The sequence below is a fragment of the Artemia sp. Qi Xiang Cuo genome, chromosome 14, assembly GCF_049724085.1.
Source record: "Artemia sp. Qi Xiang Cuo chromosome 14, ASM4972408v1, whole genome shotgun sequence".
Lineage (NCBI taxonomy): Eukaryota > Metazoa > Arthropoda > Branchiopoda > Anostraca > Artemiidae > Artemia > Artemia sp. Qi Xiang Cuo.
The window spans coordinates 37668900-37740691 of record NC_142807.1 but is presented as its reverse complement, the minus strand read 5'-3'; the positions used below and the strand labels follow the sequence as shown (position 1 = coordinate 37740691).

Genomic DNA, 71792 nt, shown 5'->3' with positions numbered 1-71792 from the left:
AGAAACGACACATAGAGACGACACACACACAGAGACAACATCCACACAGAGACGACACACACACAGAGACGACACACTCAAAGTGACGACTTGTACATAGAGACGACACACACATATAGAAGACACACACACTGAGACGACACAGATAGAGAGACGACACACACAGAGACGACACACTCAAAGTGACGATTCACACATAGAGACGACACACACACACAGAGACGACAAACACACAGAGACGGCACACATAGAGAGACGACACGCAAACAGAGACGACAAACACACAGAGACAACACACACACATAGATACAAAACACACAAAGAGACGACACACTCACAGAGAGGACAAACACACAGAGACAACACACACATAGAGACAACACAGACATAGAGATTACAGACACACGGATACGAAACACCCACAGAGACGACATATTCACAGAGACGACACACATCGAGAGAGTCCACTCACACACAGAGAGGACAAACACACAGAGACGACATACACAAGGAGACGAATCACACACAGAGAGGACAAACACACAGAAACGACACATAGAGACGACCCATGCACAGAAACGATACACAGACACACAGAGTCAACAAACACAGAGAGACGGGACACACACAGAAATGACAAACGCACATAGAGACGACACACGCAAAGAGACGTCACACAAACACAGATACGAAACATATAGAGACGACACACACATAGAGACAACACACACACAGAGACAACATCCACACAGAGACGACACACACACACACAGAGACGACACACACACAGATACGACACACTCAAAGTGACGACTTACACATAGAGACGACACACACACAGAGACGACAAGCACACAGAAACGACACACGCACACAAACACACACACACACAGAGAGACGACACACACATAGAGACAACACAGACACAGAGACGACACACACACAGAGACGATAAAACATAGAGAGACGACACTCACAAATATACGACAAACACACAGAGACAACACACACACACAGATAAGAAACACCCACAGAGACGATACACGCACAGAGACGACACACACACACAGAGACCAATCACACACGTAGAGTACACACACACCCCCCAGACGCCTAGAGACTACTAATGTGGAGAGACGACAATACAACATCCACTGTCAACACACACACAGAGAGACGAGACTTCGCGTAACATAAGGAAAACTATCGGTCTGCTTATCAATTAATTTTTTTTTTTTATTGCAGTAGTTTGTTTTTAGTCAGGAAAAAAAAGAAAAAAAGCTCAGAGAGAGAAACACCAAAAACAAAGAGATGAGAAACACACACAGATACGAATCAAACATACATGAGACCAAAACAAAGTCACAAATAAAAAATAGAGACGACACACACACACACACAAACACACACACACACACACACACACAGAGAGATGAGACACATAGAGAGACGACACACACACACAGAGACAACACACACACAGAGACAACACACACACAGAGACAACACACACACAAAGAGACGACACACACACACACACACAGATACGAAACACACAAAGAGACGACACACGCACGGCGTTTCTGACCGTTTAAGTTTTGATGTTAGTGTTGTCAGTCAAAAGCTATGAACTTGAGAAAAGAGCTTGAGAAAATTGCCTGATTATCGAAAAATGGGGAAACACCCTCCAAAAGTCGACAGGAATGCCCCCCTCCGGCGCGCCGGAGGGGGCGCAAAATATATTTTTGTTTTTTTGTTTTCCATTTTCACAATGGGGTCCCAATCGAGCTCATGTCCATCGCTTAGCATTCAGACCTTGAAAAATAAAGCCCAGATAGTCGGACCCCAATGCTCCAATCTGAACACTAACTAAGACCCCAATTCTGAGCTAGTGAATTTCAACCATTCAGGCTGGTGGGCTAAGACCCCAATTCTGAGCTAGTGAATTTCCACCATTCAGGCTGGTGGACTAAGACCCCAATTCTGAGCTAGTAAATTTCCACCATTCAGGCTGGTGGACTGAGACTCCAATACTGAGCTAGTGGATTTCCACCATTCAGGCTGGTGGACTAAGACCTCAATACTGAGCTAGTGGATTTCCACCATTCAGGCTGGTGGACTGGGCCCCAACAACATTGATTCTCAAGGTAAAAGTTTGAATCAAACACTTTTAGGATATCGAGTGTCCTTACTGAAAAAAACTACTGAATTAAGTCTCTTTGTGTGTTTCGTATCTGTGTGTGTGTGTGTGTGTGTTGTCTCTGTGTGTTTGTCGTCTCTCTGTGTGTGTGTCGTCTATCTATGTGTCTCGTATCTGTGTGTTTGTCGTGTCTGTGTATGTGTGTGTGTGTGTGTGTGTGTGTGTGTGTCTGTCGTCTCTATGTGTAATTCGTAACTTTGAGTATGTCTTTTCTGTGTGCGTGCCGTCTTTGTGTGTGTTTCGTATATGTTTGTGTGTGTTCTCTCTGTGTGCGTGCTGTCTTGAGTGTCCTTACTAAAAAAACTATAGTATTAAAAAAAAAAAATTAAATTTATCATACGACCAATATTTTTTCATCAGATACACCAGGTCTCGTCTCTCGGTGTGTGTTTACTCTGTGTTTGTGTCTAGTCTCTGTGCATGTGTAGTCTCTATGTCTGGGTTGTGTGTGTTTGTCGTCTGTGTGTGTGTTTCGTGTCTGTGTGTGTGTCGTGTCTGTGTGTGTGTACTCTCTGTGTGTGAGTGGTCTCTGTGTGTGTGTGTCGTCTCTGTGACTGTGTCGTCTCTGTGGGTGTGTAGTATCTGTGTGTGTGTAGTCTCTGTGTGTGTGTCGTCTCTCTCTGTGTTGTTGTCTCTGTGTGGGTGTCGTCTTTTTGTCTGTGTTAACTCTTTGTGTGGGACATCTCTGTGTGTGTGTGTGTGTGTGTGTTGTTTCTGTTTGTTTGTCGTATGTGTGTGTGTGTGTCGTCTCTATGTGTAAGTCGTCACTTTGAGTGTGCCGTCTCTGTGTGTGTGTCGTCTGTGTGTGTGTCGTCTCTGTGCATGTGTCGTCGCTATGTGTGTGTCGTCTCTGTATGTGTGTTGTCTCTGTGTTCAATAGTCGTTCTTTGGTCTTGATTTCACCTCTTAATTTAAACAGCGAGGCATTGAATAGTCGTTCTTTTCCATGCCACTACAAAACAGTACCATTGTTGCATCTCTGACCGATTAAAAGTCATCGCGCCATCCCCCAAAAAATACTTTTCAGACATTTCTTGTTAAAACTAATTCCCCCCTCAAGACAATCCCATTCCTATCGACTTTTGGAAGGTGTTTCTTCATTTTTCGATAATCAGACAATTTTCTCAAACCCATAGCTTTTGACTGGCAGCACTAAAGTTAATGAATCCTAAATCTTTTGGAAAACATCCCCTATTTTCTGTCCGTTTTTAAGATTTGACGTTGTTCCGTGCTTTCACTTGAAAAAACTTTTTTTTTATCGTCTATTGTCTAATCGCGGGGGGGGGGCGCTGGGGCCCGGTTGTAGTTGTTTTCACGTAAAAATACCTTCCAATACATCTATGGAAAAATTACCTCCTACTGACAAATCCCATTTCTTAATAAGTTTTGAGGGTGTTTTTCTTCATTTTTTCGATAGTCGAAAAATTTTTTCAAAACCCAGAACTTTTGGCTGGGCAACGCTAAAGATAATGAATCCTAAATCTTTTGGAAACAACCTCTATTTTCTGTCCGTTTTTAAGTTTTGACGTTGCTTCTTACTTTCAGTTGAAGAAACTTTTTTATAATTTAATTTCTGATCGGGGGGGCTGGGCACGGTTGAAGTTGTTTTCATGTAAAAATACCCTCCACATCTTCTATGGAAAATTCCCCCTCAAGACAATCCCATTCCTGTCGACTTTTGGAAGGTGTTTCTTCATTTTTCGATAATCAGACAATTTTCTCAAACCCATAGCTTTTGACTGGCAGCGCTAAAGTTAATGAATCGTAGATCTTTTGGAAACAGCCTCTATTTTCTCTCCATTTTTAAGTTTTGACGATGCTCGTTACTTTAAGTTGAAGAAAACTTTATTTCGTTAACGCATTTCTACTCGCGGTGGGCTAGGCATGGTGGAAGGTTTGGTCAAATAAGAACACCCCTTACATAGTCTATATAAATTTCCCCCCTCCAGACAATCCGATTTCTGTTGACGGTTTGAAGATGTTTTTCTTAATGTGTAAATAATAAGTCAATTATTTCAATCCCGCAACTGTTGAATGGCAACACTAATATTAATAAATCCTAAATCTTTTGGAAACAGCCTCTATTTTCCGTCCGTTTTTAAGTTTTGACGTTGCTCCCTACTTTCATTTGAAGAAAATTTTTTTTTATAATTTAATTTATGATCGCAGGGAGGCTGGGCACGGTTGAAGTTTTTTTTATGTAAAAATACCCTCCACCTCTTCTATGGAAAATTCCCCCCTCAAGACAATCCCATTCCTGTCGACTTTTGGAAGGCGTTTCTTCATTATACGATAATCATACAATTTTCTCACATCCATAGTTTTTGACTGACATCACTAAAATTAATAAATCCTAAATCTTTTGGAAACAGCCTCTACTTTCTGTCCTTTTTTAAGTTTTGCTGTTGGTCCTTACTTTCGGTTGAAAAAACTTTTTTTTATAATTTAATTTCTGATCGCGGGGGGCTGGGCACGGTTAAAGTCGTTTTTATGTAAGTATACCCTAAACCTCTTCGATAGAATATTGCTTCCTCTAGACTTTCCCAGTCCTGTCCACTTTTGGTAGGTGCTTCTTCATTATACGATAATCGGACAATTTTATATAACCCATAGCTTTTTAATGGTAACACTAAAGTTAATGAATCCTAAATCTTTTGGAAACAGCATCTATTTTCTTTCCGTTATCAAGTTTTGATGATGTTCCTTACTTTCAGTTGAAGAAACTTTTTTTTTAATTTAATTTCTTATTCCGGGGGGATGGGCACGGTTGAAGTTCTTATCATGTAAAAATACCCTCCACCTCTTCTATGGAAAATTCCCCCCTCAAGACAATCCCATTCCTGTCGACTTTTGGAAGGTGTTTCTTCATTTTACGATAATCATACAATTTTCTCAAACCCATAGCTTTTGACTGACAGCACTAAAATTAAAAAATCCTAAATCTTTTGGAAACAGCCTCTACTTTCTGTCCGTTTTTAAGTTTTGCTGTTGCTCCTTACTTTCGGTTGAAAAAACTTTTTTTTTATAATTTAATTTCTGATCGTGGGGGCTGGGCACGGTTTAAGTCTTGTTAATGTAATTATACGCTAAACCTCTTTTACGTAAAATTGCTTCCTCATAATAATCTCATTCTTGTCGAATTTCTGTAGGTAATTTCTCGTAATCTGATAGTAGAACAATTTTTCAAACAACTAGCTTTTGACAGACAGTACTCAAATTAATGCATCCCAGATCTTTTGGAAACAACCTGTATTTTCTTTCCCTTTTGAAGTTTTGACGTTGCTCCTTACTTTCAGTTGAAGAAATTTTTTTTTAATTTAATTTCTGATCGCGGGGGGCTGGGAACGGTTGAAGTTGTTTTCACGTAAAAATACCCTCCACCTCATCCATGGAAAATTCCCCCCTCAAGACAATCCCATTCCTGAGGTAAAAGTTTGAATCAAACACTTTTAGGATATCGAATGTCCTTACTGAAATACTACCGTATTAAAAAAAAAATTAATTAAATTTATCATACGACCTAAATTATTTCATCAGATACGCCAGCACTCATAAATGATCCTTTTGAAATTCTGCTAACAACATCGATGCTCAAGGTAAAAGTTTTAATCAGACACTTTTAGGATGTCGAGTTTCCTTACTAAAAAACTACTGCATTAAAAAAAAAAAATTAATTTATCAGACGAGCTAAATTATTTCACTATTTTTATTTTGCATTATATTTCTAGAGCCAATTAAGATGAAGAAATGTCTTCAAAGTCAAGGCTATAAGAAAAAAAAAGTTCTGGATATTTTTTTGTAACTTTTTAGTTTACGCACTAATATCAATATCACTAACGATTCTATTTGAACTTTCTCCAAGTTGATCAAATTGGTCTCTAAAGGGTTCATGATAAAAAAAAATAAATAGCGCACGCCATGCTGAATGTGCTTTTCAAAAACTCATCTGGTTGAAAACATTTTTGTTATCGTTAATGATTTCCAAAGATGTAAGAAAATTATGAAGAATACAATTCTCTGGTTCAAATCTGAAACTTTAGTCTATTTTCAGATCGAAAAATAAAACTATTCCTATAAAATCTGAGCTAATAAGGGTTTTTGACCGTAAACTCTAGTTTCTGGTAGGAAAATTATGGAAAATACATTTCGCTGGGTCAAATGTGAACCTTTGGTTATAAAAAAGCCAAGCTTTGGAACGAAATAAGCTATTTTAAAATGCATAAGAATTATTTATTTAACAGAAATCCTCGCTTTTTTGAACGGCCAAAGCGTTTAGAATTATACAAATCCATGTCTTAATCATCAACCTTTTGTTTTCATAACTGAGATAAGACACGTTTAAACTCTGACTTCAAAAGGGACTCTCCGTAATTATAAACACATGTGGTTTTTAGACTGGAAAAAAGATTTTCTGATAATTGGGAAAAAGAGGCATTTTTTTTTATGAACGAAATAGCTAAAAGTAAGGAATTATGGTCGTAACACAACAGTGGATGAGAGTTTTTGTTTTACATAATAAAAAAAGCATACTTAGCTTTTTCTATCGAATATACTATTGTATGGTTTTTTTATTGTTGGGGGTGGGGGGAGGGGGGCTACGTCCCCCTGAAATTTGAATTTACTGGTAAATGCTTTTTATCTGGGAATAAATTAAAAAATTTAATAAGCTGTACTCACATTGACAATTGACGAATCCATTGTTTTCAACAGTTTTTCAAAGACGAATAAAAAACGGATGTTGAGTTACATAATTTCGTGCGTGCTCCCAAAACATGTCTGACCACTTTATATCATAGTTTTTTGTTTTTTTTTAAGAATGTACACGTGAATTCATGACGTACATTCATTGTGCAATTGACAACAAAAACAGAAAAAAAACCTGTTTGCTTTAAATTATATTATTACGACCAAACTCTCAAAACATGCTTGACTACATTATACATTGCTAAGTTTAAAATATTCACGCGTGAGTGTAGTGTCTCAGCCATGGCTTTTCCTTGCGCAATTCATGTGTATATTTTCATGTACGTTTTCAATCTATTACACTTTTGACAATATTCTTGTAGGCGTGAATGTATAGTTGAATGTATCGTTCAAATCAGCACCTAGATTAGGCGTGAATGTACGCTTGAAATGTACGGTTGAAATGTACTGTTGAAACTGTGCAATAGGTTACTACTTATATAGTCCACAAACATATTTATGCTAAGAAATTACTTGTTTCTTTTCTATAGGCATGATGTTTAATTTAATTTTTTTTTTTCACCTAAAAAAAGCCCTTCAAAACATGTATCCTTTTCATTAAAGCACAAATGACACTTCTACCTTTAAGTGGCTTGAGGGAGTAGCAGTTTAATTTTTATTTGTGATAATGATGTTAGCATTAGATTTCATCAATTCATTCACAGTAATTTCTGTTCATTTTAAGTTTCACTTGATTATTCATTTTAATTGCTCTTCATTTTAGGCCTCATTAATTCATTCATTGTGGTTTATTCATTCAAGTTTTACTAATTATGCGACTTTGTTTCTGCTCGCTTCAGGTTTTTATATTGCTCTTTACTTATCCTTGAAAAACGTTCTTTTAAAACTTAATCCAGTAAATTTACAGATAGAGAAAAATGTACCATAGTTTTCCTTTGGCTTCGCCAATCTAACCCTTTTTTAATATATAATGGCTAGGTTTTGACGAGCTACACAATTAGATGCTTCAACATTCTTATTTTTAGTTTTTGGGAATATGTACATGAGGAAATTTACAAAAAGGTAATAATACTACTACTAACAACTACCTTAGGCGGCACCAAGCCACCTGAGGCCAACACAGCTACGCACGTTCCTCCTCCACCCCAATCTATTAAGGCCTCCCTCTTTACACCCTCCCAAGAAGTTCTCATTTCCTTAAAATCTTTTCTCATGACATCCTCCCACCCCAACCATGGACGACCTGACATCCGTTTAAGCCTAGACGCTTGACCAAAAAGGACAATCTTCGGCAATCTGTCATCCTTCATCCGCAGAACGTTCCCTAGCAATCTCAACCTTTTTCTCATTATAGCCCTAGAAAGAGAGATTGAACCACACTTTTCGTAAAGCCTACTTTTTGAAATACGGTCAGTCAGTCGGGTACCCAAAACAATCCGTTGGCAATTTCTCTGGAAAACATCTAGCAAATCTTCCTCCGTTTTTCAGAGCGCCCAAGCCTCAGAATCATTTTTGACCACTGTCATCACTGTTGCTTCCAATATTCTAATCTTGGTTCACAGACTTGTCCTCCTTTTCTTCCAAATTTTTTTTCAACTGTGAAAACACATCACAGGCCTTGAAAATTCTAATTTTAACATCTCCACTGCACCCACCATTACTATTAATACTACCATGGTAAGTGAAGCTGCCCGCTTGATCGATCTCTTCGTTACCCAAAGCCACCTTTTCATCTTCACTTATTCCTAGCCTTAGCGACTTAGTCTTCTTAACATTGTCAAACCTATTCCAGCACCCGGAAATCACAAACCACTAAAAGTTCCTTCATTTTGCTCAAATTTTCATATAGAATGCTTAAATCGTCAGCATAATCTAAGTCCATTAAAGTTTTTCTTCTCCATTTGATTCCGTGTTCTCCCATTGCCTTTCCTGTGCTCCTTAATGCAAAACCCATCAAAATACCCCATATAAATGGAGATGGAGCACAACCCTGCTTACCTCCAGATTTAATACGAAAGCAGCTACTAACCTCGTTTCCCACCTTAACCGCAGAAGCGTTATTCTCGTACATAGCACTGATCACTTTGTTGTGTTTGTCTGGTATACCATGCAAGGATAAAACATATGCTAAAGCTCTTCTATCAACTAAATCGAACGCTTGCTCACAATCTATAAAACTGAGGACTAAAGGTGTTTGATGACTCGGGCACTTCTCAATTATTAACCATAGAGTGAAATCTTGGTCGACATATCCTGCGGTTTACCCTTCCTAAAACCGCACTATTCTTCTCTTAAAACTTTGTATACAGCATCTTTCAGTCTAATATCATCATGCCAAGTAATTTGCTAACTACAGGGACCAGGCTAATGCCTCTGTAATTACCACACTCATTCTTATCACCTTTCTTATACAGGGGTTTTATTAGGGTCTTCCTAAAATCGCTAGGTACTTCCCCTTTTTCAAAAATCATATTCATAGTCTTCAGAAACTTATTTCTAGCCTCTTAGCCATCATATGTAAACAACTCACACTACCAACAAACAACCAAACAACCAGCACCTGGGACCTTAGTATTTTTTAACCTTTTAGTACTGTCACTAATTTTTTCTCACAAAATCAATCTTCTTTCATATCCACTTTTTCATTTTCCTCAATATTTTTTCCTGTAACTCTATCCCGGTTTAGCACATTCTCAAAACGTTCTTCCCATCTCCTTTAACTCTTCCCAGTACAATACTTTACTATTATACCCTCTAGCTGCCTCTTCCATCCTCGGCAATTTTATCTATGGCATCCACTTCCCACCTCCTTAGCTCATATTTTAAGGCTTTCTCCACTTTCTTTACATTCTCTAATTTTCATTCTTGTACATGCCCCTTCTCCTCTCTATTGAACCTAAAGCATTTTCACTAATATTCCTAGCTGCGTCCCTAACTTTCTTCCCAAGACACCATCAGCAATTTTACCAGTTATTTTCCTGAAATTATTCCATCCATCTTATACATTGTCAAACTTTAAACTCTCCAGTTTGGTATTCAACTATTACTGGAAATTCTCTTTGAAATTCTCATCCTGGAGTCTACCAACGTCCAAGCTTCCTACAAGGTAGCTACCCTTCCAAAATTTCAGCTTTAAATTTACCCTAGACACTACTAAGCGGTTTATCTTTACTTTTAACATCAATAATAACACTCCTATATGCCCTAGTATCTTGTATTGATCCTACCAGTTTTTGGTTTACAATAACATAATCAATAAGGTTAGCTGTATTAACATCATGTGATTACCATGTTAACTTGTGGGTCATTTTACAACCAAATACTGTATTACTTATAACTAGATTGTTATATCTAGGAAATCGCAGCAGTCTTTAGCCATTACTTTTTTCTTTTCCTGTACCAAATTTACTCAGGCCTGTCTTTCTACCTGGGACCCTGTCTATTCGTTCCTGCAACTGTAAGTAAAATTCATCTGAGTCACTACTATCTCCATCAGTCGGTTCTATAGGGGCACATACTACTATGACTGATACCTTGCATTTTTTAGTCATAAAATGAGCAATTAGCTTTCTATTATTATTACCTTGCCAACCAAAACAGGACTTAGCAACTTCCTTATTCATCATAAGCCTTAATCCCTATCTATGCATCCCATCCTTCCTGCCTGAGTAAATAAATTCTATATCACCTATTTTAATGTTTTCTACCCGTGGGAGATGAACTTCTGAAACTCCTAATAAGTCCAGTTCAAAGCGTCTGAATTCGTAAGCCAAAATGTCGATACAATAGTTATTTTTTAACATCGTAACATTCCCAGCTGCAATTTTCATATTCTTTAAATCGTTGAAATTATTTTTGCCTCAGAAAAAGCAATGGTCCCAGAACCATTTCAGGACGGGGACAAACACATCCTCTCAGTTCTACACAGAAGCGCTTAAACCGGCCTTGAAACAGACAACAAAAAGTCCCTGGGACCTCCAATTGAATGGACGTTTTGTACAATCCTAGGCCCATCTTGGTGACAACATGGTTTTCAGTACTGGTGATGCTCTTCTATTAACAGCAGTCAAAATCCTGCAGATACAATCTCACGCCTATTACCTCTGACTCATTATATATTCATCCCTACAAATATTATGCTACTACAGAGAGGCAACCTATAGTAGGTAAATTAGCTAGTAAGAGGTTTTTCAGCCCAAAAACGCCCACCAAAACAGACAAAGCCCTGAAGAATTATCCATTAATCCGAATCCCGTGCAAATGCTGTGTCGTTTACTAGGCTATAATTTCCTCGAGGGGTGCCACCCCTCAGGTGGAAATAGAGATAACTGCAAGGTCCCCAGTCTTGCGGATACACCGACATGGTCGAGACAACCCTTTGCAGAGGCCATTGTCCATAGACCTGGATCTTACGCCCTGCTACAGTTGTCCTCTATAAGCATAGAGGTATTTCAAAAACTACTTTTCAATTAACAAATACTAAAAAAGTTCACATCCTTGCCTTAATTTTAATGGTGTAAACACAGATTTTAACGTTTTAAGAAAGCTTTTAGAGATCTTTGAATGAAGAGAGGAAAAAGCAAATTGATTTGGATAGTGCTTTTTTTTTATACAGGTACAACATACATGAGTGTGCTAATGCTTACTAGCAAGTCTTTCTTGCTTAGAATCCTTTAAGGTTGTAGATGAACAAACATACAAGTCTGTAAGACGTTTTCAGCTAAAAAAAAAAAAAAAAAAAAAAAAAAAAAAAAAAAACCATCTAAAGGAAAAAAAAAATAATAGTAAGCTTATGTAAAAACTTACCAAAGTCCTTTTTGAACCTCAGGTGGGGCATCAGAAGGAAGTTTTAACGTTTTCCTCTGCTTTATCTGCTTGTGGGACATCTCTTTATCTTGTATATAGTCAGTGTCCATTAAATACCTGAAAATATCAAATAAAGTTTATTTTGGCCCTTCCCTTATTTAAGAAAATATTCCAAAGCTGAATTAAAAATAATACAGAATTTGGACATTAAAAAACACAGAAATGAATAGTTTTCATCACACTATTATCTCAGAAATGGACAATAGCAGAATGAATAGCCATTTTGATAATAAAAAAAGAACAATTGTTTATTTATTTATGTATGTATTTTTTCTTGAAAACTGCTCAATTTTGTTTTTGAAAAATTGACTCCTTAAAATATTTTGACCTGAAAAAAAAAAAAAAATCTAGACAGAACATGAGTTAGAATAAATTTGTTTAGATCCTTAATTTTGGAAAAAAATTCATATGAATGATGTCACATGGAACAAGAAACAGAAAAAATGACACTGAATTGCAAACAAAAATGTTAAACAATGAAATTTGCAGTTAGAAGACAAAGCAAAATTATAATGGAATTATGGGACGCGTTAGTTTAGAGCACGTGAGCTGTTAGAATACAAAGCAAAATTACTAAGGAGTAAAGAAAACGTGTAAGTTTAGCGTGTGTGAGTCTGTGATTAGTAAACACGAAGTAGGAATTAATATTTAGCATCTATGACACATGCAAAATTACACAATAGCATAATCATTGTGTTATTCTTCAGTTTTAAGTCACATTTTTGTTTGCAATTCAATTTAATTTGTTGATGGAATGAAGAAAACGTGTTAGTTTAGCATGTGTGAGTCTGTGATTGTTGAGAATTGAGAATGTGTTCTGTTCTTGAAAGCAAGAATTCTCCTCTCCTCTTTCTGGTTCAAGTGCCAGGTTTTGGCTGCATAAAGCAGAACTGGCATGACATTGCTGTTAAACAATTCAGCTGTAGAGAGAAGCTTTGGGACTGCCAAACATTCCATAGTTTATTGAAGGCTCCATTAGCTTGACCAATTCTTGTAAGCACTTCTTTTGTGCCAGGTCCTATGTTTTCAATTATGCTTCCTAGGTATTTGAAATGGATGACTTGTTCTATGTGTCAGTCTCCACAAGCGATGCTCAGGGGTGAGTGCTGCTTGCATGATTCTAGTACAGCAATGTTGTTAGCAAAGTTTATATTGCTTAGGCATAATTCAGAATTCAGCTGGATGCTGTTTGTGCTGGCACTTTTTATTAGTCAATGACAGTTACGAAGAGTAGCAGCAAAAACATGCAGCCTTGTTCAACTCCCGATAGGATGCAGAAAAAGCATGTTTGGCAGTCTGGCATCTTTAAACAGCACTCACTGTCTTCAAAGGGAGAAATTGATCTGTAAAGCTATCTTTTCACGGATTCTGTACTGCAGTAGGATCTTCCATAGACTCTGGTGGTCCACTGAGTCAAATATTTTCTCAAAATCAATGAGTATCATATAGATTTTTGGTATAATAAAAACACTAAAACAATAAAATCCTTACTTTACAATATACAAGTTGTTTTTTATTAATCAGATTATCATATTCCCTCCCATCTTTATTGCATAAATGGCAATGATTTGGGTAAATATAAACAAGATCCCATGATAGACATCAGGATAAGGTGAACATACTACTCAATTTCTTTTTTATGCTCTTTCCAAATATAGTAATCAATTCATTTACAAATGCACCCCCCCCCCCCAAAAAAAAGTCCCGTATATAAAAACTAAAGAAAACAGTAAAATTCTTACTGTGTAATTAATTTTAAAAATCTCCAATAAAATAAGTTTTTTAAACAAAAGTCAAGAGCCACAATAAACTTAAGATCAGCAGAAATAAATTCCTACAATAATTCGGGAGCTGCCCCCCCCCCCGGAAAATTCCCAGCAACAATTCCTCCCATGGAAAATTCCCCCATATACATGATTCACCAGCAAAAGAGAAAGTACAAAATAGGTACCGTACCTCAAAATTTTGATCAGATGTCTTAAGGGTTAACAAAATGACCAGATATCAAAAGCACTTATAGGACAGGGGCTGGTTGGTCTCCAATCACTTTTGACCTATAAAAAAAAAACTAGAACTCTCAATTTCTGATCAAACAAGCATCCTCTGATGTTTCTACAACCAAGAGGTCAAGGAGGAGGTAGAGATGAGGAGGGGACAGTCCCCCTCCTATACGGAATAAATTCTACTCATTTTGGGATATAATGTTACTCTTTACTTTCAAAATAACAGTGTAGACCAGGAGTATTGCCAGAAATCAAGAGCAATTAAACATCAATTTCTACCTCTACCCCCCTATCCCTTTTTTAGAACTATATCTGTATTTACCTGAAGGTTCAATGAGATATAGGATGTTTTGGCACTAAAATGTACCCTTTGAGGTATTTGCCCCACTCCCTAATAGCAAAACAATCAGAGAACCCTACTGTAGTGGTTTAAATTTAAACCTTTTGCCTACAAATATTTGGAATTGCATTTTTTTTTACCAAAGAAAGATCATGGATGTGAGTAGTATGTGTCGTCTGGATTTGCCAACGCCCCTAGGAATTTCTATATTATTCTATAGAAGCTCTTCACCTTTTCAAAGAGATTCAGAGCTCCCTCACATAATGGAATTTGAGGGTCGATAAAGTGAAATTATGTCACTATTCTAGTTTCTCTTAACCAGTAGTGCCTAGAACTTATTTTACGTAGATAATGACCGATATTAATTATTGTTTTTAATAATAGGATTTTGAACGATTCTAATTAGTGATCATATTTTAAGAAGATGGATAAAAAAAAGGGTTGTCAAATTTAGCAACTATTCTAGTTTCTCTAAACCATTCTTGACTATAAATTAATTTACGTAGACAATGAATAATATTAATTAATTTTTTGAATAATCGGAGTGTGAATGATTCTAATTAGTAATTGGATTGTATCAGTGGAGAAAAAAAGGATTAAACTGATTAGCAGTTAAGGTAACCCCGAAGGAGTTGTTAACTCAGGTAATTTGTTATAAATTTGAAACAACATCAGTCTATGAAAAATGCCTAACGACGAATCGGAAATGTTTGATTAACATTTGCAAAAAAAAGGGGTAATGGGATTTGCGAATTGGAGGAGATGGTGTGATTATGTACTGTATAATACACAAGTGATGTTTTGAAGAGTATTGTCAATTTAAAATAGTTTAGAAATAAAAAAAAAATTAACAAGAAATGGCTGAAAAGTGTTTTGAGGGAGATGGGTTGCATGGAGGGTTGAGTTGCACGAGGGTTCAGTAACACGGGGGTTCAGTTGTACAGGGTTTCGGTTATACAGGGGTTCAGTTACAAGGAGGGTTCAGTTGCACGGGGTTTGAGTTAAATATGGCTTGAGTTGCACGAGGGTTCAGTTAAAGGGGTACAGTTACACGGGGGTTTAGTTAAATTGGGTCGTGTTGCACGAGGGTTCAGTAGCACGAGGGTTCAGTAGCACGAGGGTTCAGTTGTACAGGGTTTCGGTTATACAGGGGTTCAGTTACATGGAGGGTTCAGTTGCACGGGGGTTGAGTTAAATAGGGCTTGAGTTCCACGAGAGTCGACTATAAATAAGGCTTTTGTGTCTTTCTGAACTTTCTGTGAGAGGCAGGGGTAAGTATTTAGTTTAAATAATTCTAAGAGGAAATCTAACGTTCCCTTCGTTCCCCCATTTCTGAAGGCAGGGAGGGGAGGGGTCAATTTTGGAGGGAAAACCAAAAATACTCAGAATCGAAAATAAACGGGATCTGCCTCAAGGGGAAGGCTCAGAGACCCTTCGTTCCTCCATTTCTGAGGGGCAGGAGAAGTGGGGGGTCAATTTTGGAGGGAAAACTAAAAATACTCAGAAAGTTCATTTTGAATTTCTTTCATTGAAATGCAAGAGTTGGTATATTTCAGCAGTGTTTTGTTGTGCTTTACCTTGTCACAGGTACATTCTGTTGATTTTAATAGGTTATTTTGAAATTATTTTATTTGAATGCAAGAGTTGGAATATTTTAGTAGTGTTTTTTTTGTGCTTTACCTTGTCATAGTTTGGCAGTTACATTCTAATGATTTTTTAAAGTCCATCTTGAATTTCATTCGTACATTACCATATTTAGAAATTTTCAGATGTGTATTGTCTTGGTTTTCATTCTCTCTGTTAACTTCTGTTGATTTTCATATTTCATTTTGACTTTCTTTCATTGAAATGCAAGAGTTGGTATATTTCAGTAGTGTTTTGTTGTGCTTTACCTTGTCACAGTTACATTCTCTTAATTTTTCAAAGTTCATTTTGAATTTCTTTCGTGAAATGCAAGAGTTGGAAAATTGGGGTCTTAGTCCACCAGCCTGAATGGTGGAAATCCACTAGCTCAGTATTGGGGTCTTAGTCCACCAGCCCGAATGGTGGAACTCCACTAGCTCAGTATTGTGGTCTTAGTCCACCAGCCTGAATGGTGGAAATCCACAGCTTTACCTTGTCACAGTTACATTCTCTTGATTTTTCGAAGTTCATTTTGAATTTCTGTCGTGAAATGCAAGAGTTGGAATATTTCAGTAGTGTTTAGTTGTGCTTTACCTTGTCACAGTTACGTTCTGTTGATTTTCAAAGTTCATTTTGTCTTTCTTTCATTAAAATGCAAGAGTTGAAATATTTCAAAAGCGTTTTGTTGTGCTTTACCTCGTCAAAGCTAAATTCTCTTAATATTTCAAATTTAATTTTTAATTTCTATCGTGAAATGATAGACAAGTAATATTTAAGTAGTGTCTGCTCGTGGTTTACCTTGTCACAGCTACGTTCTCATAATTTTTCAAAGCTCATTTTGAATTTCTTTCGTGAAATGCAAGAGTTGAAATATTTCAGTAGTGTCTTGTCTTGGCTTACCTTGTAACATCTACATTCTCATGTTTTTTCACCTTTCATTTTGATTTTCTTTTGCGAAATGCAAGAATTGGAATATTTCAGTAGTTACTTGTTTTGCTTTACCTTGTCAAAGTTACATTCTCTTGATTTTTAGATGTTCATTTTGAATTTCTGTCATGAAATGCAAGAGTTGGAAAATTGGGGTGTTAGTCCACCAGCCTGAATAGTGGAAATCCACTAGCTCAGTATTGGGGTCTTAGTCCACCAGCCTGAATGGTGGAAATCCACTAGATCAGTATTAGAGTCCCAGTCCACCAGCCTAAAAGGTGGAAATTCACTAGCTCAGAATTGGGGTCTTAGTCCACCAGCATGAAAGGTGGAAATTAACGAGCTCAGAATTGGGGTCTTAGTCCGCTAGCCTGAACGGTGGAAATCCACTAGCTAAATATTTGGGTCTTAGTCCACCAGCCTGAATGGTGGAAATCCACAGCTTTACCTTGTCACAGTTACATTCTCTAGATTTTTCGAAGTTCATTTTGAATTTCTGTCGTGAAATGCAAGAGTTGGAATATTTCAGTAGTGTTTTGTTGTGCTTTACCTTGTCACACTTACATTCTGTTCACTTTCATAGTTCATTTTGAATTTCTGTCATTGAAATGCAAAAGGTGGAATATTTCAGTAGTGTTTTGCTGTGCTCTACCTTGTCACAGTTACATTCTCTTGATTTTTCAAAGTTTATTTTGAATTTCTTTCGTGAAATGCAAGAATTGGAATATTTCAGTAGTGTCTTGTCGTGGTTTACCTTGTCACAGCTACATTCTCTTGATTTTTCAAAGTTCATTTTGAATTTCTGTCGTGAAATGCAAGAGTCGGAATATTTCAGTAGTGTTTTGTTGTGCTTTACGTTGTCAGAGTTACATTCTCTTGATTTTTCGAAGTTCATTTTGAATTTCTGTCGTGAAATGCAAGAGTTGGAAAATTGGGGTCTTAGTCCACCAGCCTGAATGGTGGAAATCCACTAGCTCAGTACTGGGGTCTTAGTCCACCAGCCTGAATGGTGGAAATCCACTAGCTCAGTATTGGGGTCCCAGTCCACCAGCCTGAATGGTTGAAATTCACTAGCTCAGAATTGGGGTCTTAATCCACCAGCCTGAATAGTGGAAATCCACTAGCTCAGTATTGGGGTCTTAGTCCACCAGCCTGAATGGTGGAAATCCACTAGCTCAGGATTTGGGTCTTAGTCCACCAGCCTGAATGGTGGAAATCAACAGCTTTACCTTGTCACAGTTACATTCTCTTGATTTTTCGATGTTAATTTTTATTTTATGTGTTTAAATGCAAGAGTTGGAATATTTCAGTAGTGTTTTGTTGTGCTTTACCTTGTCACAGTTACATTCTGTTGATTTTCATAGTTCCTTTTGAATTTCTTTCATTGAAATGCAAGAGTTGGAATATTTCATTAGTGTTTTGTTGTGATTTACCTTGTCACAGTTACATTCTCTTAATTTTTCAAAGTTCATTTTGAATTTCTTTCGTGAAATGCAAGACTTGGAATATTTCAGTAGTGTCTTGTAGTGGTTTACCTTGTGACAGCTACATTCTCATGATTTTTCGAAGTTCATTTTGAAATTTTGTCGTAAAATGCAAGAGTTGGAATTTTTCACTAGTGACTTGTTGTGCTTTACCTTGTCACATTTATATTCTTTTGATTATTTGAAGTTCATTTTGAATTTTCGTAGTGAAATGCAAGAGTTGGAAAATTGGGTTCTTATTCCACCAGCCTGAATGGTGGAAATTCACTCGGTCTGGATTGGAATCTTAGTCCACGAGCCCGAACAGTGTACATCCACTAGCTCAGTATTGAGGTCCCAGTCCACCAGCCTGAACGGTGGAAATGCACTAGCTCAGAATTGGGGTTTTAGTCCACCAGCCTGAATGGTGGAAATCCACTATCTCAGTATTGGGGTTTTAGTCCACCAACCTGAACGGTGGAAATCCACTAGCTCAGAATTGGGGTCTTAGTCCAACAACCCGAATGGTGGAAATCCACTAGCTCAGTATTGGGGTCCCAGTCCACCAGCCTGAACGGTGGAAATTCACTAGCTCAGAATTTGGGTATTAGTCCACCAACCTGAATGGTGGAAATCAACTAGCTCAGTATTGGGGTCTTAGTCCACCAGCCTGAATCGTGGAAATCCACTAGCTCAGAATTGGGGTCTTAGTCCACCAGCCTGAATGGTGGAAATCCACTAGCTCAGGATTGGGGTCTCAGTCCACCAGCCTGAAGGGTGGAAATTCACTAGCTCAGAATTAGGGTCTTAGTCCACCAGCCTGAATGGTGGAAATTCACTAGCTCAGAATTGGAGTCTTAGTCCACCAGCCTGAATGGTTGAAATTCACTAGCTCAGAATTGGGGTCTTAGTCAGTGTTCAGATTGGAGCGTTGGGGTCCGACTATCTGGGCTTTATTTGTCAAGGCCTGAATGCTAAGTGATGGACATGATCTCGATTGGGACCCCATTGTGAAAATGGAAAACAAAAAACAAAATATATTGTTGGTATGTGTGTAGAGCATGGCATGGTTACCGTTAGGGCAACAGTCTAACTGTTGACGGTTTTAGGTATCCATGAATAAGTTCTAAGGCAAGAGTGGAAGTTAGGACAAATTTTTGGAGGTGTCCACCTCACCTGCCCAGAGTCTCATGCAATTTAGACGAGGTTACGTGCGCGCACGTAACCTCGTCTAAATTAACCTTAAAAATGAAATAAAGCTATGTCGACTTTGCATGTCTCTCTCACTATGTATACGCCGTCGCGGTGTGTAACTCACTTTCCCAAGAGTATCTATTCATTGTCTCAGCTCAGTTAAGAAAATCTGAGCCAATTTCCACTTTTTCAAATTTAGGGTCACTTGCCAGAGACACTGAGCAGGTGATGTGGGCACTTTCAAAAAGTTGTCCCAACTTCCACTCTAGCCTTAGAACTAATTCATGGATACCTAAAACCGTCAACGGTTAGACTGTTGCCCTAGCGGTAACCATGCCATGCTCTACACACATACCAACAATATATTTTTGCTTTTTGTTTTCCATTTTCACAATGGGGTCCCAATCGAGCTCATGTCCGTCGCTTAGCATTCAGGCCTTGACAAGTAAAGCCCAGATAGTCGGACCCCAACGCTCCAATCTGAACACTGACTAAGACCCCAATTCTGAGCTAGTGAATTTCAATCATTCAGGCTGGTGGACTAAGACTCCAATTCTGAGCTAGTGAATTTCCACCATTCAGGCTGGTGGACTGAGACCCTAATACTGAGCTAGTGAATATCCACCATTCAGTCTGGTGGACTGAGACCCCAATTCTGAGCTAGTGGATTTCAACCATTCAGGCTGCTTGACTAAGACCCCAATACTGAGCTAGTGGATTTCCACGATTCAGGCTGGTGGACTAAGACCCCAATACTGAGCTAGTGGATTTCCACCATTCAGGCTGGTGGACTAAGACCCCAATTCTGAGCTAGTGAATTTCCACCGTTCAGGCTGGTGGACTGGGACCTCAATACTGAGCTAGTGGATTTCCACCATTCAGGCTGGTGGACTAAGACCCCAATACTGAGCTAGTGGATTTCCACCATTCAGGCTGGTGGACTAAGACCCCAATTTTCCAACTCTTGCATTTTCGACATAAATTCAAAATGAACTTCGAAAAATCAAGAGAATGTAACTGTAACAAGGTAAAGCACAACGAGTCACTACTGAAATATTCTGACTCTTGCATTTCACGACAGAAATTCAAAATGAACTTTTAAAAATCATGAGAATGTAGCTGTGAAAAGGTAAACCACGACAAGACACTACTGAAATATTCCAATTCTTGCATTTCACGAAAGAAATTCAAAATGAACATTGAAAAATTAAGAGGATGTAACTGTGACAAGGTAGAGCACAACGAAACACTACTGAAATATTCCAACTCTTGCATTTCAATGAAAGAAATTCAAAATGAACTATGAAAATCAACAGAATGTAACTGTGACAAAATAAAGCACAAAAAAACACTACTGAAATATTCCAACTCTTGCATTTCACGACAGAAAATCAAAATGAACTTCGAAAAATGAAGAGAATGTAACTGTGACAAGGTAAAGCTGTGGATTTCCACCATTCAGGCTGGTGGACTAAGACCCCAATACTGAGCTAGTGGATTTCCACCATTCAGGCGGGTGGACTAAGATCCCAATACTGAGCTAGTGGATTTCCACTATTCAGGCTGGTGGAATAAGACCCCAATACTGAGCTAGTGGATTTCCACCATTCAGGCTGGTGGACTAAGACCCAAATTTTACACGTCGCGTATTTTATTGCTTACATTAAAAATGAATTCTAAAAAATTAAGTGAATGTAACTGTGACAAGGTCGAGCACAAAAGGACACAACTCAAATAATCCGACTATAGCTTAATACTTCTGAACATAAAGATGGTCTTAAAAATAACAAAAGACTTTAAAGTAGAAATTGAAAACCAAGACAATTAACAAATTCAATATTCAAATTCTAGCATTTCACGACAGAAATTCAAAATGATCTTTGAAAAATTAAGAGAATGTAACTGTGACAAGGTAAAGCACAACAAAACAGTACTGAAATATTCCAACTCTTGCATTTCAATGAAAAAAATTCAAAATGAACTATGAAAATCAACAGAATGTAACTGTGACAAGGTAAAGCACAACAAAACAATACTGAAATATTTCAACTCTTGCATTTCACGACACAAATTCAAAATGAACTTCGAAAAATCAAGAGAATGTAACTGTGACAAGGTAAAGCTGTGGATTTCCACCATTCAGGCTGGTGGACTAAGACCCCAATACTGAGCTAGTGGATTTCCACCATTCAGGCTAGTGGACTAAGACCCCAATACTGAGCTAGTGGATTTCCACCATTCAGGCTGGTGGACTAAGACCCCAATACTGAGCTAGTGAATTTCCACCGTTCATGCTGGTGGACTGGGACCCCAATACTTATCTAGTGGATTTCCACCATTCAGGCTGGTGGACTAAGACCCCAATACTGAGCTAGTGGATTTCCACCATTCAGGCTGGTGGACTAAGACCCCAATTTTCCAACTCTTGCATTTCACGACAGAAATTCAAAATGAACTTCGAAAAATCAAGAGAATGTAACTGTGACAAGGTAAAGCACAACAAGTCACTACTGAAATATTCCAACTCTTTCATTTCGCGACAGAAATTCAAAATTAACTTTGAAAAATCATGAGAATGTAGCTGTGACAAGGTAAACCACGACATGTCACTACTGAAATATTCCAACTCTTGCATTTCACGACAGAAATCTAAAATGAACTATGAAAAATCATGTAGCTGTGACAAGGTAAACCACGACAATACACTACTGAAATATTCCAATTCTTACATTTTACGAAAGAAATTCAAAATGAACTTTGAAAAATTAAGAGAATGTAACTGTGACAAGGTAAAGCACAACAAAACACTACTGAAATATTCCAACTCTTGCATTTCAATGAAAGAAATTCAAAATGAACTATGAAAATCAACAGAATGTAACTGTGACAAGGTAAAGCACAACAACACACTACTGAAATATTCCAACTCTTGCATTTCACGACAGAAATTCAAAATGAACTTCGAAAAATCAAGAGAATGTAACTGTGACAAGGTAAAGCTGTGGATTTCCACCATTCAGGCTGGTGGACTAAGATCTCCATACAGAGCTAGTGGATTTCCACCATTCAGGCTGGTGGACTAAGACCCCAATACTGAGCTAGTGGATTTCCACCATTCAGGCTGGTGGACTAAGACCCCAATACTGAGCTAGTGTATTTCCACCGTTCAGGCTGGTGGACTTGGAGCCCAATTCTGAGCTAGTGGATTTCCACCATTCAGGCTGGTGGACTAAGACCCCAATACTGAGCTAGTGGATTTCCACCATTCAGGCTGGTGGACTAAGACCCCAATTTTCCAGCTCTTGCATTTTAAGACAGAAATTCAAAATGAATTTCGAAAAATCAAGAGAATGTAACTGTGACAAGGTAAAGCACAACAAGGCACTACTGAAATATTCCAACTCTTGCATTTCACGACAGAAATTCAAAATGAACTTTGAAAAATCATGAGAATGTAGCTGTGACAAGGTAAACCACGACATGACACTACTGAAATATTCCAACTCTTGCATTTCACGAAAGAAATTCAAAGTGAACTTTGAAAAATCAAGAAAATGTAACAGTGACAAGGTAAAGAACAACAAATCACTATTGAAATATTCCAACTCTTTCATTTCAATGAAAGAAATTCAAATTGAACTTTGAAAAATCAACAGAATGTTAATGTGACAAGGTAAAGCACAACAAAACACTACTGAAATATTCCAACTCTTGCATATCACGACAGAAATTCAAAATGAACTTCGAAAAATCAAGAGAATGTAACTGTGACAAGGTAAAGCACAACAAAACACTACTGAAATATTCCAACTCTTGCATTTCAATGAAAGAAATTAAAAATGAACTATGAAAATCAACAGAATGTAACTGTGACAACGTAAAGCACAACAAAACACTACTGAAATATTCCAACTCTTGCATTTCACGACTGAAATTCAAAATGAACTTCGAAAAATCAAGAGAATGTAATTGTGACAAGGTAAAGCACAACAAAACACTACTGAAATATTCCAACACTTGCATTTAAAGGAAAGAAATCAGAAATGAACATTTAAAAATCAATAGAATGTAACTGTGACAAGGTAAAGCACAACAAAACACTACTGAAATATTCCAACTCTTGCATTTTACGATAGAAATAAGAAATTCAAAATGAACTTTGAAAAATTAAGAGAATGTAACTGTGACAAGGTAAAGCACAACACAACCCTACTGAAATATTCCAACTCTTGCATTTTACGACAGAAATTCAAAATGAACGTATAAAAATAAATAGTATGTAACTGTGACAAGGTAAAGCACAACAAAACACTACTGAAATATTCCAACTATTGCATTTTACGACAGAAATTCAAAATGAACTTCGAAAAATCATGAGAATGTAACTGTGACAAGGTAAAGCACAAAAAAGTCACTACTGAAATATTCCAACTCTTGCATTTCACGACAGAAATTCAAAATGAACTTTGAAAAATCATGAGAATGTAGCTGTGACAAGGTAAACCAAGACAAGACACTACTGACATATTCCAATTCTTGCATTTCACGAAAAAATTTCAAAATGAAATTTGAAAAATTAAGATAATGTAACTGTGACAAGGTAAAGCACAACAAAACACTACTGAAATATTCCAACTCTTGCATTTCAATGAAAGAAATTCAAAATGAACTATGAAAATCAGTAGAATGTAACGGAGACAAGGTAAAGCACAGCAAAACACTACTGAAATATTCCAACTCTTGCATTTCAACGACAGAAATTCAAAATGAACTTAGAAAAATAAAGAGAATGTAACTGTGACAAGGTAAAGCACAACAAGTCACTACTGAAATATTCCAACTCTTGCATTTCAACGAAAGAAATCCAAAATGAACTTTGAAAAATCATGAGAATGTAGCTGTGACAAGGTAAACCACGACAAGACAATACTGAAATATTCCAATTCTAGCATTTCACGAAAGAAATTCAAAATGAACTTTGAAAAATTAAGAGAATGTAACTGTGACAAGGTAAAGCACAAAAAAACACTAGTGAAATATTCCAACTCTTGCATTTCAATGAAAGAAATTCAAAATGAACTATGAAAATCAACAGAATGTAACTGTGACAAGGTAAAGCACAACAAAACACTAGTGAAATATTCCAACTCTTGCATTTCATGACAGAAATTCAAAATGAACTTAAAAAAAATCAAGAGAATGTAACTGTGACAAGGTAAAGCACAACAAAACACTACTGAAATATTCCAACTCTTGCATTTCAACGAAAGAAATTCAAAATGAACTATGAAAATCAACAGAATGTAACTGTGACAAGGTAAAGCACAACAAAACACTACTGAAATATTCCAACTCTTGCATTTCACGACTGAAATCCAAAATAAACTTTGAAAAATCATGAGAATGTAACTCTAACAAGGTAAATCACAAAAAAACACTACAGAAATATTCCAACTCTTGCATTTCAACTAAAGAAATCCGAAATGAACTTTGAAAAATCAAGAGAATATAACTCTAACAGGGTAAAGCACAACAAAACACTACTGAAATATTCCAACTCTTGCATTTTACGATAGAAATAAGAAATTCAAAATGAACTTTGAAAAATTAAGAGAATGTAACTGTGACAAGGTAAAGCACAACAAAACACTACTGAAATATTCCAACTCTTGCATTTTACGACAGAAATTCAAAATGAACTTCGAAAAATCATGAGAATGTAACTGTGACAAGGTAAAGCACAACAAGACACTACTGAAATATTCCAACTCTTGCATTTTAAGAAAGAAATTCAAAATGAACTTCGAAAAATCAAGAGAATGTAACTGTGACAAGGTAAAGCACAACAAAACACTACTGAAATATTCCAACTCTTGCATTTCAATGAAAGAAATTCAAAATGAACTATGAAAATCAACAGAATGTAACTGTGACAAGGTAAACCACAACAAGACACTACTGAAATATTCCAATTCTTGCGTTTTACGAAAGAAATTCAAAATGAACTTTGAAAAATTAAGAGAATGTAACTGTGACAAGGTAAAGCACAACAAAACACTACTGAAATATTCCAACTCTTGCATTTCAATGAAAGAAATTCAAAATGAACTATGAAAATCAACAGAATGTAACTGTGACAAGGTAAAGCACAACAAAACACTACTGAAATAATCCAACTCTTGCATTTCATTAATGAAATTCAAAATGAACTTCTAAAAATAACGAGAATTTAACTGTGACAAGGTAGCAAAACCATACACTACTAAAAAATTCCCACAATTGCATCTCAATGAAAGAAATTAAAAATAAGACTTAGAAATCAGAAGAATGTAACTGTGACCAGGTAAAGCATAACAAAACCCTACTGAAATATACCAACTCTTGCATTTCATCAAAGAAATTCAAAATGAACTTTTTGAGTATTTTTAGTTTTCCCTCCAAAATTGACCCCCCACTTCTCCTGCCCCTCAGAAATGGAGGAACGAAGGGTCTTTTAGCTGTCCCCTTGAGGCAGATCCTGTTTATTTTCGATTCTGAGTATTTTGTTTTTCCCTCTAAAATTGAGCCCTCCCCTCCCTGCCTTCAGAAATGGGGGAACGAAGGGAACGTTAGATTTCCTCTTAGAATTATTTAAACTAAATACTTACCCCCGCCTCTCACAGAAAGTTCAGAAAGACGCAAAAGCCTTATTTATAGTCGACTCTCGTGGAACTCAAGCCCTATTTAACTCAACCCCCGTGCAACTGAACCCTCCATGTAACTGAACCACTGTATAACCGAAACCCCGTACAACTGAATCCCCGTGCTGCTGAACTCTCGTGCTACTGAAACCTTGTGCAAATCGACCCAATTTAACTAAACCCCCGTGTCACTGTCCCCCCTTTAACTGAACCCTCGTGCAACTCAACCATCTCCATCCAACCCATCTCCCTCAAAACACTTTTCAGCCGTTTCTTGTTAAATTTTTTTTTATTTCTAAAACTATTTTAAATTGACAATACTCTCCAAAACATCACTTGTGTATTATACATTACATAACCACCACATCTCCTCCATTTCGCAAATTCCATTACCCCTTTTTTTGCAAAGGTTAATCAAACATTTCCGATTTGTCGTTAGGCATTTTTCACAGACTGATGTTGTTTCAAATTTATAACAAATTAAATGAGTTAACAACTCCTTCGGGCTTACCTTAACTGCTAATCAGTTTAATGCTCTTTTTTCTCCACTGATACAATTTAATCACTAATTAAAATCATTCTCATTCCGATTAGTCAAAACATTAATTAATATTGTTCATTGTGTACGTAAATTAAGTTATAGGCAATACTGCTTTAGAGAAACTAGAATAGTGACATAATTTCATAATCCTTTTTTTCTCCACCTTCATACAATCCAATCACTAATTAGAATCATTCACACTCCTATTATTCAAAACATTAATTAATATCGTTCATTGTCTACGTAAATTAAGTTATAGGCAATACTGGTTTAGAGAAACTAGAATAGTGACATAATTTCACTTTATCAACCCTCAAATTCCATTATGTGAGGGAGCTCTGAATCTCTTTGAAAAGGTGTAGAGCTTCTATAGAATAACGTAGAAATTCCTAGGGGCGTTGGCAAATCCAGACGACACATACTACTGATGTGTGATCACTTTCCAGATATCAGAACGGTTCTTGCACAGGGATTGGCAGCCTCCAAAGTTTCTACAACCATCAGGGAGAGGTTTGGGATTAAGAAGGGGCAGCCCCATCCTATACAGAATAAATTCTACTTATTTTGGGTTTCAATGCTATTCTTTACTTTCATGATAACAGCATAGACCAGAAATATTCCTAGAAATCAAGAGGGATTATCAAGACTGTATTCAGGGAAGGACTTAGGAGGTTTGACTCTCCTCCCAGAAACGTTTGTCCCACTTGTAAAAATGTAATAAAAATGCATGAAAACACATTTTTGATGCTATTTAAAAGTTTTCTGTACCCCCCCCCCCCCAGAAAAAATACCCTCAAACAAAAGTCCTGGATACAACCCAAGGGATTATATATCAATTTCTGCCTCCACCCCTCCCCCTTAGAATAAATTCTGTATTTATCTGAAGTTAAGATGTTTTGGCATTAAAATGCACCCTCTGAGGCATCTGTATCCTTCCCTAACTACAAAACAATCAAAGAGCCCTAATGTAGAGGTTTCAAGCTCTTATCTGCAAATATTTAGAATTGCGTATTTTTTAGCTTCCAGCTGCAGAGGAAGTAATGCCACATGGTGGTGCATTTGTCAGTGAAAAGTCATGTGGTCCAAACAAGATAAATTGCTAATGTGGACATTTATCTTAATGCTAGATTTGACTCAGTTGATTCAAAAGATTTTTGATGAAATTATGTTTAGTGATGCATAATTGTGTATCAAGTACTATAAAAGAGAGGAGGTGGGTCATTTTGACAGCTGGAGGGGGGGTGCCAGATATCTAAAAGAGCACATTTCAATGCCCAAATTGTTTAATTCTCCATGAACCTTCAGATAAATGTAGGAAAGGGTATAGGGGGCGAAAAGGAGTTAATCTCTTATCTCCCTTCATTTAGACTAAGCCTGAATAAGGGTGATACATGGAGATGTCTACCTTTTTATTACAGAAAACGTTTCTAATATTTATTTTAATGCTTCATTTAACTAAGCTGATTTGCCTCATATTTCATAAAAATTATATGAAGTGATGTGTACGTACACATCAGCTATATGAAGGAGCTGCAAGGGACAGGTGCCTCAAAGAGTGCATTATAGTGCCCAAGTGTTCTAATGCTCATTGAACCTTCATATAAATACAAAATGAGTTTTAGAAAGGGAGAAGGTAGAAATTGATATCTAATCACTCTTGATTCCCAGGGATATTTTTGACCTACACCTTTATTATTAGTACTGGGGGTGGGGGTAATAGATTCACTCTCATTGCTACAGTCTTCTTTCTATTTACATGCCTACCAGCACAGAGGGAGAAAAGGCAAGGCAGGGCAGGGCATCATGGGCCTTGCCATTAAAAGAACTGCTAAAGCACAAGGGCCATTTAACTAGAATAAGAAACTTTTCTAAAACATGGTAGCTGCTAACAGCTCATTTGGTAGCAACTGGTTGAAAAGTAGGCCAAATCTTACAAAAGGCACTGGAACTATCAATTTCCAATTGAATGAATTTATTCAAGGTTTATATAACCACCCTTCTCATAAAGAATTTATATCTTAACAATGAGCCACTTGCATAGCTTACAGCCCTTGCCCTGGAGGCTGGAATGGGGCTTGTCAAACATGGAGGCATGGTTATTTGATCTTTCAACTGTTTTGAAAACAATGGCTATCTTAAAAATTTTGATCAGATACATTTAGAGAAAAAACGGCGTGGGGTGGCTTGTTGCCCTCCAATCATGATTGACTCTTAAAAAGGGCACTAGAAAGTTTAATTTCCAATGAAATGAACCCTCTCTGAAGTTTATAAAACCACCCACCCTTCCATGTGAAGTGCTTCTGGGAAGAAAATAAATATGGCTCTTTACTATAGACGATGCTATAGCATTGCCTCTGACTTAAACAAGTGAGTAGAACTTTTGATTTCCCTTCTAATGAGCATCTAAAATTAACCAGGGGGAGGGGTAATTTTCTGCAGAGAAAATTTCAGGGGGGGGGACAAAATGCGTAAACCCAATAATTTAAACTCAAAATGACCAGAAATTACTATTAAGTAATAAATAAAATCAAAACAAATAAAAATTAAAATATCATAGAAAATATAGAGATAACAGGGTCAAATGTATATGAATAAAAAAAATCCTAAAACGAGTAAAAATTAAGCTCAATATTAATCTCGAATTTAAAACAAACAAAATTACTACAAACAGGAGTTTAGCTATTGCCCTTTCCCCCTTCCCTAACTGTAAAAGCCTAAAGCTCGTTGCATCATTTGTATTTTATTGAAACCTATATGTATCTTGAACACTAGGCTTTTGTTTTTGAAAACATCAAAAACAAATAAATATAAGATTACTATAATAATCAAGATGACTAGAAAGAACAAATGAAAATAAACTGAATATTTCATACATAGTGATAACAATTCCTGAAAACTCAGCAATTCAAAAAAAATTTTGCACTGTAATTTCGGTTTGTATTTTTCTACGTTATAAATATAAAAGAAAATATCTGTAATACAGGCCTATTTTGTTTTCAGTAAAGCATAAATGATGCCACAAGCATTAGACTTTTATGAATAGGGAAGGGGAAAAGGGCAGTAGCCAAAATCCTTTTAGTAGTAAATTCTTGTGCATTTTAAGTTTGACTTTACAAATTTATTTATGCTGGTCTTAAGTTTAATATGGGTCTTTACTTTTCTTTGAAAAACTTCTTTTTTGGAAAGTTTCTTTAAATAATTTCTGTTTGTTTTTGATTACCAAAGTTTCCTGATTGGTTAATATAATGAATATTTCTCCAGTTTTTCATGTTTCTGGAGTAAGAATTAAAATATCCAGTTCTTATTTAATAGTTCTAACTTGTGGCTTTTGATTTATTTAATTCCCTTAAAGTTTCAACTAAATGCCATTAGCTGTTCCTGGGATATTTCAGATACATCCTTGTGACAACCAAGATGCATATAGTATATTTTGATTGAATATTCTGACCTTTAGCTGCTCCTAAGATATTGCAGATATGCCCTTTTGATACTCTGGATGCACACATTGTCTTTTGATTTAATTTAACATCCCCTTCAGCATTCTGAAGGTTCAAGGATTGTTCAACATGCCCTGAAAGTTTCAACTTAATGCCCTAGGCTACTCCTGAGTAATTGCTAATGTACCCTTTTGACAATCAGCATGCACATAGTGCATTTTGATTTTGTCAAACATCCCTTAACATTCCCTGAAAGTAGTCACAAATGTGGTACCACTTGTAAGCAGTTGCAGTCAAAGTGGCAAAAGATTGGATGCATTTGAAAGAAAATGAGTGTAGGGGGGGGGGAGCTGGTTCCCCTCCAATCACTTTTAACTCTTAAAAAGGGCACTAGAACTTTCAATTTGCAATTGAATGAGCCCCCTCAAAAGTTTATACAACCACTTTGTGTAGGGTGAAGTAACAGAACTTTTTGTCACCCAAAATCCGTAACCGGGGACACAAATTTTCAGGTTACTTGAGCAGGCTTCAAAACTGTTGATTAGAAACGGTCGTGCATTAGACTGAGGATAGTCTGTATTCGTCCCCACCCTCGCCTCTGGGTCAATATGCCGTGAAACTTGAAGAAGAAAATATTCTTCAGTTTCTGAGGACACACGTGTATTCAAGGTGCCCAACTGAAGTTTAGGATTTTGAAGTGAGTAACCAACAAACGTATTTTTTTTTATTATTTTTTTTAATTTTGAACATACACACGAATTTTTGCATTCAGTCTGTTCTAAATTAATTCCTTTTCTTGTTGGCATGCATAGAATAGGCTGTATGTGCTTCTTTACTTCAATTTTTTACCTAGATTAGCAAGGGACCAAAACAGGTTACTAGAGGACAAATTGTTTGATGGCTTCTATTTAGTTTCTCGCACCCGGACAGACGAAATTTCAACTGTCTCGGTACTCAATTATCACGGAAATTACCAGGAAAACTACAGCTTTTCATTTTACAGGGACAATCACAGTAAAAATTTTGTCCCCCTTATGGCTTGAATGACCAAAGAGACAGAATAAAGATATCAGGGCCGAAACTTTCTAACAACATACTTTTTAAAGGTGAACCATCTAAGAGACGAATTGTTTAAAAAAGGGACTAATTTTGCAGTTGTTTTCGTCCCCCAGTATAAACCAGAAATTTATTTTTGTTTTTTTTTCTAGAATGCCACCTCCAAGACACATGAAGCGCCTTCAGCCTCAGCTGGCTCTTTTGGAGCAGAGAAAGAAGAAGAAGAAAGAAAACCATGACAGTGACTGAAAATTTGACTTTCTCACAACTCTTATTTTTTTTAAAACAATAAAAAACTTTAGCTTAAAGAGCGAGGCATTGAGGAGGAGACAGCCCCTTTCATATACGGAATAATTTCTGTTCGTTCTAAGTTTTAATGTCGCTCCTTACTTTCAGTTTAAAAAACTTGTTTTTTTATTTAATCTGGAAAAGGCGCTTTCCAAGTACATCCTTGGTGAGCTGGGCTTTAAGGCCCTTGGCAAAAAGTACGGGATACCACATATGACACTTGTTTATGCGTACAAACAACGTAAGTCAAACAAAGGAACTGATGATACTCCAAAGAGTTCTGCTTTGGGGCCATCATATTTCAATGCTGCTGAAGAGAAAGCTATTGTCGAATTTGTATTTGACTGTCAGAAGAAAGGATTTCCACTAGTACGCCACCTAATTGAAACAGTTGAGCTATGTTTGAAACGTGCAGGGAGAAAGATACGTGGGAAGAAACTGACATTTTCTTGGTACTACAAGTTCCTGAAAAGAAACCCTGAGGTGACAACCTGTGTCCCAGAAACCATAAATGGCAGACAGTCCAAGGTCACTGAAGCCAAGATTTGGGGATGGTTCCAGAACCACAAAAATTATCTCAAAGAAAAGGGGTACCCAAAGATGGATCAGCTAGATCCAAGACAAATTTGGAACTGTGGCAAGACAAATTTCCTTTTCCTCCCTAGGGGGAAGGTTGTTCTTCTTGAGAGAGGGAGCAAGCAAGTAGTACAAAACACAAGAGGTGATGAGAAAACCTGCATAACAATCATGATGTGTGTGAATGCTGCAGGAGACAGTTGCAGACCGTTTGTTGTTTATTTGTACAAATCTGGAAGAGTTCATCCTGATGTTGAAAGAGATTGCCCTAAAACGTCTATCAGTCCGCATCCGAGTCGTGATGGACGAGGGCTGAAAACATGTATGAATTTGTCAAGCCGGTGCTGCTGGAAAAGGTAGAGGAGTTGTCTGTACCTTCTCCCGTTTTCCTCTTTTTGGATGGTCATGCTTCTTATCTGTCACTTAGCCTGAGCCAACTTTGTGCAGAAAAAGGGATTGAGCTAGTCTTCTTGACACCAAACAGCACCTCCATTCTTCAACCTCTAGATGTCATTGTGTTTAAGCCTCTGAAGTCACGATGGTAGGAATTCTTTTGTAAGAAAAGAAATCAAGCAAAGCTGGATGGCCAGGAATTTAAAGTAACAAAAAGGAAATTCACCAGCCTTTTTGGCAAATTCATTGACCCAAAAATGACAAAAGAATTACTGAAAAAGTCATTCAAAGCTCGTGGACTCTTCCCATGGAATGCTGACAACATGCACTACAAGAAGCTTGTCAAACAACAAAATGACAAAGAAGACTTTCTGGCAACCAAAGACAGCTATTCAGTTGTGGTAAACAAATCACTGGAAAATTTCATCAATGCTGAAACCTTGCAATGCTTTTATTCTGCCTATCCCAGCCCGCTCAAAACAGTAGAGGAAGCATCAAAGGGTCTTTATGCTTATTGGAGGTCTCTGAGGTACCCTGGAGACAAAAATGCTGTGTGTTGGCACACTCCAACGAAAACTGACCCATAAGTAAGATTTTTGCTCACCCCATCACCTAGTTGGGTAGCAGATGCTGCAGAGCCCCAAAAGACTGTCCAAAGAAGGTTCTTTCAACATCTGTCAAACAAGTTGTATGGGCAAGAAAAGAGCACTGGCACAAAGAAGGATATAAAAAAGCAAACTGTCAAGTCAAAGAAAAAAGATTCCTCAGAAGTACCTGAACTGTCAACATCAGTTGGACCTCAACATCAGTGAGGACACAGAGACAGTAGAAGAAGGAGTACTCCTGGATCGTTACTATGCTGTCTGTTTCAGTGCAAAGAAAAAAGATGTCCCATGGTTCATCAGCCAAGTCTTGGACTTTCCAGACAAGAACATATGCCAGCTAAAATTTTTGAAATGGTGTTCCTTCCCACAATTTACAATGAAGTGGCCAAACAAAGTGATGTATCCAACATTCTGGGGAGCAGGATTTTTGCAGGACCTCTGAAATTATCTGGCACTGCTCCTTTCATGCTTGCTGATGGGCCTGAAGTTTCCAAGAAGTATTCCAAATTTGCCCAGCCCGCGGACATTTAAAGATAATTTTTTAACGTGCGTTTTTATCCCGTGTTTTTATCTAGTCGATCAATAAGAAAAGTTTTTTACATATTTTGTATTTAACTGAAGAAAAAAAACATTCGAAAATAAGTTTGGAGTATTTTTTTAGTTTCTGGGACAGAATCAACATTCCAATCAATTTGTCCTGGCAGGGTACGTTTCAATCCATTTCGTCCTGGGACAAACATGGTTACCTAGGGGACGAAAATCCAGTTACCCAAAGGCAGGGGCCCAAAAGAAAGGTTATTTTTGCAATTTTTCGGCTAAAAGTGTGAATAATATCGCTCAGACTCTTTATCTGGGAGAGTATGCTGCATAAACCAGCAGAACCTTACTCTGGCATCAACCAGGATAAGTATGAAAATCGTTTCCTTAAAATGAGAAGTGGTGTAAGCAAAAAACTGTTCATTTTCCAAAAATGAGATGAATGTTTGGTTACTTTACCCTATACAAAGTGCCTCTGGGAAAAACGAATAATGAATAAATAATAATACCTCTGATATGCAGGATATTTCTTTCCAGTCCTAGAGTTAAAAGGTTGTTTTATTTTTTTGTTGGCCGGTTGCATACCCTCTAAAATTTTTTGCATATCCCCAAGGGGTATGCATACCCCAGTTTGAAAACCACTTCTATAGGAAACACTATAGTGTTGCTTCTGATATGCAGGATATTCTAGTAATATGGTTATCATGTTTTCTTCCATTATTATCCATGTTTTAAAATCATTTCAAATATTAGGCAGTTTCGGTGAATTATGTGCTAATCACATAGAGATGATTTACAGATTGAGAAGATACCATAGGTGATTTAATACAGGAGCTCTAATGTAGCCTATGACTAGATTGATGTAAGGACAAAATACACTCTTAAGGCTATGCATGGGACCCTCAGGAACATGGAGTATATTTGCAAGTGAATTGATTAGTATATTTGGAAAGAGCATTAAAAAAAAGGAATCAGGTAGTGGGTTCATCTTGTCTCTATTTCAGCTATGGAATCTTACAGGCTAAGCTATTTATTTAGGCCTACCAAAACATGTTGTATTCCATTATTGTGGTTTTGTACATGTCCAAGGGCTATATGGAACCATCAGGGGAAGGGGGGGGGTGCATTATCAGAAATGTAAATATAATAGGGTAGGCTATTTTAAAAAGGTCATAAAATAAAAAAATCTAAGCGTACTGCTTTAAGATATTTCCTTCTAAAGATTCCCTAATCTAGAACCATACCTGTTTTTCATCTTAGTTCTGACATGAAAAACATATGCAAAGGAACAATATGTCACCATAGGCCATAGTTTGAAACAACAAGGAACTTGTAATGGTTGCAATTAGTATATTGGAATTATTATCAAATGGTGTTCATTGAGTAGCATACTCAATAAAATTCTAGACATGATATCTTTTTGCTATCTTTGAAAGGGGTAGGTTGGGAAAATGAAACTTTCAGTAATGAGTCCAGGCCCAAAACCATACTCTGGGAAGGTATTGCCAAGCTACAATGTTGCCTTTTTTCTGATTTCTAAGTCTAGAAATTTGCCTACTTGAGAGGTCTATTGGAATTTTGACAAAACAATGTTATACCTTAATTTTCAGTTTCTTTTTCTCTGATTTTAATAATTAAAATGTAATTCCTGTGATTTGAGTAGTTTTAAGCCATATCAATGATATTTTTTTCTTAATTTAGGATAGGTATTTACAAATCTTTGAAATTTCATAAACTGAAATTGAGCAAAGTTTAAGCTGAAAATACTTTTCTTGTAGGCCTACTTCATTTAAGCAGAATATCTGGTAAATATTCAGCAGTTCAAATTATTGACCTACAAATAAAGTAAATGTACCATTAGATGCCATTTTTTATGCTCTTTCTGAACATAATAATTGTTTTTCTTACAAAATCAATTTTAAGCCCTTTTAGGACCCTTGAAAATAATAATTTCTTTCTATATTTTTGGACAAAAAACAGGTTTTAACATTTATTTTAAGCTTACTATTTCATTATAAATCCATTTTGTAAAAGTTGTATAATTCACAAACATTGATTTGTCAAGATTAAGTTGAAAAAAAAAATTCAAACAAATCCACCATGTTGTAGGAGCTCTTTCAAAAACGAAAGAGCTCCTAATTTTTAAGGCATGTAATATGAGGGCTCATCCTCATTTCGTCTTCAAAGGAGAGGTAATAACGCAAGTTGATACACTGCGCCTACTTGGAGTTAATTTCTCTTTGGATCTCTCATGGACTGAGTATCTCAGTAAAATTAGATCCTCTTGCAACAAGAAATTATGAGTTATCCTAAGATGCAAAAGTCTTCTCCCTGATAATTCTATTCTGCCAATTTTCAACTTGTGCATCAGACCTGTCATGGAATATACATGTCCTCTCTTTTCTAGTGCACTAAAAAGCCACATTGCTCCACTCCAGCATATTCAAAATAGAGCAGTGCGTGCAGCAACCTCTGGCAGCAAAAAAGCTACAACCCCACAGCTGATCCAGGAACGTTTTGATGTGGCATCCATGTTGGTTTTCTATAAGTACTTGCATAACCCTCCATTGGAGGAGCTATTGAAGCTTGTTCCTCATTTGTCAGGACTACCTTGAGCAGGGTACTCCCCACCAAGAATATCTGAAAACAAGTTTTGCCTGGCAATTGGTTGCCACATGGAATAGATTGCCAGCAGAGGTAATCCTAAAAAATCCTTCCCTTGATGCGTTCAAGAGAAGGTATAATGTACCTCAGTGTTAGAAAATGAGGTAACTACCAGGACCAGCAGCAAATCATCATTTGAGATGGAACTGTGAAGCCTGTAATTAAAAAAAAATGTTTTCTTCTTATTCTTTTAAGCCACTTGAAAACTGCTGTTTCACCTATATGTCAAAAAATATTAAAGCCAACAGAAGAAACATGGCAGATGGAAAAAAGGAGAAATTGTTGTGAAATTTTATCCAACTTATTTGTGACAAATCAATGCTTGTGGATTATATAACTTTCAAAAAATAGATTATATAATGAAATAGTAAGTTTGAGACCAATGCTCTTTACTTTTTTATGCCAAAAAAAATAGAAAGAAACTATCATTTTCAAGGGTCCAAAAAAGGCTTTAAACTGAATTTGCAAGAAAAGTTATTATTATATTTAGAAATAGCATGTAAATGCTATCTAGTGGTATGTTCACTTCATTTGTAGGTCAATAATTTGAACTGCTCAATATTTACCAAATGCCATCAAAGAAAATGTCATTTGGTGCCTTTTTTATGCTCAATCATAATTCAATAATTGCTTCTGGGGCTAGTTGCATCTTGAGCCCTTAAAGGGACCCCAAAGGTATTTCATTTTTGCAACCACACAAAGAAGTTATCAACACTAGTTAAGTTATTGAAAAGTGGTTAAAAACATATCAACAGTTAATAAATAAGTTGTTCAAGAGTAATATATTCCAAAAATACAAGTTTCAAGTTTTTCAAATACTGTAGACAAAAATAGCACTGAATTTTGCAATTCAAAACTTTACTGTTGGCAATTCAGGGTATATATTTGTACATTAGGGGCATGGGGTGGGCAAATTTCATGGCAACTTTGCAATGGACCATATAATTTAGCTAGGATAAAAGTGAAAACATCATTTGATGTTTTTTTATGCTCTTTCATAATTCATATAAAATACCTTTGGGGCCTCTTTAAGGGCTCAAGTTGCAATTAGCCCCAGAAGTGATTATTGAAGTATGAAAGAGCATAATAAAAAGGCATCAAATGAAATTTTCATTTTCATCTTAGCTAAATTATAGTGCCACCAGAAATGGGTTAGGTTAGGAAAATAGGTATATTTCTATGTGGCACTATAATTTAGCAAGGATGTAAGTAAAGACATCATTTGATACCTTTTTTTATGCTCTTTCATAATACAATAATTGCTTCTGTTGCAAATTGCATCTTGAGCCCTTAAAGGGGCCCCAAAGGTATTTCATTTTTGTAACCACACAAAGAAGTTATAACCTAAACTAACCTAACCTGCAAAATACTTGATTTTTTATTCAAACCATTTTCCTACTGTTTCAAGTTTTGAAATGCCATCAACAAAAATAGCATTGAATTTTGCAATTCAAAACTTTGCTGTCAACAATTCAGGGTATATATTTGCACATTAGGGCAATGGAGAGGGGTAGCTACTACTACTACTAACGACTCACCACAGCACCAATCCACCTGAGGTCAACACAGCTATGCATGCTCCTCCTCTGTCTCAATCTATTCAAAGTCTCCCTTTTCATACCCTGCCAGAAAGTTCCCATTTCCTTTAAATCTTTCTTCATGACATCCTCCCACCCTAGATGAGGACAACCTGCTTTCTGTTTAGCCCTGGACAGTTGGCCAAAAAAAAAAAATCTTTGGCAATCTGTCATCCTTTATCTGCACAATGTGCCTTAGCCACCTCAACCTATCTTTCATTATAGCCCTGGAGAGCAGTATTTACCTAGGATGAAAGTGAAAACATAATTTGATGTTTTTGTATGCTCTCATAATTTAGCTAGGTTGAAAGTGAAAAGATCATTTGATGCTTTTTTATGCTCTGTCATAACTCATATAAAATGCCTTCAGGGCCTCTTTAAGGGCTCAAAATGCAATTTGCAACAGAACCAATTATTGTATAATGGAAGAGCATGAAAAAGGCATCAAATGATGTTTTCACTTTCATCTTAGCTGAATTATAGTGTCACCTAGAAATTTACCAGAAAATGAAACTTTCAGAGAAGGGTCTACAGACTAAAGCATGTTCAGGGAAAGTATTTTGAAGTAGGCTACCTACCTCTACTCCTTCCTCTAAAGGGCAGTGACCTTTTATGATCTTTAAAATTCTTTGTGTTATCATAGTGAAACTTTGCAAAACAGATATTATGCTTACACAATGTAAAAGAAAACTGTTTTTGGCTTCACAACTTTGCTCAATCCCAATTTATGAGGTTTCATAAATCTGCAAATATATTTCCTAAATTTAGAAAAAAAAACATTTATATGGCTTAATATTCTACTCAAATGACAGGAATTGCATTTTCAGAACTAAAACCATAGAAAAAGAAACTGATAACTGAAAATTGAGGGAAAATGTTGTTTTTCCAAATAAGGTTCAAACCTTGGATGTGAAGGAAGATTTGTTTTGTGAGGAGGAATTAGCAACAGTACTAAAAGGACTAAAAAATAATAAGGCTCCATGTGCTGATAAGGTGGTAAATCAGTTTCTTAAATATGGTGGCTCTGAGGTTAGAAATAAGTTACTGAAGATTATTTATTAATACCAAGATACGGTAAGCTTTAACAAGCTTGTCGCACCTAACAATTTTAGGAAAACCTTAATTAAGCCACTTTATAAGAAAGATGATAAAAGTGAATGTGGTAATTATTGAGGGATTAGTCTGGTCTCTGTAGGTAGTAAGTTACTTAGTAATATGATACTTTTTAGACTGAGAGATGCCACAGACAAAGTTTTAAGAGAAGAACAGTGCAGTTTTAGAAAAGATAGAGGATGTGTTGACCAAATTTTTACTCTTAGGTTAATAATTGAGAAGTGCCTGAGTTGTCAAACCCCTATGGTCCTTAGTTTTATAGATTATGAGCAAGCAGTTGATTCTGTTGATAGAAGAGCTATAGTAAAGGTTTTATCCTTGCATGGTATACCAGACAAATACATTAAAGTGATTAGTGCTATGTACAAGAATAACACTGCTGTGGTTAAGGTAGGAAATGAGATTAGCAGCTGGTTTTGTATTAAATCAGGAGTTAAGCAGGGTTGTGTTTTATCCCCCTTTGGATTATTTTGATGAACTTTGTCTTAAGGAGCACAGGAAAGGCAATGGGAGGCCACAGAATCAAATGGGGAGGAAAAAGTCTCCTGGACTTAGATTATGCTGATGATTTAAAAATCCTAGATAAAAGTGTGAGCAAGAGGTTTTAGAGGTTTTGCGTGTTCAGGGTGCTAGAATAGGTTTGAAAATTAATATTAAGAAGACTAAGTCACTAAGGCTAGGAATAAGTGAAGATGAAAAGGTGACATTGGGTAATGAAAAGATTGATCAGGTGGGCAGCTTCACTTACCTTGGTAGTATTATTAGTAAAGATGGTGGGAACAGCGAAGATGTTTAAAGTAGAATAGCCAAGGCTCAGGGTGTTTTTTCAAAGTTAAAAAAAAAAAATGGAAGAATAAGAAGATAAGTCTGCAAACCAAGAATAGAATATTAGAAGCTACAGTGATGACAGTGGTCAAATATGGCTCTGAAGCATGGATGCTCCAAAAAGCAGATGAAGATTTGCTAAATTTTTTCCAGAGAAATTGCTCAAGAATTGTTCTGGGTACCTGGCTGCCTGACCGTATTTCAAACAATAGGCTATATGAAAAATGTGGTTCAATACTGCTCTCTAGGGCTATACTGAAAGAAAGGTTGAGGTGGCTAGGGCACATTGTGTGGGTGAAGGATTACAGATTGTTCTTTTCAGCCAACCTTCTAGGGCTAAACAGAAAGCAGGTCATCCTTGTCTGGGGTGGGAGGACGTCATGAAGAAAGATTTAAAGGAAATGGGAACTTTGCAGGCTGGTGTAAAAAGGGAGGCTTTGAAAAGATTGGGGTGGAGCAGGAGCATGCATAGCTGTGTTGGCCTCAGACAGCTTAGTGCTGTGGTGAGTTGTTAGTAGTAGTAGGGTAAGACACCCAGTAGTCGGCCACCTGCCTATTCTTGGACAGAATGTAACTAACGGGGAACCTACCTCTAGGCTAATGTGCTTAGAAAGCTTTTATGCACAGCTGGTTTCCCTGGTCACTAAGCAGTCCATACAGATATCTAATACAAATTTAATACAAACAAACAATTTAATACAAACAAACAAGGTAGGTTCCCTGTTAGTTACATTCTGTCTGAGAATAGGCAGGTGGCTGACTACAGAGTGTCTTACCCTAGTAGTACTAATAGGTTCAATTTCAATGGACTCTCAAGTAGGCAAATTTCTAAGACTTAGAAATCAGTAGAGGGTTAGCATGGAAGCTTGGCAAGCCCTTTCCAGAGTAGCCTGTTTTTGGCCCTGGACTCATTACAGAAAGTTTTATTTCACTAGCCTAACCCCATTGCAATATATTAAAAAGGAGCTATAGTAGTATTTTACCAAAGAAAATCCCTAGATTTATCCTCTTGAGCAGCCTTACTGTGACCAAAAGTAAAAATAATTAGTAGCCTACATGGTAAAACTTTACTGAAATTTGACTGATCCTACACCTAAATATTACAGGCAACCAAATATATATATATAATCTACTTTTTAGGCGCTACCATTAAAGAATAGTCCAGAGAGGGATTCCGGCAATTTTTTATTTCATTTAACCACCTAGATGTTTTTATTCAATGATAAAAACGATTCTATTTAAGAGCCATCTAACAAGCCGTAAAACTAAGGTGCTGATAGCGCAAATACACCTTAGGCCAAGGACACATGGATCTTACTTTAGGGGGGTTTTTGCGACTTGGAACGCGGATCCGGAACCACTTTCCATGTCTTTCCGGCGATAATAGCTTAGTTTTGTTAATAGTTTTGATAACAGCTATAAGTTTAGTTTTTGAAACGTGCGATAGAGCGAGAAAGTGCTTCCATGAATCTTGCGAAAAAAAACCTTTTTTTGCTGACTGATTGACTTTGAGTATGTTAAGACCTTGGACTTTAGTTGAACTAGTCAACTTCAAGCGTTTTACCCTCCATCATCACAGTTAAGCTGACTCTTTTAACCTCAAACTAGTTAACTTCTGATAATTCCTGTAACTGAGTAGTCAGTTAAAGACATCAAGATTAAGAATATTAAGAGAAGTCTCAAAAGAATGTTGCGACTTTCGCTTATGAATCTTAGAATTTTCTATACAGTCATTTGAAAATGCCATAGGACACTTCAAGGGAACAAGGCGCTAATTAAAACGCAGATTCTTGTTTAGTAATTGGAAACTTCAATAAGAAAAGTTTATATATCTAATGAGCCTTTTAGATTACTACTTAAAAACTTCAATTACGGAACTCAAGTATATGTAAGTCTATGACTGATCAGCTATAAACAATTTAGCAACTAGAATAAAAAGAAACGTTTCAATAGGTCTTCTTTTTCTATTAGTGGTGATAGGCTTTCCTATCACAACTACTTAGTCTCGTTTTATTTCTTTGTTTTGATGCACCTTCTGCAAACCAGGGTATTCTTCTGCTAGGAGTTATTTAACACAGAGGAGACATTTATGTCTCCTCCACATTTAGAGGAGACATAAACCTGTAGACTGACTGCACATCTTTGATTTTCTCGATAGGAGTAACAGGTTTGAAATCCAACAGCTTTGGGACCTCAAGAAACTCGACCACTTTTGTGAAAGAAGTGTCTTTCCTTGCCTTAAGTTTACCCTCGGCAGCAATATTTATTTCAGAGACTGATTCATCAGAAAAATAACAGTTTGTAACCGACTCTTTTCAAGCAGCCTTGTGTAAATTGAAGTCGTTTAACTTTGGATAACGGAACATTAGCGTAATTATAGATCTTGGAGGTTTGCTAAAAATCCAGCATTTTTTTTATTTGAGTAATGATGTACGAGTGCTTTCTATTAACTTTTGTTGCGCTGCTTGACAAAGTCAAGTGTTGAAAGCACTTCTTTATACTTCAGACTTCTTTCAATATAACTATGGACTGTATCTACTTCCTGTATGCTCGAGTGAAATGATTCACAGTATTTCATGGCTACTTTCAACATTATAGAGTGCTTACGAAGTACATCTTGTATAGCGAAGCTCATGCCTGAATTTCGGTTCTGTGGCACACATAAACCCGACCAAATGATAATCTCAGAAACATCAGGATAGCTAGATAGAATTCTTTCAACCATTTGGACAACATCACTTGCTATTTCGTTTGCTCCACGACCAGCAACTGTTCCAGGCCACACTGTGCAGTACACTTCTTCTACACGTTCCCAGAAGTCCGCTGATACGAGAATACACCCGTCAAATTATAGGCCTATGTTTTAATTTTTTGTTTGTAGAAAAATTATGAAGCATTACCACGAGGAAGCGCAAATACATTTTCAAGGTCAAAGCATAGAACAGGGGAGGAACTAATAACCCTATCTTTTTTTTCTCCTCTTTAGTCTCAGCCTTGCTAATGGTATATCATTCAAAACTCTTCTTTTTGGGTTCTGGCAGCTCAATTCCATGTTTTCCTGCAACATGTTTCTCTTCGCATGTGTCACATAAGTCCTGTTTGGGCTTATGGAAAACAAGATTGAAATTTTGGTTGAAAATATTCCTGTAAATTCTAGAACATACTGGAGTATTTTCTTCGTCACAACAGACTTCTAAATAAAATGCATACATTTTGGAAACATTCAAAGCTGCATCTGAATGTTCTTTCATTGAGTTTGACCTGCGGTTGTGAGATTCTATTTTTAGAACGGATACAATATGCACAAACTGCACCAATAGAAACTCAATTTTGACTACGGGTGTCAGTTACTACGTTCTTGCTTTAATAAGGTGAGCTTTAATTGGTGCTTTCCTAGATAAATATTTAATCCTGTTTCTGTTATAACCATTCTTACAAATGCTATGGAGCTGCAAGATTTTTAACTCTATTTTTATTTTTCAACTATAGTTTTTTGTATATTGGGAACACCATAAGCATGTAGATAGGAAACGTTAGACCACTAGATTTCGACCATTTCTTCCAATTTTTAAGCTACTAGTATAAATATAATTTTGCTCTTCGAACGATGTTTAATAGAGCATAATAATTGCGCTTGATCATTAAGTAATTGTGGCTGATTATATATTGAATGTTGGGGTAATGTCATATTCACCAATCCGGCCAAAGCTCCACACTTTCTGTAGAAAATGCAGATATTATTCCCCTATACCTTTCTCGGAACTACTGAAATTGGAGGCAAAAGGGAAAAAAAAATAATCAAGACTAGAAAAAAGAGGTGGTCCCGCAACATAGTTACCTATTGATATTTTTTCTCGTTAAATATCATTACTGCTGGGTTTTTCGCTATAACTGTGGGCAAGTGTTAGCCTGTCTTTTGTCAAAAAGAGTTCACAATTCAATGCTGGACCCCTGGGTCAAATTTGTTTGTATCCAACACCCTAACTACTTCTTTTAGTTTTTTGCAATACTAATATAAATTTAGTTGGCAGATTGGAGCAGATGAAGCACATAAATCCAAGTAAGTTACCATTAGTCTTTTGCTTCAATTGTATTTTCGTGTGGTATGCAATAGTGTAAGGTTTCTTGAACTTGTTTTGACTGCAGGCATTTTGGCTTTTCATTTACCTTGAACTCTGAACTAAGTAGCTACATAATTACAGCGTAATTTTGCTAATGTGTAGCAAAGTGACTAATTAAGTCAGAATTTGATTTTAATAAAAGTATTAAGACGCAAAAGACAAAGTGCAAAGTTTTGAAATACCACTTTCTATTAAGATAAAAGTACACATCTTGGAATGTGTGGGTTTGAAAGGAACTTGCTCAATAACTATTTTCCTGCCTCAGTACATCAGTTGGCCGGATTGATGCGGCTGATATTTCATATATATATACTCAGATTTTTTGACTGAGTTGGCTCTAGTTCATTTGCCAGGCAAACTTCTGTCCGTTTGATACCTTGGAAATACCTTGAATTACATGTTCAAATATCGTAAGTGTTCAATTATCTTATTCTATTATATCTTATCATAGTATTCTTATAATTGTTGATTCTGAGACGCTAAATCTGATGGTGGTGATTTTCATTAAGATTCTAATACTTTTAGAGGCCGTTTCCCCCTTTTTTCAAAAATCAGGCAAATTTTATCAGGCTCGTAGCCTTTAATTGGCAAGACTACACTTAATGAAACTTATATATTTAAAATCCGCATAACAAGCCGATTCTTTTGATATATCTATTGGTATCAAAACTCCTAAGGTTTTTAGAGTTTCGGTTACTATTGAGCCAGGTCGCTCCTTACTTACAGTTCGTTATCACGAACTGTTTGACTTCGGGCAATATTATTATTATTGTTATAAACAAACTGTGTCACAGAAATAAAGTAAAACGTTAATTTGGAACCTATGTAAATGGTTTGAAGAAGCTGATGTCTAAACTTAGTTTTTCAATGAAACTGCAGTATTGCTGGGGTAACAGTCCTTGAATTCTTCTAGATGAATTAAAGTTCAAGCATTTTGGGAACTCAAAATTTTGGAACATTATGCTGTGGATATATTAAAATTGTCTAATTAAAGGCTAAGTTATTGCAGAAGTCTTATTTTAATGTTTTGAATGTCCCTGCGTACAATAGTCCCTGCGTACTAATTTATAGATGGCAATAACAAAGAGAGAAAAAATCTCAAAATGAAGAAAAAAACGGGACTACGGCCAGTAGAAGGAAAAGACAAACTAAAATGACGCGGATATTTTGCCTGTATAAAACAAGGCGTCTTCAATGCTATGAAACAAAAATAACCTAAAGTTAAATAAAATCTAAAACTAAGAAATAAAAAAATATCTAAATATACAATATTTGCTACTGTGATTGAGCACCACAGAAGCTAAATAGAGGTGCTCAATCACAGTAGCAACAGCTGTACATATATGTTACCGTGAATCTCCAAAATTGGTGATTGTCCGAAATACCTAATTTTGTCCTTGGATTTAGTCAGCATTGCCAGTCAACTTTTTTAGTCTTATGCAAGGTTTGGTGGTGACACGTTAGGTTAAGTTTTAACCCATTTCTGAGATTTATAACCTAACTTTAACTTCTATCATCAAAGCTTGCCTAAGACTGAAAAAGCCGATTTGCAAAACTAATTTAATCCAAGCAGAGAAAAAGGATTTTCAGACATTCACCGGTGAATGACAACATTAGCCAGATTCTGGACATTCACAATAACATATAGATATTGTTTTTTTTATTGCTTGGTTTGAGATTTCATTTAATTTTAGATTTTATCTTTGTTTCTTAGCGTTGAAGACGCCTTGTTTTATACAGACAAAATATCTGCGTCGTTTTGGTTTGTTTTTCCTTCTACCGGCCTTAGTCCCGTTTGCTTTCTTCCTCTTGAGATTTTTTTTCTCACTTTGTTTTTGTCCTGGCCGGCTAGTTCGGCTTTAGATATTTCACAGATGACAACACTCTACCGTCAAACGAGGTTACTTTGAACCTTGTCGGTTACTTTGAACAAAAACAGTAGCTCCCTTGTGGCATCTACTGGCCAAACATTCAATCTCTGTAGATCATCCACAAGGTGTCATTCAAACTGGAATAACATCAGGGATTTGTGATATCCGCCATTTCTGTTCTTCAATTTTCCACGTGCATCGTCGTAGCCTAGTGCTGATGAATAAGTAATATTGTTTCCATTAGTGTATAGTTTTTAAAAGTGACATAAATATTTTTAGAGATATGCGAGAAAATTGTAATTTGGTAAACTAGTAGACAAATATAGAAAGTGTAAGACCAGGCTATTATCGATTTGCTGTTTGCGAATGTTCGAGCAGAGAAGAGCTGTTCAAAGTTCCCTCCAAGCTCATAAGAAAACGGGGTTACTTTGAACGCATGGTGGTGCATGTTCAAAGTTAATCGCGTGCGTTCAATGTTACCGTTGTCAAACTTTTCAGCTGCAATTTTGATGTTTTGTGTCCCTTTGGACTTGATGTACCCGGAATTAAATATAATTCTTTCAGGAAGATGCCCCGAACTTATGTGCGCAAGGTTTGGAGTCGACCACATGCCAATTACAATGAAAATACTCTTCAGGAAGCTTTAATTGAGCTTTCAAATGGAGCAAGTTATCACGATGTTTCTGCAAGACCCAACATACCTGTTGGCATTCTGAATAACAAGAAGAAGAATTGACATACAAAGAAAGCTGGGCATTCCGTCTTCCTTGATAAAGCAGACGAAGAAGTTCTTGTGAAAAACGTTATAATTGCTGCAGAATGGGAATTTCCTTTCGACAAATCAGACATGCAATGGATAGTTGCATCGTACCTTGAAAACATTGGAAAAAGGGTAAACACTTTCAAAACTTCATCCCAGTTTGTGAATGGGTTGATTCCATCTTGAAGTGCCACAAAGACCAACTAGCAGTACGAATGCGCCAAAACTATTCGAGAGAAAACGAAAGAAAAAGCGACTCACCAAGGCTACGTAAACTCACTACTTTGATAACCTTAAATAAATGATCAAAGATGTACCAGAATCCAACATTTTTAACTTTGATGATGCAAATCTAGGCGACAACTCAGGCAGAAAAATGTATATTAAAAAGGGGTGTTAAATACCGAGAGCGCATTAAGAGCCAGACTAAAACTACAATTTCGATTATGGTCTGTGGTTCAGCTACTGAAGAAATATTATCTCCTTACGTTTGTTGTAAAGCAAAATGTTTGTCTTCGAGTTAGAATAGTAGGAGAACTTGTGGTACTCAATATAACGTTAGCAAGTCCGCTTGATTTTAAGGCTATGTGTTCGAAGATTGGTCCATGTCTCAGTTACTACCGCACATGAAAGCTCTGCCTAGAAGAAAATTTGTAATAGGCGATCGGTTAAGCTCTTACTTCAGTGACAAGAGCATTGAGGGATGGAAAGAAGAAGAAATTGCTTTCGTTTGTTTACCAGCGAATTGCACCCATTTCTTGCAACCCCCGATATAGCATTCTTTGTGCCGACTAAACGAATCTGGAGAAGAACACTTGAATATAAAAGATGCAAAACCCTGCCAAAAATTCAGTCCGAGGTGCTTCCGAAGGTCATCTGGGATGAGCTGGCAAAGGATGACAGTGTCAACCTTCAAAATGGGTTCACAACATGCTTTGACAGAAAGCGTTGCATCGAATATTTCCGATGGGCGATCGCATGACGAAATCCGTGAGGCAACTGGTGATTCTGTCATAGTTTTCTCTGAAAAAAGATGGTTTGTCACTATTGGTGCGAAGAAAGCTTAACAAGGCTCCTGAAAAATTACTAGTTGAACCATGTGACGAAGAAGATATAGATTTTGGTGATTCAGGAACGATTGAAGTAAAATCTGGCAGAACTAAAATAAAGCCAAACAAAGGAAAGGGACCTGAAAGTTACGAAAAGTCCTGAATCTAGACTGCTCATCTGACGACGCATCAGACAAATTGCAGGAAAACTGTTTGACGATTCCAGTAAACTTAGCTGGGATAAAGGCTAGAACACTGGACATAAGGGTGATGGCAATTCTGAAGAACTCAGGTCCCCCAATCAAACTGTCGGACTTCTATGCAGTGTTCTATGAGCAAGATTTTTTCATTGGCCGAGCACTTCCAGATAGCCTTTCCAGATAAGGGTATGGCAAAGTTCAAATTTTTGAAACGTGTGAGCAATGGGGACTTAAGTTACGACTGACCCAAAAAAGAGAATGTTGGTGTTGTTGAAGAAAGATATGTTTTTACAAGACAACTCGTTCGAAAAGGACGTGGCCCCTTCCAAATTGCAGGGCACCGTGAAGTTAAAAAGTCCCATAAAAATTTTCCAAAGAACATAAGTTCTAGCCTCTATTTTCCGTTATTTTTCTGCAAGTTCTGATTTTTTTTACATGATTTTAATCTAATTTTCTGTTTTTCATCTTATTTTTTTTTCAATATAAGTGACCACTTTTACATTGAATCTAAAATAAAAGTCTGAAAATAAGTGGTTGTTCAAACTTACCCAAAGCATTTAACAAAACCCAAAGCATTTAACAAAATGACGTCGTTCAAAGTCGAACGAAGTGTGGGTAACTTTGACCAAGATTTTCAAAAAATAAATTATGGCCACGTGGGAAGTGATGGAAAATATCTGCAGCGTCTGCCCTCTTCAGTGGTCAGAAATTCATATGTAAATGTTTATTTAGGTTGTTATTTACAAAAGCTGTTGCGAAATAAAGGAGAAAAAAGGTATTTTTAGTTCAAAGCGACCCTGTTTGACAGTAAAGAATAGGAAACATCTTCAAATTCAATATATGATCTAACTTATTTAAAGGAGATTTACAGCTTAAAATATGAGTTAAAGCAACGAACTATGTCTGTCTTCTTTCCCGGTGAACAGAAATGACTCAGGGCCTGCCTGAAACACCCCACCTTCAAGGTAAATTGCATAGCAAGATAAAATTGAGCTTTGACACCCTAAATAGTAGATTACAATTAATTCAGTAAAACTGATGTCAAGGACGAAGGACAACGTAGAAGTTGGCAATCATCGCAAGTATTAGGTCATTGGCAGTTAATTACCTTATAAAGCAATTTATCTGAAATATTCTTTTCTGTTGTATGAGAAAACAATCCCCTCCTCCCTCCTGCTGTCAGTTATTATCCATTAAAACTAGCCGTATAATTCTGCGGAATTGATGTCACCATGAATTATAAGGTACAAAAAAGAAAAAAAAAGTGAGGTACGAACTTACAGCCAATATATATCCATATTAGAAGGACAAACCTGTCATAAGATAATATGATAATTGAGGATTGTCATAAGAAGACCTGTCATAAGATAATATGATAATTGAGGATTTCCATAACGTTTAATTTTTTTTATAAAACAGAGAAAACAAAAACAAAACAACACTAAAATTTTAAAATAAAAAAGTCGAAACCAAAATAAAATTCTTTATAAACGAGAACAAATCAAAATTTTCACTTCTAAAATCATAGATCGTAAAGTATTTCATATAAAATTTTAGTTCAGAAACTGAAGCTAAAGTTTTTAATTTCACTAGTTTTATTTCAAAATTTAAAACAAATTGGGTTGAGTAATATCTCATATTAGCAAATTGCAGTGACAAGGAGACAGTTGTACTAGTGGGCTGTGAAAACCCTAGGGAGCTAACCATACGTCAAGGTCAGGAAACAAAAATCAATCGCAGAAAAAGCAGTATTATAGCAATAGCAAATTTCTTACCCCTTTACATTACATGAGTCATTCACAAGCAAAATTGATTAGCTCCTGTTTTTATTTTGGTGTTAAATTATTTCATTGATTCATAACTTGAATATATTTCCACAGAGTTTTACAGAATCACAAAACAAAATTTGGTCATGAATAACCTATAATTTTCCGTAGAAGCGAATTTAGAAAACTTCCCACGTATTTTCCATCAAATTATCAGCAAGATAAAATCAAACCCTGCAGTATATTTTCTCTGCAGTATATATATACTGTCTCCTTTACGGTAATTGAATTTGGCATGTGAACAGCCCACGTGGGGTTTCTATTAGCCAAGCAGCCTATAAACTAACAAAATACTAAATTAGTGACTAGTACTGGTTTAAGAATGAACTTGCCACACAATCAAATGGCTTAACTGATCAGAAGAGTATGGCTTAACTTTACCCTCAGTTATATCACATTCTTCACCTGAGCGGAAATCTATATAGCCTTCTCCTCCAGAAATGACCAAGTTGGTTTGCGACGTCTGTGTTTCTTCCCCTTTAAGACTAGGAACCGAAACAAAAAATTTTACAGCGTTTCTATGTCCATGGAAGGATAATTGCGCATGTGCCATTGAACAGAAGGGAATGAAGGTTCCAGACAACCTCATTGGACCACCAGGAGGACGAGGGGCAGTTGGTAGATGTACCCCTCTTTGAACAGATGTAGACGGGAGGCCTTCGGAAATCGGAACCGATATAATCACACCATTTCCGGTTCCCATCCAAAGTCGATTGGCGGCAATAAGCAAGGATGTTATACGCACAAAACTGAAGCCTAATTTTCCTGCACCCCCAGGAACCACCTCTAACATTTTGCTGACATACGGCTCTATATCAATATCCTGTAAATGTTGATGTGTAATCGCATGAAAGAGTCTTAAGGATGAATCTAGACGAATACTAATCCAGACTCCATCTCCTAAACATGCCATCTGCCTTATCTGACTTTCTTTTCGTGGATGGGCCTCGAAAGATGTCTCTATATGCAAAGTGCAAGGATCAAGAATAAATATGCGATTGCCAAAACTGCACCAAGCTTTACCATTAACAGCACACATAGCTCTAACTGAAACGTTCAAGTTTTCTAAATCAACTATTTGATGTTCACTTAAGTCCCATTGACCATCAAACCCTCTTGAAAACACAGCAATAGTTCCGTTTGCTAAAGCTGCTAAAACTCTACCTCTTAAATGGAGTATAGCTAACACAGAGTCTTTTAACTGAACAGCATGACAAACTTTTTCCCACTGGGCAACTGCAGAATGTACAAATATTGCACCGGATTGAGTACCAAGCCACATTGTAGGCAGAGCACTGGTTAATGACATTGCACTCTCAACTGTGCTATGAAACTGGGCTTCTGGAAAATCTACTGTAGGAGCTTGGGCATCTTTTACATGAGTAATGGTACGAACAAGCCTATCATCAGTGCCCAGATGCGAGACGCCAGAGTCACTTGAGCTGGAGGGACGTCGACTCGGCTCTTTTGGTTTCTCCTCTTGGATAGGATAATCAAGCTCACTAGCACCAGGAACACTGGCTATACTAAAAATTTGAGACAAACTCACTTGAAAAGAAGTCATTACTTCGGCAGGGCTGCAACCATTTACTATAGTAACCTTACTCACTGTTTCTGTGCTACTACATATCCACACAAGAGAATTTTGTTGCCACTTACTTTGATCCACTTCACTGTCATAAAATACACTCCCACCAATAAGAGCACCCCCATCAGCAGTTTTACCCCCACTAAGGTCGACACCAGCAGCACACCATACTTGAGTACCAGGTTCACTGTCTGCAAGAGGTCTACAGTAAATGGGTACTGGCACAGGTAAGTGGCTTGACTTTTCTGGCTGTGTGGCTGGTTGGTTATCAGCAGGTAGACTCCAGCCATAAGCTTGAACTCGGCCACCTTCTTGACGAGAAAGTCGTGTTTTCTCTATCTTGTCGATCTTTCGTGTTGGCGAATCTTTCGTTGTATCTGATGTAAGTTTACGCTTTGGCTCAAATCGAATAAGCTGATTCGAATTCACTCGGCTATTTATATGTCGCTCGTTTGTGGGATTAAACAGATTACTGAAAAATTTCCAAATCGAGATCTGTTTTCCTTTCTTATCTAGTTCAGCATCTACTCTTGATGCTCGTACCATTTCGGACCACCGTACTGCTTCCTGGAGCTCCATAAATCGCTCCTATAAAACAAAACTGTATTAATACACAAGTAAACACCTAGAGAGAAATAGAGTTTAATTTACATTGATTGAGTTGAGCGAACCCTCTCCAAAACGCAAAGCCAAAAGTAAAAACAGCCCAGGGAAAATCCTTTGTACGCAAGAAATATGGCCAGTTAAACAATCTAAAAGCCTGAACATACTGGGAAACGAATACATAAACACTCTATCACCAAAGGCTCTCTTTATCTGTTCATCAGTTGTTTTTTTTTTTTTTTTTTTGGGGGGGGGGTATTATCCCCTCTAACAGTCAAAATTGCTCTGCAAGATGCTCCAAAAGGTAGAAACTCCGAAAAGGTTAAGATGGGTATGGTTTTGGCAGGGATTTTTAGAGCTATTGTCCACCCAAAAATTTTTGGGCTCTTAGCCACCTGAGAAGTCTTGAGCTTTACCGACCCCACTTCCCCCGAGAAAATTATTCTAACATCTCTGCTAGCCTTAATATACATTTCAAAATAAGTATTGCCAGTCGTTTTTTAATATCATATTGTTCTGAGCGTTCTTGCATGCGACAGTTATGGCAAACTTCAGTGAAATGGTTCTCCATACAGTCTATTAAAGCAACGTGGATTAGTGTTACCCTGAAAATTCCAGAATTGTGTGCAAATGGTACCACAGAGGTATCACATGGGGAAACAAGAGGTACAACCCTTACGGGAGCAGCGCATTAGCCAATGTTTCCTAAAGAGACAGGAAAAAGAGCATCTGTAGACCACAATTTATGAATTTTTCCCAGAAGGCTCTTTGAGCGAATTCACCTTTGGGGGGGGGGGGTTCAAGCCCCAAGTGCCGGCATGACCAAAGAACGTATCTCATTTGTTTTTCTATTTGACAAATTTCTGAATGTGTTTTGTAAAATGTAAATTACCCGTATACTTCTATATTGGCATTGCAATACTGTATTGTTGTCTATGAACACATCACACCCGAGTTCAAAGGACTAAAAATGCATCATTATTGACAAAAAAACTAAACAATTGATGATTGTTCATAATAATTGTCTTTTAGAAGATAACCTGCATCTTTATCTCGGACGATGCTAACATATACTCCCATCCAAAGAGTATGGGCAACTTATAAGAGTGGAAACTGGCACTATTGCCAAAAAAAAAAAAATCTTCAATGCCATCTAGCAGCTGGCGTTTCATGGCATTTTTTCTAGTTTCGTAATTGTTTTGTTTTACGAAACTGAGATCAACCACTTAGTGCTACAGTATTTTGCCAATTTCACTAATTTTATCTTATTCTTACATTGAAAACGCTCAGAAACGTCAAATGCTAGATAGCATTGATGATTTTGTTTTGGCACTACCGCTAGAATTGCAAAATTTCATTTACATTGCTTACTAGCTTCAAAATTAAGGTTTTTGTCAACTCTACTTTGTTTCTGTCTAATTGATAAAAACAATCAAGCCCAAACACAGGAGATGGCTCTTGATGGCCGGTTCCAAAAATCTTAAGATTACCCCATGGTTTTCTGGATAGTAACAAAAAAAAACAACAAAAAACAAATTATGGTTTAACTGTTCTTCATAAGTAAAAGAGAACTAACACAACAAAAAAGAATTTGAAACAAAAACTAATACATTTTACCATTAATGCTGGTAATTAATAATGATTTAACTTCTTCCAATGCTATCAATAGAAGTTTCACCAAAAAAATAAAAAAAAAGAAGGAATCAGGTATATCATCCCAATACATAATAAGCATTAGTGTACCTTAAATCTCAGATTAAGACAATACAGTATTGAAAAGGGTTATTCAACAAGAAATGAGATAATTTGACACCTTAGTAGCCACTGTGACTCTTCCTTGAGAAAATGCAAAATTTCACCCCCCCCCCCGAAAAAAAATGCGCCAGTATTGGGCTAGCTTAGACTTGATACGGTTTCACCATTATGATAAATAGAAACCGATTGAAGATTTATCTTGGTAAAGAATAAAATTGCAAGTTCTTTTACTTGTGCTGGCATCCAGAAGAGTAGAATTTTTTATTATCCTACTTTGCGAGGAAATAATAACAAATGATTAATAACCCAAGGGATGTGCAAATGCTGGAATACATGTTTCATTCTCTTAGAAGCTCATATACATAGATGGATGGATAAATTTATGGGAAAAACTAGCCCATCAGAAGATTCAGAATAAACCTGAGACGCAAGGACTGTTCTTTTTTTTGTTTTCTTTTTTTTTTGTTACTGAAGTTAATACAAATCGTAACTGGAACTAAATAATCCGATAAATTTCTAAGACAAATAATACCACAGAAAAAATAAAGTTTGAAACCAAAGGCTGCTTAAAAACTCCAATGACGAAAAACAAATGACAAAACTAAACTTAAGATTTACTTTTCTGTGCAGTAATTCTTTGTTAACAAGCGTTGCAGCCTGCATGGCTGTGCTTATTCCCATCAAAACTGGATACACATTCAATATTTATTTGTCATGCATCTTATTCATGAGACTTTGAAGAAATAAAGAACAGACTGTTAATTCCTAGGTTTATAAAAACATTCTACCTATACATGCGCTGTCATGTGAGTGCTAGTCAACCACGTGTGACCACCGAGGAGCATTTTGTGCAAGCCAACTCTGAACAGTATATAAGAAGTACTTATTTTTAAAGTATATTCTAACTTTCTAAATGACCAACAAGATCCAAAGGATGGTACAAGGTCAGGAGACCTTTTGGCCTCGATAGATAATTCATTACAATAACTGGATATGTGTAGTTTCCTCTGATTGGTGACCATTATTCGAATTGCAAGAAGATAGCAGAAAATCTCAGCAACGAAAAGCGAGTTATTTTGACAGTTTTGACAGAGCATCTAGAAATAAATCCTTTTTACCACAACTGTTCTGAATGACTTATTCATGAGAAAAATTACTACGGTGATTAGGCCACAGGGCAATTAGCCAGGCCACAGCTATGCCAAAAAGGCTTTGCCCAGAGTAAAATTTCCAGTGACAAATTTACAGGGCAATTCGACCCTTATATTGGACTAAAGTCGCAAAACAAAAGGTAGAAAGGGTTTGTTTTTTGCCTTGGATGTTATTCAATATTCGTTTTGACTATCTTTAAAAAAAAAAAAAAAAAAAAAAAAAAAAAAAAAAAAAAAAAAAAAACCCAGTAAGCTGAACTTTCTCCTAAGGATCTCAGGGTCCTATATTAAATGACTGTTGGAACCCTTGGTCCCAGTTTTTTCAGATAAATGTCCCTTCCAGATTCATTTCCTTTGGCCCCTTAATTATTTTCCTTCCTCAAGTAATAAATATTAATTTTCCTTTTATTTTGTGACGCCATTTTGGGTCCTCTTAACTGCATACGTGCTTAATAGATCACGAGGTAAAGACTTGCGCAGTTAGGGATGTCGGCCAGTAAATTAGTAAGTCCTAGGAGTGGCTGGAAAGATTCATTTACCACCCTCGTAACCCCTGCCGCAGCACGCGGCTAGCGGACTGGGAAAAAGAGAGTTTTAGTTCAGTTCTTACATACAACGTGTTGTGAATACAGTAAGTTTTTTTTTATGTACTCTTTTAACTTTTCAGCTTAGGTCGAAACTAAAGAGATAGTTAGAAAACCTTATCGGTAAACTTTGGCTTTAACTGTGGCCATAGACCATCCGATCCCGTTTGTATACGGAACCGTTGGAGTAACCGCGGAAATCTCACTAATTTGGGGCCAAAGAGGGATCTTCCCCCTCCAGTAAGTGGCATAGCAACTCTTTGCGCCATTTTTGCCTTTAAAAGTGGTGACCCCCGCACAATAACCCTCCAATAATGACTGATAAGCAAGGCTACGAGGTTGCATTAATATACCCCTTCCCTCACAACCTAATAGCCCAAAGAACAGACAAAAGCAAAGATAATCGCATATTGCCCTTTTGAAATACCATCTAATGGGAATTAAAAAGCACTATTGCCATAAATGGATCAGAAGTATATGGTTCAATTAAGTCAGTGAAAAGGCTTATAATGCTAGGACCAGAAGAAACATAGGAGTACACAGATAACAGAAAGTTGACAAAGAAGTTCGTGATTTTTCTCTCGGATGCCCACTTCAATTTCCACTTTTCCAAGTATCCCATAGCCTGTGTATGATTCCAATACAGAAGACTTTTGACAGGCATCTTTCTTAATCATAGTCGACGTAATAGGGTTGAATTAGTAAAGAGCAATGCGTCTCTCAGGAGTAATTTTCCCTAGAGTCAACACATAATCAGATGGCCGCACTCTAAGGGGTATTAATTTCATTTAGTTATTCCTCAGTCTTATCATATAGAATAGAAAATTTAGAACCTCAGGGAAGAGCTGATTCGCTCACAAATTATGCGTTCAAGCGCAGGTATAAGGGCTAAAAACAGATTGGTGAGTAGTCAACCGCTTCTTCTATAGCCTTTAAACTTGCAGGAGGGCAACACCATTCTGAACTGAGATAATTAATGTTCATTTTAAGCTCGCCTCTTTGTTCATTTTAATTCTGTTCGTTTTTAGTTTCATTCCTTCACCACAATAATTTCTGTCCGTCTTATGTTTTACATCTTGCATTAGCTAATATCTGCTTCTTTTAAGTTTTAAACTCACTCCATACTATTCATGGAAGAACTTTTCTATATATTTGATTTTAAGTGTAAGCAAACCTTGTACTGATTTCGCTCCATTAGTACTCTTGCCATTTCAATTCGGGTGAATTTCTTACGCTGTGACATTGGTACATCTTCTTCATCATCTGACTTATTTCCTTTGTTTTTTTCCAGTTCTTCTTTGAGCTGAAATAAGACAGAAGGCTATACTTGAGAAAATTGAAGATGCTTAGGCAGGTTCATATATCAAATCGAGCAATCTTATACAAGTAACATGAGAAAGAACTGAAGGATACTTAAAGTGAAAGGATACATTAATACATTTGAATAGTAGGATTCTTTGGGTGGAGAAAAGATTCTGTTCTTTTTGTGTTTGTATTTGTTCATCACAAACATATTTAACGGCTTTTACTACGGGTATGAAGGCAGTCATATCGGCTTCGGAAGAAACAATTTTTTTTTAAATCAGCAGTTAAACTCGTCTGGGTGATTCGAAATTTCTCTCTTTATTTTATTTTTTTTGGGGGTGATTTTTAGGTGACTTAAGTTCATTAAGTTAAGAGCTATTCAAGGGGTTTGACACAAAAATTTAGATTAAACAGCATAAACAATTAAATCAACTTGGCTATTGAATGGCTTCAGTGTATATAGTCAGATATGTATTTGATTTAAAGAGACCTGAAATTGGGAAGTTTTAAGAGCTTCTGCTGGCTCATTAGAGAAGAGCAAAAAAGAAAAATTATCAACTACTATAACTGCTTCGTATTCAAATAGAACATGTTCGATATTTGTCGACCGAAAGGAGAGGCACAAGTTCAAAAGATAAATATTTAGAAGTAAAGTCAGTGATTTTAAACACTAAGACATAGCAGAGATTTTCATCTCTGCAAGACATTGCAAGGAGGGGATGTCATATAACGGAGGGAAACCCATATCCTTTAACTGCCCCACCCCCCAAAAAATGACAGTAACAAGCGAATCATATGAACAATCTTGAAAATATGGGCATGTCCAACATAAACTAGATCACAAGTAGTTTATGCACCTCTAGCTACATAATATGAATCTATCTAAGTAGTCTAATAAGTTGGGCATGATTAAAAGAGCAAATTTTCACAAGATAGGCTTAGATAAGTTTCTTAATGAGATATCTGTTGCAGAAGAACAAACATAGAACTTTATGGATTCATCAGAGGCAAAGCTATAACGTTACCTATAGTAAAGGCTATAAGCCTTCAATGTTTTATTATTTATTTTCAGAGGCGCTTAATATGGAAGCAGTGGTCGCAAAAACTTCGGAGGGGGATCATTCGATTGAAAATCAAAAGTGCCCTTTTTAAGAGTCAAAAGTGATTGGAGAGCAACTAGCCCACCCCCTCCCGTGGCCCCTTTTCTCCAAATGTATCTGATCAAAATTTGAGATAACCATTTTGTCCAAAATAGTCCAAAGATCAGAAAACAAAATCTCTGGGGTCGATACGGCCCCCAGAGTCCGGAAAAAGTGTTGTAACTTATGTCCCAGGGGCATATAAGGGTTTTATGGATGGGGTTGTCGTATAAACTTTGGAGGTGGCTCATTTGGTTGGTAATTGAAAGTTCTGATTCTTGTTTCAAGAACCAAAATTGATCGAAAGGCAACTAGCCCCACGCCCTCTTTTACCCAAATGCATCCGATCGAAATTTTGATATCACCATTTGTTCAAAGTAGTCCGAAGATCACAGAGCAATGCTCCCGAGGTTGAAACGAACCCTCAGAGCCCAAAGGCAAGAGTTGTAAGTTACGTCCCAAGGGCATAGAGTTAAAAGTGTTCGAAGGGAAACTATCTCCCCCATATTCTCTTTTCCCCAAATGCATCGGGTCAAAATTTTGAAATAGCCGTTTTGCTCAAAATAGTCCAAACACCATACAAAATGCCTCCATGGGTTGACACAGCCCCCCCTCCCCCGAGCCCAGGGTTGTATGTAATGCCCCGAGAGAATATAAGGATATTTCCGCCGTGGTGTACAGGAAGGTGCCCTTAAAGTAACTAGAAAACAACTCATCCGTCATTTCCAGTGCCGGACGTCCAGAGCCTACGGTAGCATAGTATCTAATTAGCTTCGTTTTAATGACCGGCTACTAGTTAAATTGTATAAATCATATGCACTTCCAAATTTTTTGTACCTTGCACCTTTTTGGCATACCTTCTTGGCAATGGAACTAAAGCAACTCCAGCGAATTAATTACCGGTATGCTAAATATCTCCTCGACCTCCCACAATGGGCAAGTAATTCTTGGGTCAATAGTAGATACGGTATTATAGACCCTAATGCTGCCATCAGCAGCTGCATTGAAGCTTATAATAAAGGAATCAATGGAAACCCATGGTGTTCCCTTTTTAAAACAGTAAATGTATCACGTTTTCTTTTGTAATTATTTTACTTGTTATGTGTATTGTGTAATTGTTTGGTTAATTACTGTGCTTGTGTGCTTATTTTAGGAATTTTAATTGTGTTGTATTTGTTATTTTTCGTCTCTTCAAAAAACATAGTTTTTAGTGGTCTGGTTACTATCGACAAGGGTCACTCTTCAATTGCTGCGTATTATCATGAATAGTTTTATATTTTCAATTATTACTGGGCTGGTTATTACTGATTATTACTGGTCTGGGCTGTTTGAGATATCAAACTGAAGCTTTTCTTATCCTTTCTAATTTCACAGTGATTCAAGGACTGGTATTTGGCCGTGATGAGTGAGACCCATCGCCCCCCCCCCTCCGTTTGGCCCAAGACTCTTTTGACCGCTTATTATCATAGTTATGTAAATATATTTCCCCTTCCCCTGCATTCATGTGTACCAGTGGTTGTTCCTAAAATCTAAAAAAAAATCCAGGTTGTCGATAGATAAAATCCCTTGTAGAATTCAAAATTTTTAACTCATGGCTTTTTATATTCGTAGCATCAAAAGTATTTAAAGTATTCTTGCAATTACTTTCTTTCTCTCTCTTTATTTCTTCTTTGATTCAAAACAACCACACCAAAGCCATACTGACTGAGATGGTTTAAATTTTATTTAATTTATTTATTGAAAATATAAATATGGATGAAATAGGAGCCTGTGACGAACTACACAAGGTTTAGTTGTAAACTTTAATAGCTCTAAGAAATCGAGAAAGACTGTTTCTTTGATGCCTTGAATGATAAAATGATTAAATAGCACAAAATCTTTCATGTACTTATGAAAATGGAAGCAATGAGAACCTTTTGAGAAAGATGCAGGAACTTAAATGTTTCTTTGAATTTTTTTGGTAACAATGAATCTACTGACCTTCTTTATCTCATCTTCTAATTCTTCAACTCGTGCTCTCATACGAGATTTAACCATCGTTAGGGATCGGATCTCATCCCGAAGAATTTCATGTTCACCATTCAACTCATCCAATTTGGCAATAAGGTCATCTTTGACTATATTTAGTGCATTCTTTGTAGCCAAAAGTTCATTATTCTCCATTATCAGATTTTCTACTTCTTTACCCATGCCAAAGAACGTATCACTTGTAGAACTGGCATATTCACCAGGATGTACCCAATTTCCTGTGATTTCACCATCATCATTATCAGCCATACTTTCATCATGAAAACTGATTTCTTGGTATAAAGTATTATTACTCCTCTTTTCATTCTTGGGAGTAGCTTTTTCATTTTTCTTAGGAGAATCTTCCACGGGGATCTCTTCAGAAAATTCAGGATCATCAACACTTGGTGTTCGAACCCAAATTTTCTTATCCTGTGCTAGTCTATCTTCACTGTCACATCCATTCGTGTTGTTTGTTTGAACTGATTTAAACTCTGTTTCGAGAGTAGAACCAGGGAAGCCAAGGCTTGGTGTTGTCATGCTTCCAAAATCTACCATTGGACTTGTCAAATTCTTTTGGGAAGAGTCCATAGAAGAAAAACCAAAGGATAATGGTCCCGATGACCTAATGAGACTGCTGGGCTTAGGACGCGGGACGCCAAAACTAAGTTGTTCAATTCTATCACTACCCATTAATATTCGGGTGCGTTCTAAGTGGTCCATATGTGTCTTGAAAAGCTCCGTATAACGATCGTGCAGCTTTGAATATTCTCTTTTGGTTTCATTATCTTTCTCTTCAAGACGTGTCACGTGATCACTTAAATTTTTCACTTTCAACTCAAACATCCTCACAATCGACTCTAATGATTCAATTTTCCCTGTGAGCACCTTTCTTTCTTCTTCAACGGCATCTTCAATAGCAAGCAGTTTGATTTCAGCCGCTTTTCTAAACTGTTTTTCCCTTTCGTACTGATTCATCAGTTGTTCATTATCTTCGCGAAGGAGCTCAAGCTCCACTTCGTGCTCTTGATTTTCAGTGTGTAAATATTCAAGGTTTTCTAAAAGGTTAACGACTAACGGCATCAAATTTTTGACAACACCTTCGTCATATTGGTTGATAATCCTTTGGAATTCTTGGTAAATGCTTCCAGCTATGACCTGAACTTTTTCCGACATCATTGTGTCCGATTCCTCACTAGAATATATTTTTTCCATCTTGATGGTTTTTTACCTGCAAGCAAGACAATCATGGTGAAATTAAATAACATTTTGGAAAGAAAACTAATTTAAGTTACAAAAGCAACATGAAATTAGTATGTATTGTTGAACTTTTTAAAGTGAATAACTTTGTCCAAAGGCGAAAAAAATAGAGAATCAAACTAGACAAAAGCAACATCCCTCACTCCCAAATTTTCAACAGAAAATTGGGCATGTTGCACTTCATTTGAACCCAGGGGTGGCTCTTGGGGTAAGCGAAGTAAGCGGTCGCATAGCGGCCGATTGATAGGGAGCGCCTTGAGCAAAGGGTAATCAAGACAAAAATTATAAGATAATTGCAGGGCCTCCAAAACTAATTTATATCACCTAAAGAGTGGTGTGATTTTCTAGGCATGAAATTGCCTCAACTTGAGGAATCCCTCTTGGTGCAACGCACGTCAGTTGCTAGTGATTTTGACTCGGTTCTAAAAAATAATTGATAAATAGAAAAATGTCTTGGTAAAAAGAAACAAAAAAAAAAAAAAAAAAAAAAAACTAAAAAAAAAAAATGAAAAGGAGACACAGCAACCATATTTATTTCAAGACAAATATCCAAGACTCGTAATCGGTGAATAAATTGGGATAACTGAGCAGCATAAGCAGAGGAGACGGGGTCTACCGGGGTTGAGAAAATTAGGAGAAATGTGCATAGTACGGATATTGGAAATGGTGGACTTCGCAAAACGCAGGTTAATCCTATCTTCCTTTCGTTTTAGACGGTAAGGTGTGCAGCTTTAAGGAGGAAGAAGCATGGGATTAAACTCTCTTGTAAATGACCCTGTGCGAACGCTTATGGACCAGCTTAATTTTTTTTTTTGAAGTTCATCGGAAAGATGTTAATGCCCTGTAATAAAAGCCTGAATAAGGATACATAATCACAGAGGGAATGAGTCCTTTAGCAATTAACCTAGTCAGAAGTTTAAATATCGAGGGCGATAAATTTACTTGTTTGATGATATTAGAAACATGTGTATCCTGATTAATATTATGGGAATATGACATCAGGAGTTAAAAATGGATGATATATCTTAATAATGGTCAACTTGCATAGCTTAGAGCCCTTGGCCGGGGCTGGAAAGGGGGATTGTCAAACTCAAACCCGGAGGCATGGCTATTTGACCTTTGGACCATTTTGAACAAATTGGCTATCTCAAAATTTTGATATAATGCGTTTGGGGAAAATGGAAGGAATTATCTGCGGGAGGGATTTCTGGAGGAGAGAATTTTACGGCGAAAAAGTTCCGGGGGTGGGGGAAACACCTAGACCCAGAACAAAGCTTGGTTGGATTTGAAAACGACTGCCTGCAAATAATACTTGCGATTAGCTGGACTGATGTTGCTTAATACGCATATCAGGTCTCTCACCATGCAACCTCAAATAACCGTAAATTCAGACTAAGAAGGTGGTGGCATGACTGGAGTGAGACAGAGAAGACTTCAATAAAACGCGTGGTCCTGGATCCTTCCTGGCCTCCAGAACAGTAGTAGACCACAATTGGTTGTTCCCAAGAAACTCAGGCAAGAGGTCTACGTTCATCCCTCAACGAGCAGCAATATTCAGCACAGGATCATCTGACGTGGGGGTCACCTGTTTCTGCCCTACACACCACTAGGTAGAAAAAGAACTAAGTAATAAACTGAGCATCTGCGCAAGGGCTGAAGCCATCCTAGCCTCCATCCTGTAGACACCCGTGAATGTACAAGTATCTTAATTCACCATTTTATTAAAAGAATCGTATCATGTTCTATTTTGTTATAACTATTTTTTGTGAATAGGTACATCTCAGGGAGCTTTATAAAAAATTCTGTTCTTTTCATTAAAAAAAAAACATTAATAAAAAAAAAATCAGCCTTCGCGAACCAATGACACCAGGTTTCGCCTATAGCAAAGGCCATACGGCTCCAATGTTTTATTGTTTTTTTCCCAGAGGAACTTAATATGGAAGGGGTTGCCGTATAAACTTCAAAGGGGGCTTACTCGATTGGAAATCGAGAGTTCTAGTACCCTTTTTAAGAGTCAAAAGTGATCGGAGGGCAACTATCCCCCCACGCCCTTGTTTCCCCAAATACATCCGATAAAAATTTTGAGAGTCATTTTGTTAAAAATAGTTCTATGATCGAATAACAAAAACTCCTGTGTTGACACAAACCCCAAGGGACCAAGGGCAGGTGTTGTAAGTTATGCCCTGGGGGCATATATGGTTCTTATAGAAGGAATGCTTGTATAAACTTCAGAGGGCTCCTTTTTCCCCAATTGCATCCAATAAAAATTTTGAGATAGCCATTTTGTTAAAAATAGCTCAAAGATAATATAACAAAAACGCTGGTGTCGACACCCCCCCCCCCCGGGTCCCGGGAGCAGGCGTTGTAAGTTATACCCTTGGGGAACATAAGATAAGATAACGTGTATTTCAAGCCAAAATGTGGCCATGTACACAAATAACATACAAGCTTAGCAAATTACAGCACTCGTCACAATAATAAAGAAAAAAATAAAATAAAAACTACTCTCTTCTTTTTGCAAAATACTCATCAAGATATCTTCCCACTAGACAAATAAATTGTGACGACGTACTTTTCAAGGCATCAGGAAGCAGCACTCCATCATTCCCAAATATATTTTCCCTTACCCCCAAAAGACCTCGACAACGACTCAGACAATGCTCCAAATTCTCCTCCTCTTCTTGGCAAGGAGGGCAAGCAAACCTGCCGTCCGGGACACTTTTTCCTCCTCTCAAAAACTTTCAATCTTGAACGAATCGGAAGGCAATTAGATCGTAGCTGTATCCAATATGTAAGGTATCTAGACGTTAAATTTAACTTAAAGTAAAATTCCTGACCATAAATTATCTTAACCTCATTACAAAACCTTAAAGTTTCCGAATTCTTAATCTCCTAACCCCGTTTCTGTATCGTCTGGTCCTCCAGCACCCGCTTAATTTCCTTGTCCAACTGTAATTGTTGACTAGTTGGTCCAAGGCCATCATTCCATGCGAAAGAAAAACCTGTCTTATCCAATACCTCTTTAACTTTAAAAGGCCAAGATCTTTTACTATGTAGCTGAAGTAACTCATCATATGCAGCCTTCAGTAACCTATCACTGGGTAACTGTACAGCCCTTAGGCAAAATTTTATCATTTGGACTGTCCTTTAACTTTTAAGAGACCACAGTCCAAGGTCTCCTTTAAGAAACTGGGTATGGGTCATTCTATGCAACCGGTACAATCTCTTAAAATAACCTAGCTGAACGCTTTCTAACTGGGCAGCGTTCTCATGTCCCCAGATCTCTGCCCCGTAATGGAGAATCGGCATAATCTTAGATAAAAAAAACCCTCTTATACAAAGACAAATTCTTTATTCCACTAATTTTATTCCTGAAAAGTGAAAATGTTGCAGCTCTTCCCCTATTTAACACTTCTTTAATATGAGAACTTCATCCACCATTACTTTGGAAGATATAACCAAGATACTTTATTTGTTCAACTACTTCTAATTGTTGTCCTCCAAATACAAATATATTATCAATTTTTTCATTCCTTTTACTTAAAACAACCACTATAGTTTTCATAACGTTCAGCTGTAACTGTTTCATTTCTAAATATTCGCCAATTCAACCGATTAGCATATGAAGCTCCCGAGCCAATTTTGCCACCAATGCAGTTTCATCCGCAAATAATAACACCGAAAAATTAATTTTTCCAAGACACAGCTTTGGAGCCCATTTTTCTTCCAGAAACTCCACCATATCATTAAAAAAAAAAACGAACAGTCTCGGGGACATCCTTTCTTAAATAGAGGTACCATAATCGATACTTTCCATAGGGAAGGCCATACACCACTACTTATAATTCTATTAAAAATATTCACTAAAACTATCAAAAAAACATCAAGAAACCTCTTTAACAAAACTGCTGGTATACCATCTATTCCTGGCCCTGATCCTCCCTTCATCTTCTTAACTACTCTCCTAACTTCATCTGAGGTTAACTCCGTCACGAACTCATAATCTTTTTCTTTCAGGGGAAATTGCAGAGTAGTCCCTGAATCATCACTATCAAGGCTACTACAATCTTCATCTATAACTATCAAGAAAATAAGGCCAAATTGTGGCATCGGGGCGGTGCAGCTGGTCTGTTCGTCGTCTAGACTCCTGCCTTACTCCTGACCAAAATTGCTTTGTATCCCCTACCATATAAGCCTTCTCTATCTCTTTCTGTTCCTCTCTAATTTTCTCTCGTTTTTTTAGACTATTATATTCCCTTCTCCTTTCCTTAAACCGTAAAAACAAGCCCTGTCTTTTTTCCTCTACAGAGCAAGCATTTAACAAACCTAATAACTCCTCCAACTCCTTTTCAAAAGAACTACATTCATCATCAAAAAAACTATTTTTTCTTTTCATATTTGGTTTCTCTGACACACAAGCACACTCATAAATCACAAAACCCAATCTTCCAAAAATTCATCTATATCTCTTGTTTCATCATACAGACTCTCCACTTTCTCAATTATTTCAGGCCTCAAAAACTCCTCTTTCATCAATTTCAGCTCCTCTTTACTCCATTCACTCTTTAAAAACTTCCCTGAAAAACAAAGATCCTTTGTAAGCCTACTAGTAGGACTATCACCTTTTTTATTCCTTGGAACTCCTCTTCGAAGGCAAAACTTAATCTCAACTGGTAAATGGTCAGAGCCTACGACCCTAAGAACCTCAACATCAAATGTCAGGGCCACTAGTTCAGTACCAACCAAAAAATAATCAATTACACTAGGGTTTGTCCCCGACAGACAGGTAAACTCACCCTCCTCCCCATCCTTCCCAAATCTTCCATTTCCAATCACTAATGCATTGTCTGAACACAGTTCCAGAAGCCTTTTACCCTAACAATTAACCCTTCTTTCAATATCTTTGCTCCTTCTAGATGTCTTATAGATATCAGGTATCAGGTCTGGCGTATCAGCAAATGAAACTTGATTAATCTCCTTATATATTTCCGTTTAAGCATTAGAGTCCCCCACCACCAAAAAATAATCCTTATCAAAACGTGGTCGCAATTACCTAAGCTCCTCCTCTAATAAATCCCGTGTCACTTACACTGCATACGAACTATTCTGGGGGGGCAGTATACACGGCACCTAAAATCAAACTCTTACCAATAACAAGATGAATCCTAACCCATATAATATTCTCCGATACACTGGAAATTCGAGAATGTTTACGGAAACGACCTTGCTTAATTAACAACAAAATACCTGCATATAGTCTCACATTCTTTCCTGGCTTACGCGCCACATTTCCTACCATCATCCTTTGAAACAAAGTACTGTATTGTCACTATGCCACGAATCCGCAAGAGAAATAAAATCAAAACCCCCTAGGCTCCTTCAGAACTCGTTCAACCTTATTTCTCACACCCTGGACATTCCATATGATTACTCGCATAGAGTGAACATGGCCACGCTGTCCCTATTCACTTAGAACAAGCTGGTCATGTATCGGCTGGACAAAGGGCGTTTCTGGCTCATCAGGTAAGTATGAAAGTCTATAATAATCTTTTGATGATGCAGCTCTGGTGCTCCTCGACTGACCTCTGTAGTTAGCTCTTCCGCCGCCAGATCTAGAGTCCTTTCTTGCAACATTACGGGCATCAATACGATTTTGATTGTCCGGGCTTATGACCTTCCAGGCTTTTCGCTTTTGAGTATTTTTCGCAGCTATTGGAGAATTCCGGACAGGACGCGGAGCCCCTTTCGAGAAATTCGGTTTCGGATCACGTATATTAAATTCGATCACCGTCTCGATATCACTCTCGGCTTGACCCTCTGTTTCTTGAGCTTATAACATTTCGAAAGTTGTGTTAGAGTCTGTAGACTACGTAACTGTCTAAATTTGACAATTTATCCCCTCCCCCACCCCATAATTCCCGGTTTTTTCATTAGCCCTGGCTTTTAGAAGCATAATTTCTGAGATATTTACAGGATTTTATGCTATATTATGTGTTTTTTTATGCATTTCTGTTCTATAGGCTTTTCCGAAGGAAACAAGATACTAGTGCATTATATGACACACGAAAGAAGTCAAGTTCGGTTAATATAAAACAGGATGAAAATATAATAGTTAAGAAACAAATTTGGTCTATACATTTCCACATTAGGGGTTATATGAATTATCTAATTTGAAAGATAAAATTCCGACAAAAGTTGTAAAAATGTTTTTTTCAGGATAATTTTGAAGAAAGCGTCCCTCCCGTCGACAAAAAGGCCCGGATTGAAGCTGAAAATCAACTATGTCCTACTACTGTAATACACTACATTGGACCTGTGAGGGCATATGCGCAAGGAGAGAATGCAAGGGCCCTTATGCAAAAAGACGAAATGGCCACTGGTGTGACGATGTTGCAAAAAGCGAATGTAAGTTTAAAATTTATCGATATTTTCAGTAACAATTTTTTCCCCAAGTCAATTTGAAGGAGATAGGATTGTACCGTTAGACTTCGAAATATTTCCAGAATAATATATGTTCTAATTTGTGTGTAATATTTGTTGACGTCTTTCAATTAGAGCTCGTCTGGACTTTGAGATACTCGATAAGAGAGAGACTTAACGGTCTCCTTTTATCATATATTACAGAAAATCTTGGAAGTAACAGATGCGATTCACGAGTCAAAAATATGTATGGTTCAATCAACGTGCAATTATTGATTTACACATTTTAAAAGCAACTAACCAGGTACAAGGTACAAGCACCTCAAATTATATCTTGGTTGGGCCTGGGCATGATTTGGAAAACAATCAGAAATTGAATAAAAAAGAGCTTTTGAACAGAAAGTAATGAACTGGGGGGAGGCGGGATATTGCTACTAAGGGAGGGGGGAGGTACATTGTTTATAGCCTAGAATTGAAACATCTCTTTTACACTTTTCATTCAGCCTTTCAACCTTGAGATAGTAAACAAATTAGCGAATCGATATATGATGATTAAGTTATTGCTTTGAAAATACAGTAGTAATAGCTGTGATTGAAAAGCCTTGTTACCTCTCATAACCGTCAATGTGTCAACAAAGGACTATTGACTCCTTTACTTTTAATCCATTTTTCGACATTCTTAAAAAGTAGGGTGTTTTATACATGGTGAAATTAGGTGATGGTTTTCTTTATAGGTTAGAACGGTTCCATCGCGACTTGGTTCCATCGCAAAATTTGGTGACCCCTTTAATACACTTATGGCGGGAAATTTTATAACCGATCCCATATATATTATCCATGAATATGCAGAGAAAATTAGTGCACTTCTAGAAAACCGAATTCAAGTGTGGGGCGTCGGGACTCCATTAAGGCCTCAATTGTTTTAAAAATATTTTTTTTTTAATGATAGTTATGGTGAGGTCTATGATACCATTGGAACTCCAAGAAACTGTAAAAGATTTTGTTTTTCCGTGCGTGAATAGACCTGTGACCAAGGAGTCATTGAGCCCATACAATCGGTCTTTGGTCGAGGATATGGACATGCATTGGACCCCCTCCAAGCAGAAACTAATTGCAGATTTGGACCCGAAACAGAATATTGTGGACTTGTCACCACGTCCTGTTACGGTGGATGGTGACCAATGGTTTCAGGGCCATAAAGTTACACAGAGCCCTGCAATTCGATCAGAAGCCCTATTTGAAAACGTTTATTCACGCCTTTGTCAGTAAATGCTCACAGGCAAAAAGTAAAGTCCAAAAAGAAATGTATAAACTTATTTTAAATTCAGCTTTTGGAAAAATGTGTGAAAGCGTACGAAACAGAACACGTTGTGACGTCGTAACTTGCCCCAAATAATGTGCACGAATTATCGCCGACCCCAACTTTCAATATTCACGAGCATAGACCCGAATATGGTTCTGCTACACAGAAAAAAGAGAAATGTTGTTCTTAATAAGAATATTGCGGGGGGGGAGTCAAGTACTGGAAATTTCCAAAAACCTCAAGCTGTCGTTCTTTTACAGTGTGTGCAAGATAAAAATGCCAAGGGTGGAGGTGGTTCAAGGTTACTATGGTGACACGGACTATCTGTTGTTAAAGGTTAAAACCGGGGATTTATTGAATGATTTGGAAAATGGGGTACACATTGGCCCGCGGATGGATTTCACGAATGGGAATGAGAACATCTACCCCGAGTTGGTGAAACGCCAGGCCCCCAATCAATTGTTAATGTTATTAATTAAAAAAAACTTTCCGAAAAATAAGTTTTTCAAAGAAAAGTAAAGGCCATTTTAAACTTAAGATCAGGAGATACAAATACCTGTTAAAATTAATGCTCAAAACGACCAGAAATTACTATTAAAGAATAAATGAAACCCAAAACGAACAGAAATTAAATAAACAGTCATAGCAAAAAACATACAACAAGTAATAATATAAACAAATAAATAGATCTTAAAGCGATTAATGCTTAGATTGAATATGAAAATCAAGCTTAAAACGAAAAAAAAAATATCTTGGTTCTAAAGTTTAAATGAAAGTTAAAAAGAACAGAAATTAAACATACCATAAATGCGAACAAATACGCAATGTATATTAATTTACATGAATGAATACATCTTAAAACGATTGAAAATGAAAAACAATATACAAATTAAGTTTGGATCGAATAAAAATAACTACAAACAAGAGTTTGGGTATCGCCTCACTGCAGTCTTTGACAATAGAAAACCAAAGATCATAAAGACCATAAGACTTTAATGTTTTATTGGGTCTTTTTCTAAAAACTCCTCATTTTGTTGTGCACAGCCAGCCCCGCCCGTCCACCCCTTTGCATTAAACCCGAACCCCTAATATCCTCCCATTTGCAGTACAAATCGGAGGATAGGTTTATATGCTGCAACGATTATATAATTCTTTCTATGTACTAAAAGATTTTTGTCTGTTTGTAGATTTTGCCTCTATATAAATGGAATTCCTTATTGCCATAAAGGCAATAAGGTTCGATGTTGTATTGTTTTTAGTTTCGCAATAAGATCAGAAAGAACAGGGCCACCAACTGGAAGGTTTTGCACAACCAAAACTATTGGGCCTTCTTCTAAGAACTCCTCATTTTCAAAAAACAGCTCATTCGACTAGTTATCACGTACCTTTTTAAGAGTCAAGATTTTAGAAAGGGCACCCCCCCCCCTTACAACTTTTTTTCTTCAAATGGACAAGATCAAATTTGGAATAGCTATTTTAGTTCAAAATATTCCTAAGGCAAAAAAAATTACAGGGACATATAAAGGTTTCTTATGAAGAAAATAGGACTGAAAATTGACTGATGATTTGACTTAAAATTGAAAGTTCTTGTTCACTTTTTAAGAGTCAAAAGAGATTGGAGGGTAACTAGCCCCCCCTCCTCCAAGCCCTAAATGCATCAGATAAAAATTTTGAAATAGACATTTTGTTAAAATAGTTCAAAGTTCTAGTAACAGAAAACATTAATTAAAAAAAACAAACTAAAATAGCTTTCTAAAAGAGGTAACCATTAACAATCAGTATATAGTGCTATCCTCCCATTTGTGCAACAAATGGGAGGAGGGGGTCGGGTTTAGTGCAAAGGGATGGGTGGACAAGGCTGTCTGTGCAAAACCTTCTACCTGGTGGTCCTGTTTTCACTGATTTTATTGCACAACTAAAAAAACAATAAAAAATCGAAACCTATCTATTAATATGTAAACCTATCATGTATTTTCTATCTGGAAATCAACTACGCTGAAGAAAATTGCCCAAATACCATCAATTTCAAATAGTAAGAATGGCGCCAGCCCTAATATAGTCCAATCGATTGAGCCTGTCGTTAAGTGGCTGCAGCAACACCTTCTATAACCTCATAAACCCAAAGGGTTTAACTTATCCTCAGTGTCTCATGAGTGTCGTGTGAGTGTCCATCTAGGCAATATGTATGCTGTTAGAAACGCAACAACGCTGGACGATAAGACTATCTCACAATGTTTACTGGATGCGCTTGGAGGAATGATGGGCGCGGGGGGGCTAGTTGCCCTCCAATCACTTTCGACTATTAGAAAGGGTACTAGCCCTCTGAATTTCCAATAGAATGAGCCTTTTTTGAAGTTTCTATGAAAACTCCTTCCATAAAAACCTTATATGCCCCCAGGGCATAACTTAAAACCCTTGTCCTGAGGGTTGTGGGGGATTGTCCTCCTCAAAAAATGTTTTCTATCTGAATATAAACACAGCTGAACAAACTGTCTATCTAAACATTTTGATATGCTGTGTTTGGGGGAAGGATGGGCGTGGGGGGGGGCTAGTTCCCCCCCAATTACTTTCGACTATTAAAAAGGGCACTAACCCTTTGAATTTCCAATCGAATGAGCCTTTTTGAAGTTTCTGCGACAACGCCTTCTATAAAAACCTTTATATGCCCCCAGGGCATAACTTAAAACCCTTGCACTGAGGGTTGTGGGGGAGTGTCCTCCTGAAAAATTTATTTTCTATATGGAAATGAACTACGCTGAACAAAATGGCTACCTCAAAATTTTGATTGGATGTGTTTGGGGAAATGATGGGCGTGGGGGGGGGGGGGCTAGTTGCACTCCAATCACTTGCGACTATTAAAAACGGCACTAGCCCTTTAATGTCCAATCGAATGAGCCTGTTTCGAAGTTTCTACGACAACACCTTCTATAGAATGTTATATGCCCCAAGCGCATAAAATAAAACCCTTGCCGTGAGGGTAGTGGGAGTTTGTCCTCCTACAAAACATACTTTCTATCTGAAAATAAATAACACCGCACAAAATGGAAATATCGAAATTATGATTGGCTGTGTTTGGGGGAATAATGGGCGAGGGGGGGGGGTTAGGTGCCCTCCAATCACTTTTTACTATCGATATTCGCATTAGCTTTTTGAATTTCCAATCGAATGAACCTTTTTTTAATTTTCCACAACACTATCTTCCATAATATACTCATGTGCCCCAATTACCTAACTTACA

At 37.0% G+C, this 71792-nt stretch overlaps 1 protein-coding gene and 1 long non-coding RNA gene across 2 annotated transcripts in view; both read right to left on the bottom strand.

Moving 5' to 3' along the window:
* Positions 1-11709: 11709 nt before the first annotated feature.
* LOC148944430 (uncharacterized) lies at positions 11710-40825 on the bottom strand. The gene is made up of 3 exons (XR_016142797.1): positions 40760-40825; positions 13727-13824; positions 11710-11827 (listed from the first exon to the last, which is right to left on the bottom strand). It is a non-coding gene; the product is annotated as an uncharacterized LOC148944430 (long non-coding RNA).
* An 8151-nt stretch (positions 40826-48976) lies between these two features.
* The window catches only part of syd (JNK-interacting protein syd), a 64791-nt gene continuing 41975 nt past the window's right edge, over positions 48977-71792 (bottom strand). The window contains exons 3-5 of the mRNA XM_089099734.1: positions 59545-60802; positions 56295-56423; positions 48977-51615 (exon numbers count right to left, since the gene is read on the bottom strand). Coding sequence (XP_088955860.1) covers positions 49756-51615; positions 56295-56423; positions 59545-60786 — 3231 coding nt within the window. The 5' untranslated portion in view covers positions 60787-60802 and the 3' untranslated portion in view covers positions 48977-49755. The remainder of the gene's footprint in view (positions 51616-56294; positions 56424-59544; positions 60803-71792) is intronic.